Source organism: Desmodus rotundus, chromosome X (assembly GCF_022682495.2).
Source record: "Desmodus rotundus isolate HL8 chromosome X, HLdesRot8A.1, whole genome shotgun sequence".
Lineage (NCBI taxonomy): Eukaryota > Metazoa > Chordata > Mammalia > Chiroptera > Phyllostomidae > Desmodus > Desmodus rotundus.
Genome location: NC_071400.1, coordinates 33299087 through 33371175, shown reverse-complemented (window position 1 = coordinate 33371175; position 72089 = coordinate 33299087). Strand labels below are relative to the sequence as shown.

Below are 72089 nucleotides of genomic sequence, written 5' to 3'. Positions count from 1 at the left end.
GAACATTTGTACAAAAATCATAGACATGGACAAAAATATGTGGATTGACTTAGGGAGGGGAGAAAATAGGGTGGGGTGGTGGTGGGGAAAGGAGAAAAAGTGGGAGCAACTGTAATAAAATAAACAATAAAAATATATAATTTTAAAAAACAAAAAAAAATTTAAATTGCACAGATTCAAATGTTGATGCTACACAAAAAGATATTAGCAAAGGGTCAACTGTATCATGTTTTATTTTTCACTTCTCTTCTTGTTTTACAGTAGTATTGTTAGGGTTGTTTCATAAACATGGGAATGTTCACATCCTATAGGATGAGATATCATGAATTATTTCTTTTATATTTAAAGTGTTTTTTAATTAATTTTTTCTATCACCATTTATCCCCCCTATATCCTCTTCCACCTCTGCCCTCTACCATCCCCCCCAATCACCACATTCTTGTCCATGTTCATGAATTCTTTCTTTTTTTCTCAATCCCTTCACCCCAGCTCCGCCTTTCAGAGCTGGAATCATGCTCTCTATCTATTAGTCTGTCTCTAGTTTGCTTGTTAGTTCAGTTTGTTCATTAGATTCCACATAAGAGTGAAATCATATCATGAATTATTTCTTGAAAATGGGTTCCACATATGCTTTTATAAGTTTGTTCTTTTGTAAACTGGATTTATATAATCATCTTTATTGTAAAGTATACTGAGAAATAAGCACTGGCTTTAAACAACTGACAGACTGTCACATGAATAAAGTTTGCACTAACTTTTGTAGCTCCAGAGGATAAAACTAAACCAGGAGTGAAAGTGCAAAAAGATGAGCACACTGGACATTACCCTAGAGATGCCATTACCCTGTGGTTACCATTAAGGATAAGATATCTCTGGCATAAGTGTCAGTAAGCTTAAGTAATTAACCAATGCATCATACACAAGTGTTTTCTGCTAATTTTATGTCACCATCTTCAGATCAAAAGGTGTAGACTTGCCATCATCAGAAAGATGGAAGATAAAAAATGCTGTCATGGGTGTGGAGAAAAGAACCCTTGTTAGTGGGAATGTAAATTGGTACAGCCACTGTGGAAAACAGTGTGGAGAATCCTCAAAAAATTGGAAATAGAACTACTGTATGATCCACCAATTGTACTTTTGGGAATACACCCCAAGGGGAAAAAAAATGCTCACTCCAAAATGATCTGTTCTTTGCAGCATTATTTACAATAACAAAGACATAGAAACAACATAAATGTCCATCAATGGATGAATAGATAAAGAAGTTGTGGTCTATACTTACAATGGAATATTCTTCAGCCATTAAAAAAAACAAGGAAACTCTACCATTTGTGACAACATGAATGGACTTGAAGACATTATGCTGAGTGAAGTAAGTCAGAGAAAGACAATTACTATTGATCTCATGTGTAGAATCTATAAAAAACTCATAGAAAAAAGATCATACTTATGGTTAAAAAAAGGGTTGACTGAGACTGTGACTCAATTGTTTCATAACTAAGATGTACCTAATCTGATCCTAATTAGTCATCTCTGAACTAGAATTTCACTCTGGCTTTTTAACCTTGCATGACAAGTTAAAAAGTCACATGGAGAAGATATTTACATGAATATTTTGATGACCATGTAAAGTAAATGATGTCATTAATAATAGAGACTTTTTTTTCCTCCCGGAAGTTTTCAAGCATAGGAAAACTTTGTATATATTACTAAAGTTCAGGTTTTCTGAGGTAAGAAGACTTTTTTTCCTGGGTCTCTTCAAAGGAAAACTGCAAATTCTTTCTGGATTCTTTCTTTTCTTTTTAAAATGCCTCTTAACTAAGGAGAAACTAGTGGAACTCCCCTCTAATTTCAGTATGTTCCTACTTTTTGATGAAGAAACTCAGGGTTACAACAAAAACTAATTTGCCTAAGATTACACAGCTGGTAACTGGTATGGGAATCCAGTGTTTCTGACTTCATTTTCCTTGCTCTTTGTCATTATCCATTCGAGTTTTCCTGAGATGACTTTCAATTGCTTCATAAAGTATTTTCCCAGATTATTTTCAATTTTAGCACTAAGGTGCTTAGAGTTTTTTCACTTCCTAGGTCCTATGTCCTTTGAATAAATATCAACCTTCAGCTGCGGCCAATAGTTGTAAGCTCAAGATTATACATTAGTGAGCTTCTGCTACTCAAAAAACCTATAGAAAGCAACCAGGAAATCTGGGTTCTGATTTTTGACAATTGATACTTATAAAGCTAATGCTGAGTTCAAGTGAAACCAAGAAGATAATGCTACTCAGTACTTTGGAAAGGAACTACAAGTTAAGTATGTATGCAGAAGGTTGTTTAGCACAATGTGTTTATGATGTCAAAAATTAAAAAACAACTTACGGTACATGAATATGAGAACAAATTCAATCATCAAAGTTGACAAAATAGAGGGTGGTGAACACATAGTACATTGTACAGATGATGTATTATACAATTGTACACCTGAAAACTATATAATTTTATTAAGCAATGTCACTCCAATAAATTCAATAAATAAAAAACAAAAATAAATTTAAAAAATGATAAAATATACCCATATTTATTGCCATGGTTAGATATTCACAACATGTTAAATTTTGCATAATGGAAAATCCTACTATATTACCAAATAAAATTCAGTGCTATATTAAAAAAAGGTAATATATCCCAAATACGTTAGGTTTACAAGAGCTGTCTGGAAAAAGTACAGCCATTGTCAGTATAACAAGAATGGTTTGCACAACATTGATGTAACTTGGCAGCCAAGGAGAGTGGGCTGGAATGTGCATGTGTGAACAATGACAACTTCACTGTACTAGTCAGTGGGGGTGGTAGATGCTGTTGAGTGAGCATGTGTACTGTGTGGCCGCCGCATTCAAAATGACTGAGGGAATAGAGCAATGAATCTGCATCAGATTTTTCATTAAGCTTAAACATTCTTCCATGGAAACTATTCGGATGACTCAGAAGGCTGCAGCTATGGGCAACTGGTGACTGGCAGCTTCATCACAACAATGCACCTGCTCATGCATGACATCTCGTGGAAAGGTTTTGGGCAAACCATCAAATCACCCAGGTGACTCAGCCTGCTAGAGCCCAGATTTGGAGCCCTGTGACTTCTGGCTTTTCCCAAAACTAAAATCACCTTTGAAAGGGAAGAGATTTCAGACCATCAATGAGACTCAGGAAAATACAATGGGGCAGCTGATGGTGATTGGGAGAATTAGAGAATTTCTACACATCAATAAATACAGACAATCCTATAGACAAAAGTGTAAAATACTTCACCAGATACTTCACAAAAGAGGATATCTACTGAATTTATGAAAAGCTACTCAACATTGTTAGTCATTGGGGAGTTGCAAATTGAAAACAGGCTGAGACATAAATATTCATCCACTTGCATAAATAAAATGAAAAAGATGGATAATAACAAGTTTTGGTGCAAAAGTAAAACAACTGAGATGCCCATGAATTGCTAGTGGAAGTGTGAACTTATGCAACCACTTTGGAAAACAGTTTGACATTATATACTAAAGCTAAATAGTCTATGACACAGCGATTCCACTTTTAATTATATACAGAGAAATGTGAACATAAATGCACCAAAGATATGTATAATAATACCCTTAGCAGCACTATTCATAATAGCCAAGAATTGGAAACATCCCAAATGTCCATCAACTGTAGAACGTATAAATAACTTGCATTCTCACACAATGGACTTCTGTACAGTACTAAGGGAGAGTGATTACTGCCACATTCAACCACGTGGATGAATCTTATAATGAGATATGAAGGAAGCTAGATACAAAAACAAGTTCACACTCTATAGTTTCTTTTATAACAAATTCAGAAACATAAAAGTAGTGGACAATGAAAGAAGTCAGGATAGTGTTTTACTTTTGGCATGGGTAGTATGGCTACGGGGAGGCACAAAAACACTGGGAAGCCAGTAGTATTTTATTTCTTGGCATGGGTGATGATTACACTGGACATGTTCACTTTGTGAAAAATCATCTAACTACATGCTTACAATTTTGCATTTCTCTGACAGTATGTTGTACTTCAATAAATATGTAATATATAAGGAAAACACTTGTTAAAAGAATGCATCAAATGATTCTTTCTTCGTCAGTTGAAAGTACACATTTCCATAAGAAAAGTTTTAAGTTATTTATATACCAAAATGTTACATTTTGGTGGGTGGAATTACTAATGATTTTGATTTTTTGTTTTGTCCTTTTATTTCTTGGGGATGGAAGTAATGTGGAAAGACATGAACATCATGACAGTTTAGTCCAAACCTTTAGAAAAACCAGATAGATCTATGCTATGCCTTGAAGTTGAACAGATTTTAATTAGGGTGGCAAGAGAAGCAAATGGTAGAGAAATATCTCCATTGATCAGCAGCTTCCGGATTTCAAGGTCTGTGCAAGAGTCCACTGTCAACAGCTCAGTATAGATCCCCTCTGTGCTGGTACAACACTTCACGTCTTGAAGCCCTGTGGTACTTGCTTAATATTGACACTGACACTTGAGGGTGATTTAGGGAGGCTGAGATAGGAACAGAACATTTTTCACATTGCTCTCATGGCCCTTAAGGGATCTTAGACTTGGTACATTAATAGAATGAAAAAGGAGGGGCTGAAAAATATACAGGATATTTGTAAGAGAACTTTTAACTGCTAAATCTCTATGTACGTGCAACTGCTTACTTTGTAGCTAGACCTTAGATATTAAATCTGTGATTTAAGGGATAGATATATGAGCTCAGACTTCGATGTTCAGATCAGCTGCAGAAATTTTCTTAGTGATCTGGAAAAGGTCAAAGTTTTGGCCTCATGATTTGTATGCTTTGCCACAAACCGACTCAATCACACATGAAGCAAACAAGTCTAACATGATTTGACTGGCCAAAAGCCAGCCAGCCTCTGTGGCCCTGTCTCTTAGCTCACAAGTTTTGAATAGTCCTTGTAGTGGTTGGGGCTCACTAGTTCTGGGTGCATGGGCGCATATGAAGCACAGGCCCTTCAGACAACTTCATCAGGTTCCCCCATTGTCCTAGCCTATTCTTTGATAACCACGAATCAATTTAAAAATGGAGAAATTCACTTTATTGTTAGAAATAATAAAACTAAATTCCATTCTGGCAGAAAAATTAGCAGAAAGATTGTTCAGCCAAGTTTCTATAGTTCATCACATAACAATAGATATAATACCTTTTTGTTTTGTATTTCCAAAATCAAAACATCAATGTAAGGGGAAAAAAAGTCGTCGAACAGGTTTCCAATAGTTTTTTTGTTTGTTTGTTTACATAAAGGAAGCTATCTTTTGGGGGTGCTTTATTTACATTGTATTATTGAATCATCACAACAATCCAGTGAAACAAGTACTATATTATTGTCTCCATTTTACAAATGAGGAATCTGAAATACAGAGTTCTTAGGAAACTTATCCAAAGTTTCTCAACTAGTAAGTGGTAGAGCTGAGATCTATATGAAAATTCATATTATTGTAGAGACTAACTTCTTAACCATTCCAATATATTTCCCATATGTATGTGCTACCTAATAATAGTGAAAATACATGTTTCTTGATTCTTCTTTAAAAGAATTTATTAGGGGAAAGGTTAACCTTATATCCATTTATAGACATACCATATCATTTTAATCACCTCTTCCCAACCCAGTGACTTTCCTTACTATAGTCATTTCTTCTTTACCTTATCCACAAGCTTTGAGTGGAAACTGAAAGCAGCACCTCACTACAAAAGAGTTAGGGACACTTTATTGAGAGAAGTAATTCTCAACTGGCAGAAATTTAATCTACTACATCCATCCCAAGGCACGTTTGCCACTGTCTGGAGATATTTTTTGTCTCAACTTTGGGGGGGGGGTGCTGCTTCTGGTATCTACTAGGTAAAAGCCAGGGATGCTGCTGAACATCTTATGATGCAAAGGAATTCCTCCCCATAAAAGAGAATCATCTGGCCCCAAATGTCAATAGTATTAAGGTCGAGAAACTGTGACTTGGAGGGATAATCATAAACTGCCTTACAAGGCTTGTTGCATGAGCTTATCTAGGACAATACCGGTTCTGTAACTAGGCTGCTATCTTATAAATTCCCAACAGCTTTAATGTAGTCATCATAGCTCCTGTGGACAAAAAGAATTGTCTCAAAGGTTGTTTCCTAAATGTTTATAGGGTTCTTATGCAAGGGGTTAATAATTTATTCCAAGAAACAGTAAACAAACAATTAAAAAGCAAGCCACTCCTTTTAAGGGAAGATGAGGGAGGGAGATGCTCTGAAAGAAGTTGATTCATATATTACATTAGCTCTGACTTCTTATAGAGTAACATGTATCTTGGCATAGATTGTCAAATCTGCCTCCAGATATTTATGTGAAACCTAGATGTTAGCAAGTGTTACAATGAGAGTATCTGAGGATGAATATTCTCTCCCAATATTGTAAGATAAGAAAACACACATCTACAAATAAACTAGTAGAAAACATTAAAATTTGAGCCACTGGATATAAATGATTCTGTCTTAAACACCTTTAATGTCATATGCTTTATATAGGTGTGTTGTTTAATTAGCTGGCTGTTTTTAGGCTTCTAATGTGGTCTGCAATCACGTACTGATTCATCTTCACAATATTCCTGGGGTAGTAATAGTGCATGGTAGAAGGTTTTTGCAGGAAATAGAATAAAAAATAGGATGACATATTAGGGAACAGATGAAAATTATTGATCATAAGAGGTGGTATCTCTCGTTTTGACCTAACATGTAAGAATTTCATAGGGTGAAGTAAAAAGATCTCTTTTTAAATTTTTTATTTTTAATTATAGTTGACATACATATTATATTAGTTTCAGGTGTACACCCCAGTGATTAGATATTAGATAGCTTACTAAGTGACCACCCTGATAAATCTTGTACCCATCTGACACCATAGTTATTGAATTATATTGACTATATTCCCTATGCTTTACTTTACATCCCCATGACTAGTCTGTAACTACCAATTTGTACTTTTTAATCCCTTCACCTTTTTTACCGACCCCCCCTTTCATCTGGCATCCATCAAAACATTCTCTGTCTTGAGGTATCATTGGCACATATGTTTTCCCATACTGTTGGTTCTCTTTTTATTTTAATGCTGTTTTTTTTTAGCCATGCAGAAGCTTTTTATTTTGATGACATCCCATTTGTTTATTCTTTCCTTTATGTCCTTTGTATGGAGGGATGGGGAGAAAATGCAGACAACTGTAATTGAATAATAATAAAAATTAAAAAAAAACATTCTCTGTACCTATGAAATCGTTTCTGTTCTGCTTGTTTTTTTATTTTGTTCTTTAGATTCAACTGTTGATAGATATACATTTATTGCCATTTAATTGTTCATATTTTTTATCTTTTTTCTTCTTAAAGAAGACACTTTAATATTTCATATAATAATGGCTTGGTGATAATGAACTCCTTTAGCTTTACCTAGCCTGGGAAGCTCTTTTTATGTCCTTAAAGTCTAAATGATAGCTTTGTTATTATATAGAGTAATCTTGGCTGTAGGTCCTTACTCTTCATCACTTCGAATATTTCTTGCCAATCCTGTAGGGCCCAATGGCACAGCCTCCCCAGTCACCTGAGGTGGGCACTCCAGGTGCACCGCTGGGTGGGCTGTGTGTACTGTCCTGTACAATAGTTGAACCTTGATTGTTGTTGGTATCATTGGAAGGGATTGACCCCCAGGCCAACTGGCTGTGAGGACAGGCTGCCACTACAGCGGAGGAGCTGCTGTGCAGGAGTTGACCCTACAGAGCAGAACTTGCTTCTGTGGGTCTTTGATGCTCACCAGGCAACCCTTTGAGTGTGTTGCTTGTGGAGGTGGTAGGGTTGTAACACAGTGTGGTCTAAAGCTGTCTACCGGGTTCACTGGCTCTGGGGTCTCCCGGGAGGTGCCGGCCAAGGTCAGCCCCTGCCTGTGACCTGCCTGGAGTCACCCAGAACAAGCTACAGAACTATCTGCAGATGGCTGATATTTGTGCTGGGCTTGGAGGTGCCCAGGAGAGGCCAAGCTGCAAACCAAAGCTGGCTGCAAGTACTGCTGGGTATGCTGAAGCCACATGCTGGTTGTTTGAGGGATTTTATGAAAGTCCAAAGCATAAAGCAAGAGAGGCCATTCTTATGGAAAACTCCCTGGAAACACCTTGATTGGGCCCACAAGTTGGGCGGGTTGGGGTCTCAGGGAATCACCAGGGTGGGGTGAACAGTGTGAGACAGGTTAATGGAGACTCAGATATGGTATCTCCTGCTGGCTCTGCAGGGAGTTGGGTGAGTCCCAGAAGAACAATGGTATCTTCCAACACTTTTTTTCTGGGAGAAATCTGTACCCCCAGATCTTGTCCTGATGCTAGACAATTCAGTACCTCTCCCTATGTCTCTGGTGCCTTTCCAGCTGCTGTCTCAGTCCTGGAGCTCAGAGGGAGTATAACAGTGGGGAATTGTAACCCACCCCACCATTCCCTTGACACCGTTTGTGTAAAAGCTGACTCTAACTAATAAGTAGCTTGCAGAGTAACAGCGTGTTTATGTAAGTATCCTAAGAAATAACTTCAAAAGATACAGACTCCCAGTGCTAGACAGTGTGGCTCAGTTGGCTGGAGCATCGTCCCATAAACCAAAAGGTCAAGGGATCAATTCCCAATAAGGGCACATGCCTGGGTTGCAGGTCTGTCCCCTGTTGTGGCATGCTAGAAGCAACCAACCGATGATTTTCTATCACATTGATGTTTCTTTCCCTCACTCTCTCCCTCCATTCCCCTCTCTTTAAAATCAATAAGCATGTCCTCAAGTGAGGATTAAAAAAAAAAGATACAGACTATGACCTTCAGGCATCCCAGCTCCAGGAGATAAGTTGACATTCAACTGTGGAGCCAAGATGACATAAAACCAGGATGACACACAGCAGACCATAACTTGCCTTATTAGATTGGACTGTGTTCATCTGCACACAGAGAACTTTTCAACCCCCTTGGTTGATCCCTGTTTTGCTTTTCCTCTCCCTCTTTATAAAAACTTCCACCTGCACTGAAATGTAAAGATGGGGTTTGAGACAACAGTTCCCCATCTTCCAGGTTGCCAGCACCTGAAAATAAACCATTTTCCTTTGTACATTAGCATCTGTCTCTCAAGTATTGTCTTTTAAAGCAGCAGGCAGCCAGTGAGTCTGAGTAAGTCTGTGTGCAGGCCCTTTAAGAGGAACTGCCTGGGACTTCAGAAGAGCTCCATCTCTCTCAGCCTCAATCCCTACTGGTTTTTACACCAAGAAGCTATGGGACTTCTCTTCCTGTCTCTGGAAACATGGCCTGGGGGGGGGCCTGGTATGGAGCTGGGACCCCTCACTCCTCAGGGGCACCTCTGCAGCTGAGATATGCCTCCCAGTCTTGAACTGCCACACTTGTGTGTGGAACCAGTTCTTTCTTCATCTGCTCTTCCCCTACCTGTCTCCATGTGGCTTCATCTTTAAATCCCTACTTGTAGGACTTCCATTCAGTGAGATTTTGGGCAGTTCTGAATGATGGTTATTCTGTAGTTTAGCTATAATTTTGAAGTGTTAGTGGGATGATTTGAGTACTGCATTTACCTACTCCATCATCTAGACCAGAAGACTTGCAAAGAGTTCTTGCTGTGCTATCAGATAGACCTGGGTCTTACTTGTGGCTCTGCCATTTTCTCTTGGATAGACTAGAGCTACTTAGTTTCTATGCCTCAGTTTCTCCACCAGTAAAACAGCCTCCCGAGAATTTCACTTAAGACCCTAGTGAAGATTAGCCCTAGCTGGTGTGGCTCAGTGGACTGAGTGCCGTCCTGCAAACCAAAGGGTCGCTGGTTTGATTCCCAGTCAGGACACATGCCTGGGTTGTGCGCCAGGTCCCCAGTAAGGGGCGTGTGAGAGGCAAACACACATTGATGTTTCCCTCTCTTTCTCCCTCCCTTCCCCTCTCTCTAAAAATAAATTTTTAAAAAATTTAAAAAGACCCTTGTGAAGATTAAATCAGATTATGGGGAGAACAAAGATGGCAGCCAAGTAGGTGGAAGCTGAGTCCAGTTGCTCTTGCACCCAACTTGGACACTTGGCTGATCTTCTGAAAAATAAACTGAACATTCAATGGAATCTTAGCTGATATGAAGTTTGGAAGCCAAGGAGTGCAGAAGATGCTTCAAAATGGATGCTAAGGAGATTTTACAGGTGGAAAGGGAAATATCCCATGTGTGGTGCCTCAGCCATGGAGAGTCTCATCAGAGATCACAGCTTGGTGGCTTCCTCCCCTCCCCAGGCAGGGGACCCCCAGACCCAGGCTGGGAACAAATTGTATGCACAAAGTCGGGGAGATCCAGACTACACACACACATACAATGAGCAGCACACCCGTAGCAGCAGTGGCAAATGCCATCTGGGAGAGAGCCAGAGAGAGGGGGGAATTCTATCTGCACCTGGGTCAGGTGGAGGAGTATAGCCACGAGCAGCTGTGACTGTGAGAGATTCTTGGCTTTTTGGAGAGGTGGCATGTATGGACAGCTGGGCAGTGACTCAGTGCTGCAGTGGGAGTGCCCAAAGAGACTTTTAAAAAGGGGAGCTGAGATGTGCTGGGCTTGGACCCCATATATAGTTGCCCTGCCAGCCAGGGGAAAGGACCGACGGCATGGTTTGCTCCCACTGAGTGCAGCTAAGCAGATTGATCAGAAAGTGCAAATTGAAGGGATTTCTCAGTCCCAGCCTAGCACAGCTAGAAGGACAGAGGCTGCACAGAGTGGAGAGTGCAGGACTCTGTCTGCTGTGAAGGTGGTGGGCTTGGAACTGGAAGGACAGGAGATGAGCACCTGAGATTATTTAAAGCTGGAAAGAACCCCCTTCCCTGGTGGTGACTGAACCTCGGGGAAGAGAAGGTTGCATCATTCCCCCACTTCCTGCAGGATCAAAAACACCTCCATCAGGGAAGCTCTGCAAAACAGGCAGGTCAGGCTCAAGAACCCTGCAGGGTGCATTTCCACAAGAGAAAGACACAAAGAGAAACACCTAAAGGCCCCATTTTGAAATTTTCTCAGGGAGACAAAATACTCTGGATCCTAGGGAACTACTCCACTAAAGCTAGCAAAGCAGGGAGATCAGAAATCAGTGCCACAAGGGGGACTCAGGGCCCTGCCCAGCCGCATCTCTCACAATGAGCTGCTGTCAATACCAAGCAGGAGAGAGCTGACACTCTTACACAGATTGCCCCCCTGTGTGGGCAATCCCAAGGTGGAAAGAAATACCCAGTAGAGCAACAAAACAAAAAAACTCAAAAAGAATGTTAGTTTAAGGGAGCTTCAAGACAATGTGAAATGTAACAACATTCACATCATAGGAATATCAGAAGAAGAAAAGGAGCAAGGATTAGAAAACTTGCTTGAAAAAATAAAGACAGACAACTTCCTTAACTTGGTGAGGGGAAAAGTCATGCAAGTTCAGGAAGCACAGAGGGTCCCAATCAAGATGAACCCAAAGAGGCCTGCTCCAAGACACATACTAATTATAATGGCAAATATTAAAGACAAAGAAAGAATCTTAAAGGTAGCAAGGGAGAAACAGCTAGTAATATACAAGGGAACTCCAATAAAGCTATCAGCTGATTTCCCAACAAAAACACTACAAGCCAGAAGGGATTGGCATAAAATATTCCAGGTAATGAAAAGCAGGGACCTACAACCAAGAATACTCTACCCAACAAGGCTCTCATTTAACATGGAAGGCAAAACAAGGAGTTTCCCAAACAAAAGAAAACTAAAAGAATACATCTCCACCAAGTCAAAACTGCAAGAGATGCTAAGGGGATGGCTCTTTTAAAAAAGGAGAGAGAGAGAGAGGCGGGGGGGAAGGAATGAATGAGAGAGAAAGGGTTAAATGGCAATGAATAAGTACCTATCAATAATAACCTTAAATAATTGGATTAAATGCTCCAATCAAAAGACATCGTGTAGCTGAATGGATAAGAAAACATGATCCACATATACGCTTTCTACAAGAGACACCCCTCAGAACAAAAGATCTACACAGGTTGAAAGTGAAGGATTGCAAAAAAAATACTCCAAGAAAATGAACATGAAAAGAAAGCTTGGGTAGCAATACTTATACCAGACAAAATAGACTTCAAAACAAAAGCCACAGAAAGGGATGAAGAATATCGCTACATAGTACTTAAAGGAATAATACAACAGCAGGCTATAACCCTTGTAAACCTATATGCACTCAACATAGGAGCACCTACCATATTTTGCCATGTATAATGCTCACTTTTTGCCCAAATTTTTGAAGGAAAAATAAGGATACACATTATACATGTATAGTATTAATTCTGTATTTTTATAAATGGTTTTAAGATGACATGATAGTGTACATAGAAAACCCTACAGGCTCCACCAAAAAAATATTCAATCTAGTAAGTGAATTTGGCAAAACAGCAGGACACAAAGTCAATATTTAGAAATTAGAGGAATTTTTATACACCAACAATGAAATATCAGAAACAGAAATCAGGAAAAAGATTCCATTTGATATAGCAACCAGAAAAATAAACTACCTAGGAACAAACCTAACCAAAGATGTAAAAGACCGGCACTCAGAAAACTACACAACACTAAAGAAAGAAATTAAGGAAGACACAAATACATGGAAGCATATACTGTGTTCATGGATTGGAATAATTAACGTCATCAAAATGGCCATACTACCCAAAGCAATTTATAAATTCAATGCAATCCTTATTAAAATACTAATGACATATTTCACAGATACATAATATTTCAAAAATCTATATGGATTCATAAATGACCCCAAATACCCCAGTAGTTTTGAGAAAGAAGAACAAAGAAGGTTCACAATACCTAATATCAAACTTTATTACAAGGTCACGGTAATGAAAACCGTGACCTTGTAATAAACAGACATAAGAACAGACACATAGATCAATGGAACAGAATAGAGAGCCCAGACATAAACCCAACACTCTATGGTCAATTAATATTTGATAAAGAGGGCAGAAGCATAAAATGAAGTAAAAATAGCCTCTTCAAAAAATGGTGCTGGCAGAGCTGGACAGCTACAAGCAAAAAAATGAAACTTGATCACCAACTTACAGCATACACAAAAATAAATTCAGGGTGGATAACAGACTTAAATATAAGTCATGACACAATAAAAATCCTAGAGGAAAACATCGGCAGGAAATTCTCAGACATTCCACACAGCAACATCTTCACGGATATATCCCCTAAAGCAAGGGACATAAAGGAAAGAATAAACAAATGGGACCTTATCAAATTAAAAAGCTTCTGCATGGCTAAAAAAACAGCATTAAAATGAAAGGAGAACCAACTACTTGGGAAAACATATTTGCCAATGATACCTCAGACAAGGGTTTGATCTCCAAAATACATAAAGAACTCACACAACTCTACTCCAGGAAGACAAAAAACCCAATTAAAAATGGGCAAAAGACTTGAACAGACACTTCTTCAAGGAGGACATACAGAGGGCCCAGAGACATGAAAAGATGCTCAGCATCACTAGCCATCAGAGAGATGTAAAGTAAAACCACAATGAGATACCACCTCACACCGATCAGAATGGCCAACATAAACAAATCAACAAACAAATGTTGGAGAGGATGCGGAGAAAAGGGAACCCTAGTTCACAGTTGGTGGGAATGCAGACTGGTGAGGCCACTGTGAAAAACAGTATGGAATTTCCTCAGAAAACTAAAAATGGAACTGCCCTTTGACCCAGCAATGTACCATAGTTTTTTGATCCATTCATTTACTGATGGGCACTTATGTTGCTTCCCACACTTGTCTATTGTAAATTGTACTACTATGAACATTGGGGTGCATAGGTTCTTTTGAATTGGTGTTTCAGGGCTTTTAGGGTATAATCCCAGCAGTGGAATCACCAGGTCAAAAGGCAGTTCCATTTTTAGTCTTCTGTGGAAATTCCATACTGTTTTTCACAGTGGCCGCACCAGTCTGCATTCCCACCAACAGTGTACTAGGGTTCCCTTTTCTCCACAACTTCACCAGCACTTGTTGTTTGTTGATTTGGTTATGATGGCCATTCTGATCATTGTGAGGTGATATCTCATTGTGGTTTTAATTTTCATCTCTCTGATGGCTAGTGATGCTGAGAATCATTTCATATGTCTCTGGGCCCTCTGTATGTCCTCCTTGGAGAACGGTCTGGTCAAGTCCTTTGCCCATTTTTTAATTGGGTTGTTTGTCTTCCTGGAGTGGAGTTGTGTGAGTTCTTTATGTATTTTGGAGATCAAACCCTTGTCTGAGTTATCATTGGCAAATATATTTTCCCATATGGTTGGTTCCCTTTTCATTTTGCTCATATTTTCTTTAGTCATGCAGAAGCTTTTTAATTTGATAAGGTCCCATTTGTTTATTCTTTCCTTTATGTCCCTTGCTCTTGGGGACATATCAGTGAAAATATTGCTGCAGGGAATATCTGAGACTTTCCTGCCTATGTTCTCCTCTAGGACTTTATGGTATCATAACTTATATTTAAGTCTTTTATCCACTTTGAGTTATTTTTGTGTATGGTGTACATTGGTGGTCGATTTCCTTTTTTTTTTTTTTTTTGCATGTAGCTGTCTAGATCTCCCAATACCATTTGTTGAAGAGGCTATTTTTACTCCATTTTATGCTTCTGCCCTCTTTGTCAAATATTAATTGACCATAGAGTGTTGGGTTTATGTCTGGGCTCTCTATTCTGTTCCATTGATCTATGTGTCTGTTCTTATGCCAATACCAGACTGTTTTCATTACCGTGACCTTGTAATAAAGTTTGATATTAGGTATTGTGAACCTTCTTTGTTCTTCTTTCTCAAAACTACTGGGGTATTTGGGGTCATTTATGAATCCATATAGATTTTTGAAATATTGTATATCTGTGAAATATGTCATTGGTATTTTAATAAGGATTGCATTGAATTTATAAATTGCTTTGGGTAGTATGGTCATTTTGATGACGTTAATTATTCCAATCCATGAACACAGTATATGCTTCCATTTATTTGTGTCTTCCTTAATTTCTTTCTTTAGTGTTGTGTAGTTTTCTGAGTGCCGGTCTTTTACATCCTTGGTTAGGTTTATTCCTAGGTAGTTTATTTTTCTTGTTGCTATAGCAAATGGAATCTTTTTCCTGGTTTCTTTTTCTGATATTTCATTGTTGGTGTATAAAAATTCCTTCGATTTCTGAATATTGACTTTGTGTCCTGCTGTTTTGCCAAATTCACTTATTAGATTGAACATTTTTTTGGTGGAATCTGTAGGGTTTTCTATGTACACTATCATGTCATCTGCTCACAGTGACATTTTTACTTCCTTCTTTCCAGTTTGGATGCCTTTCATTCCTTTTTCTTGTCTGATCACTGTTGTTAGGACTTTCAGTACTATGTTGAATAAAAGTGGTGAGAGCAGACACACTTGTTCCTGTTCTTAGTGGGAAAGCTTTAATTTTTGCCCATTGAGTATGATGTTGTCTGTAGGTTTCTTGTATATTACCTTTAATAAGGTACAACACCCATTTATGATAAAAACACTCAGCAAATTGGAAGTTGAGGGAACATACCTCAACATAATATACTTCACATTTTTTATGACATGTTTGACCATCTGAAATCACACTAGCATCTAGTAAAGATTTTCACATGGACATTTGTGCTGTAATTTTTTTTATATTCTGGTGAGTTTTAGTGTATAAGTGGAATTTGTAGAGAAATGTACCTAAGAAATTGATCACATAAGAAAACCACTAATTTTACTTCACAGTTATATCAAAAAGTAGTTTTCCAAAAATGTCCATAGTAACCTATAAAGAATATTTCTGATTATAAGTAGTAAATAACCGTAAATGTGGGATGCAAATAAATGGGAAAGATTCTTATTTATCTGGGATTGGGTCAGAGTTTCTAAAGCATACTGTGAAAATATTGGCCCATAGTTGTCACATACCAAAGATTGCCATTGTTCTCTGATATACTTCTGGGGATACTGTTTAGAATGGTAATTTATAAATGTGTTAAGTGTGAAGATAATCATTCCTTTTTTTATAACAATATAAACTTAAAAAACTATGTATCACCAAAAATATTGTCATATCCTTGTGATAAGATGCTATGAAGTCACTTTAAAAGATGCTGGCATAAGAAAACATAATACAAAGTACAAAAAATGGAGTATAAAACTTATTTTACAACATTAAACTGATTTTATTTTGTTTATACATACACACATATGTAGAGATACATTTATATGTATAAAGTAAATGTCTCCAAAACAGTGGTTGTATCTGCATGGAGGTATTATGTATGACTTTTATTTTTACTTCATACTTTTCTTATTTTGTGATTTTTTAAAGCCAAAAGTATTACTTTTATAATCAGTGTGTAAAAAATAAATAATGTAATGTATATAGTTTTGGAGGACTTAAAGAAGGTGCAATTTTACTTTAGTCCTGAGGGTTGGGCTGGCTGTTCTGTCAGGAAAGCAGAGAGCCGAAGTAGTGAGCTATTCAACCTTGGAAAAAATCCGGAGTGACAGCCTTTTTAAAGACCTAATTAACAAGTAAGCTGTGTCTAGCTAATTTAAATAATAAGGCTGCCTACTTGCAATTTATCTCATCAGTGCATAGTTTATTCCATGAAATTGCCACACTGTCAGTAGTTTTGCACTCCTACTGGCTAACCGAGTGTGTGTGAGCAGTACACAGTGCAGAGGAGGGAGGCAAGGGGAAAGGAAAGAGGAAATACTGTGGGCCATAGGGCATGGAGTTCAGAAAAGAATCACCCTCCCGTGTGCTACCCAGGCATTACCTTGTATGATGTCAGCAAAAAGTTAGCCAGCAAGGAACTGCCTGTTTGAGGTTAGTTGTCCTATTTCTTAATATTCTCCATTTCTGCGAAGTTGAGACCAACTTTAAAGGCAGGCAGCAGAAGAAAAGAGGTTTAGACTAGAATTCAAAGAGATTGCCAGGATAAGAGTTACCTTATACCACTTTCTTTCCTCCCTCACAACGTAGGTTATGTGCCCCGATCATGAATCGAACCCATGAACTTTCAGTTTATGAGACAATGCTCAACCAACTGAGCCACACCAGCCAGGGCCATTCTTCAGGTTTTTTTCCTGTTGTTATCTTGTAATTGTTACATTTTTGTATGCTATTATGCTACAACAAAATTTTTTTTTGGTTTGAATGATATAAAATGTACTTAAACATTCACAAAATGTTTATTCAGTGTGTTATCCATTTTTTCAACAATGCTAAATTTTTGTTCACGTCTTTGTTTCCCGAGGCTACATTCTAGAATTAAGGAGTACCAGGTCAAACAGTATGACCAGTCTTCAAATTTTTAATACTTGTTGCCAAATTGCCCTCCAGAAATTTGTACCAATTTGCAGTCATCTCAACTACGGAAATGAATGTGAATCTGGATTTTCAAGCCGTAAGAAACAACACAAATGTTATGATAAATTTGATTCTGATGAAAGCCAAAGGAATAAAAATGAATGTTATTTTAGTCATTCCTCAGTCTTATTTCCTGGATGCTGACTGCTGTTTTGCCCTTACCTATTTTGAGATACCCTTAGGTAGAATTAGGATCTAGGATGAACTGGATACAAAATAAAATTTGAAATAATTTTAAAGGCACTCTGGAGAATTCTCAAGTGATTCTGTTCTCGCTGATAACTCTGAAGGCTCCCTGTGACCTACAGAGTGAAATACAGACTCAAACATCTCTATTATCAGGCTCAGCAAACAACAAATATTTACTGAGCCTACTATGCTCCAGGCCTCCTTTCAGACACTGGGCATACACTGGTGAACAAGACAAGGTCCCTCCTCCATGAATCTTGTAATTCCATTGCAATGAGTCAACTATTCCCTCTACATCTTCTTCTCAACACAAAATCTTTTGCTCTGGTAAGACCTGTATTATGCTGCTTTGTGCTCATTCTTGCCTGATTACAGTTATCCTGCCCCATAAGCCCTAATCGTTCCCATCAAGACTTATCTTAAGTCTCATGCGAAACTCTCCTCATCTATTCCAATAATCTGAGCACTTAAATCTGTACTCACAATGTAGCACTTGATTATCCACTGTCTTATACGACTTTCTAATACCCTCCTGAGAAAGACTGCAAGCTCCTTATATGTAGCTTCCCCACAGCACCTAGTGTAGCTTATGTGCCAAGTAGCCCTTCTCTACCAGAACCTTGCTTTAATATTGTAAGATGAGATTCTAAATAAGGCTTCTTTGTCTTACACCAACCCTTCCCAAGAAGATTTCATTACAGAGGTCCCAGAGGTTTTTATGTCAGTCTAGCTGCAAGCATAGGCAGAACCCCTGAAGTCAGTGTTGTAATGGGGCTCCAGCAGAGGGCCTGGGCCTGGGAATCAGTTTTCCCAAAATGATGTATTTACTACTTATTTCATAGTGTTGTTAGGAGGATCATATGAGAAGTTACATGTAAAAAAGTTATATGTGTGAAATTGAAAATGTTATAAGTGTGAAGTGTTATAGTTTTCTTCTTTTTCTTAAGGTGGAAGAGGAAGCATGCTCAAACACTGAGTAAGGGTGGCCAAGACTCTGAGGTAACTGTCAGAAATTGCAGGACTGGGCAAAAGAGGACACTGTCATGCCATTTTTTGTTTTAACCTCTGCTTATCTAGTTGACCATCTGCTTTGTCATCATGATTTTTGAGCAGCAGGAAAACTTAATAGAAGAGAGATGTCCAGGCAAAGAAAGGAGATGTCAGTGGAACAGTCTGAATGACCAATTTGGCAAAGAAAGCATGTGTGTTTCCCACTGGGGAAATAGATGCCACCAAATGTAGCCAGGCTCAAGTTATCTTGCCAGTATACTGCCCAAGGGCTTCCACGTGACGAAGGTGTGCCCAGCAGCCAGAGGTTCTGAGGTATATTAGAGGCTGACTTGGAAGAGGTTGCAACTGGATGTCAGAGAATAGTGAGAAGAGGAGCCACACACACATACAGTTCCAGGTGACCTCACACACACTCAAGACATAGACACCTGCCTTGTAGAAGGCATTGATGACCAGTCATTCATGGTCAGGGAAGCAGTGACAGCGGGATGTAAATTGGACCAGGAGCTCTTCTTCCCATTTGCAACCCAGCAGAGGAGAAAGGAACTCTGAGAGGGGAAAACTGAAGGAGAAAGTTGTATTTCTTCACCACTCCAAGTCCCTTGCGCTGAAGTCTGGCTGTTAGTGGAGGGAGAGAGAAGATGAACAGTAAACTGGAAATGAATTGAAGTTTTAAAATAGGTTGGACTAGGTTAGATGTTTTAATACCTAAAAGTGACCAAAAACCTATGGAATGTACCTGAAGTGGAGTTTTGTTTTCCTCATGTGTTTTTTACTTTTTTAAAAAACTGAGGTATAATTGACATATAACATCATATTAGTTTCAGGCATACAACATAATCTGATATTTGTATACATTGTGAAATGATCACCACAATAAGTCCAGTTAAAATCTGTCACTGTACAGTTACAATTTTTTTTTTGGTCAGGAGAACTTAAGATCTACTCTCTTAGCCACCTTCGAATATGCAATAAAATATTATTAACTATAGTTGCCATTCTGTTCATTACATTCCCATGACTATTCATTTTATAACTCAAAGTTTGCACCTCTGACCCCTTTCTCCCATTTTACCTATCCTCCCCCCTTTGGTAATCAGCAATCTATACTCAGTATCTATAAACTTTTTATTTTTGTTGTGTTTTAGATTCCACATATAAGTGAAATTATATGATATTTGTCTTTCTCTGTTTGACTTACTTCACTTAGTGTAATACCCTCAAGGTTCATCTCTGCTGTTGCAAATGAAAAGATCTCATTCTTTTTTTTTTTTTAAATTTTATTGTTATTCAATTACAGTTGTATGCCTTTTCTCCCCATCCCTCCACCCCACCCCAGCCGAACCCCCCTCCCCCCTCCCCCCTTCCCCTTGATTTTGTCCATGTGTCTTTTATAGTAGGAAAAAAAAAAGCAAACAAAATATAACCAGAGACATTGAAGTTAAGAACAATCTAACAATAGCCAGGGGGGAGTGGGGAGGGGATAGTGGGGAAAAGGGATTACAGGAACTACTGTGAAGATTTCATTCTTTTTAATGGCTGAGTTGTATATGTATACCACATCTTCATTATCCTTTCATTTATCAATGGACACTTTGGTTGCTTCCATATCTTGGCTATTGTAAATAATGCTACAATAAACATAGGGGGTGCATATATTATTTCGAGTTAGTGTTTTCATTTTGTTTGAATAAATACCCAGAAGTGGAATTGCTGGGTGGTTTGGTAGTTCTATTTCTAATTTTTTAAGGAACCTCTATACTGTTTTCCATAGTGGCTGTACCAATTTACAATCTCACAAACAGTGCACAAAGTTTCTCTTCTCTCCACATTCTTGTTAACAATTATTATTTCTTGTCCTTTTGATAGTAGCCATTCTAACATGTGTGAGGTGATATCTTGTTGAGGTGTATAGAAATGCAATAAGTTTTCATATATTGATTTTGTATCTTGCAACCTTACTGAATTTGTGTATTAGTTCTAACAATTTTGGGGAAGGGGAGTCCTTATGGTTTTGTATATATAATGTCATGTCATCTGCAAATAGTGACAGTTTTACTCCTGAGGTGTTTTTAAAGGTCATAAAATGAAGATTTAACACACCATGGTTAAAGGCAGTGATTAGAAAAAATTTACACGTTTACCCACCACAGTTCAATAAACTGGGCATCCTAGTCAATTGGATTTATTCCTATATCAGAAAATGTTGTTATTTTCTAGCTCCAGAGACTTTTTTTTTTTTGCATTCCAAAGTTATAAAACAGCAGTGGTTTTTTTTTCTTAGTTATTTAGAAAAATAAGACTCCTACGTTTTGCACCTATTTCACTTGGCACGCCTCATTGGAACGAGCAACTCAAATTGCTAAAATGATTTAATGGAAAGGTATTATGCAAGAGGTTGTGTTTTAATTTTTCTTGCATTTTTCAATAATATTTCCTTGCAAGTCTTAATTATATAGCCCTCATTATTTCTAGACACAAAAGACCTAAACAAATGAGTAAGTCAGTAAATGCGCACTGAGGCATTAGCTAGTCTTGTGTAATTACAAGACAGGTGTATCACCACTCCTAAGCCTGGAAACAATAGTATCCCCAAAACACAAGGTCATGGGAAGCCTAAAATCTTAACTACCAGTGACTGGTTGCTGTGCCCCACCGATGTTAGTAACTATAAGAATACTGATTATAGAACCTGAACTCCACTTTATTTATAAGCCCTCCTGACCATGGGTATTGGTAGAGGTCTTGGTACTGGTTTCATAAACTGATCTCTGATTGTAGGAAGTCCATGGAACTGTTCCAATGGAATTATACACTGAATCTGCCCTCCTCTCTTCAGTAGTATCTCAAAAGTGATCTCCTACTTGGAGAAGTGGGATATCTGGCTGGTGTTAAGGTGTTATTTTCCCAGACTAGTGATGATCACTAATTACCCTTGGTTTGTATTTTAAGAAGAAACTGACTGAGAAGGAGGGATAGCTGGAGGGGAGGTTGCCAAGAAAGAGAAAACAATTTTATAGGAAGGACTGGGTTAGGCATACTACGGGTGAAAGGAAGGAGAAGTAAACAACAAAAGGGAGGAATGCTGAGAGGAGGGAAAGAAGTTATACAATAATCAATAGCGGCTAAGGTGGGAAGGAGAAACTCCATAGTATGATTACTGGGAGAAGCTTAGACTATATCAGAACTGGGTTTGAGTATCACACCAGCATTTTCCAGCCTGATAACCTTGGACAAGTTATTTTGCTTCTCTGTGCCTGTTTATTCATTTGTAAAAATGGGTATAGTAATAGTACCTATTTCATAGAGTTGTTGTGATGATTGAAAATAACATTCAGCCCTGGCTGGTGTGGCTCAATTGATTGAGCACTGGCCTGTGAACCAAAAGGTCACTGGTTCGATTCCCAGTCAGGGCACATGGCTGGGTTTCCAGCCAGGTTCTCAGTTGGGGGCGTGAGAGAGGCAACTGATCAATGTTTCTCTTGTACATTGATGTTTCTCTCACTCTCTTTCTCCTCCTTTCCCTTCTCTCTAAAAGTAAATCAATACATTTTTTTAAAAAGAAAACATTCTTAAAATACCTCACTCCTCAAACAAAGGGTAACTGATATTATTACTGTTGTGGTGGTTATTGTTATTGTTAGAGGCAGTAGCATTATTGCTGTTAGTGGTGGTATTGTCTGACAGTAATAAAACACAAACAAATCAGTTGTCAACGTCAATTCAGCAATGCAAGAAAGTGCATAGTTGGAGGAGGCCTTGGATAGCCCCTCAAGAGTCAGTTCCAGGAAAAGAAGTTAAAATATCACTGTACATGGTGAAGGAGCAAATAATCCATTATATTATTCACATATTAGACATTGTACTGCACATCACTTTTATGTTAAAGGACATTAACCAAGCAAGAAAAAAATAAATGTTATACTTTATGCCAGCAATTTGCATAAATTCTTGCACTGGTGCGCTGCAAGAATTTTTAAAACATGTAGAACCTGACTATTTAGTCAGGGGCACTGGCCTCTTTTCCCTTAGATTGTCAAACAAAAAATGACAACAGCCAACACAACAATAGCAGTCTGGTATGAATGAATCAAAATTATACTTTTTTTTTTGTCAGATTGGCAAAAAAATGTAATATATTTTTTGGTGTGCTGCAGAATTTAATGTTTAGTTTCTGTGTGTCATGAGATTGAAAGAGATAAAAATCACTGCTTTATACACATGATTGTTTTGTTCATAGCACTTCTTTTTTTTTTTTTTTTTTTTTTTTTTTTTTTTTTTTAATTTATTTATTGTTATTTAATTACAGTTGTATGCCTTTTCCCCCATCCCTTCACCCCACCCCAGGTGAACCCACTTCCCTCCCCCCTCTCCACCCTCCCCCTTGGATTTGTTCATGTGTCCTTTATAGTAGTTCCTGTAATCCCCTCTACCTACTGTCCCCGCCCCCACCCCCCACCCCCGCCCTTGCTATTGTTACATTGTTCTTAACTTCAATGTCTCTGGTTATATTTTGTTTGCTTTTTCCTTCTATTGCTTATGTTCCAGTTAAAGGTGAGATCATATGGTATTTGTCCCTCACTTCCTGGCTTATTTCACTTAGCATAATGCTCTCCAGTTTCATCCATGCTGTTGCAAAGGGTATAAGCTCCTTCTTTCTCTCTGCTGCGTAGAATTCCATTGTGTAAATATACCATAGTTTTTGGATCCACTCGTTTGCTGATGGGCACTTCGGTTGCTTCCAGTATTTGGCTATTGTAAATTGTGCTGCTATGAACATTGGGGTGCACAGATTCTTTTGGATTGGTGTTTCAGTGTTCTTAGGGTATAATCCCAGCAGCGGAATTGCTGGGTCAAAGGGCAGTTCCATTTGTAGTTTTCTGAGGAAATTCCATATTGTTTTCCACAGTGGCCTCACCAGTCTGCATTCCCACCAACAGTGCACTAGGGTTCCCTTTTCTCCGCATCCTCTCCAACATTTGTTTGTGGATTTGTTTATGTTGGCCATTCTGACTGGTGTGAGATGATACCTCATTGTGGTTTTAATTTGCATCTCTCTGATGGCTAGTGATGCTGAGCATCTTTTCATATGTCTCTGGGCCTTCTGTATGTCTTCCTTGGAGAAGTGTCTGTTCAAGTCCTTTGCCCATTTTTTAATTGGGTTGTTTGTCTTCCTGGAGTGGAGTCGTGTGAGTTCTTTATATATTTTGGAGATCAGGCCCTTGTCTGAGGTATCATTGGCAAATATGCTTTCCCATATTGTTGGTTCTCTTTGTAATTTGGTGCTGTTTTCTTTAGCCATGCAGAAGCTTTTTATTTTGATGAGGTCCCATTTGTTTATTCTTTCCTTTATGTCCCTTGCTTTAGGGGATGTGTCTGTGAGGATGTTGCTGCGTGGAATGTCTGAGATTTTCCTGCCAATGTTTTCTTCAAGGACTTTTATGGTGTTACGGCTTATATTTAAGTCTTTTATCCATCTTGAGTTTATTTTCGTGTATGGCGTAAGTTGGTGATCGAGTTTCATTTTTTTGCACGTAGCTGTCCAGATCTCCCAACACCATCTGTTGAAGAGGCTGTTTTTGCTCCATTTTATGCTCCTGCCTCCTTTGTCAAATATTAATTGATCGTATAGATTTGAGTTTATTTCTGGGCTCTCTATTCTGTTCCATTGGTCTATGAGCCTGTTTTTATGCCAGTACCAGGCTGTTTTGATTACCGTTGCCTTGTAATACAGTTTGATATCAGGTATTGTGATACCTCCTGCTTTGTCCTTCTTTCTCAAAATTGCTGCTGCTATTCGAGGTCGTTTATGGTTCCATATGAATTTCTGTAATGTTTGTTCTATATCTGTGAAATATGTCATGGGTACTCTAATAGGGATTGCATTGAATCTATAAATTGCTTTGGGTAGTATGGCCATTTTGATGATGTTAATTCTTCCAATCCATGAACATGGTACATGCTTCCATTTGTTTGTATCTTCCTTAATTTCTTTCTTCAGTGTTGTGTAGTTTTCTGAGTACAGGTCTTTTACCTCCTTGGTTAGGTTTATTCCTAGGTACTTTATTTTTCTTGTTGCTATATCGAATGGGATTTTTTTCCTGATTTGTGTTTCTGCAGTTTCGTTGTTGGTGTACAGGAATGCCTTTGATTTCTGGGTATTGACTCTGTATCCAGCTATTTTGCCAAATTCATTTATTAGGTCGAGTAGTTTTTGAGTGGAGTCTATAGGGTTTTCCATGTACACTATCATGTCGTCTGCAAACAGTGACAGTTTCATTTCCTCCTTTCCAATTTGGATGCCTTTTATTGCTTTTTCTTGTCTGATTGCTGTGGCTAGGACTTCCAATACTATGTTGAATAGGAGTGGTGAGAGAGGGCATCCTTGTCTTGTTCCTGATCTTAGTGGGAAAGCTCTAAGTTTTTGTCCATTGAATGTGATGCTGGCTGTAGGTCTCTCATATATGGCCTTAATTATGTTGAGGACTGCTCCCTTTATTCCCACTTGGCTGAGTGTTTTTATCAGAAATGGGTGCTGTATCTTATCGAATGCTTTTTCCGCATCTATTGATATGATCATGTGATTTTTGTCTTTGCTGTTGTTGATGTGATGTATTATGTTTATTGATTTGCGAATATTGTACCATCCTTGCATCCCTGGGATGAATCCCACTTGGTCATGGTGGATGATCTTTTTAATATATTGCTGGATGCGGTTTGCTAATATTTTGTTGAGAATTTTAGCGTCTATGTTCATCAGCGATATTGGCCTGAAGTTTTCTTTCTTCGTTGTGTCTTTATCTGGTTTTGGGATTAGGATGATGTTGGCTTCATAAAAAGAGTTTGGGAGTCTTCCATCAGTTTGGATTTTTTCGAATAGTCTGTGAAGGATAGGGGTTAGTTCTTCCTTAAATGCTTTGTAGAAATCTCCTGTGAAACCATCTGGTCCAGGGCTTTTGTGTGATGGGAGTTTCTTGATGACTGCTTCAATTTCCTTTGCTGATATTGGTCTGTTCAGGTTTTCTGCTTCTTCTTCAGTCAGTTTTGGAAGATTATATTTTTCTAGAAATGTGTCCATTTCATCTAGGTTTTCAAATTTCTTAGCATATAGGTCTTCATAGTAATTTCTTACGATCCTTTGTATTTCTGTGGTATCAGTTGTAATCTCTCCACTTTCATTTCTAATTCTGTTTATTTGGATCCTCTCTCTTTTCTTCTTGATAAGCCTACTTAAAGGCTTGTCGATTTTGTTTATCTTTTCAAAGAACCAGCTTCTGGATTCATTGATCCTTACAATTGTGCTTTTAGTCTCTATGTCATTTAGTTCTGCTCTGATCTTGGTTATTTCCTTCCTTCTGCTTGCTCTGGGCTGTCTTTGTTGTTGTTCCTCCAGTTCTTGTAGGCGTAGGGTTAGGTTGTTTGTGTGAACTGTTTCTAACTTCTTAAGGTAGGCCTGTATTGCTATGAACTTCCCTCTCAGGACTGCCTTAGCTGTGTCCCATAGGTTTTGGGTTGTTGTGAGTTCGTTTTCATTTGTTTCCAGGAAGTTTTTGATTTCTTCCCTAATCTCGTTCTTGACCCATTCATTGTTTAATAGCATGCTATTCAGTCTCCATGATTTTGAGTGTTTTGGGTTTTTACCCTTGGGGTTGGTTTCTAGTTTCAGACCCTTGTGGTCCGAGAAGATGCTTGATATGATTTCAATTTTCTTGAATTTGTTGAGGGTTGCTTTGTGTCCTATCATGTGGTCTATCTTTGAAAAAGTTCCATGGACACTTGAAAAGAATGTGTATTTTGCTTCTTTGGGATGAAAAGCTCTGTATATATCAGTTAAGTCCATTTCCTCTAGGGTATTGTTAAGTGACACAATATCTTTGTTAATCTTTTGTTTGGAAGACCTGTCCATTTTTGATAGTGGGGTGTTAAAATCCCCTACTATAATTGTGTTGCTGTCAATATCTTTCTTGAAATCCTCCAAGATTTTCTTTATGTATTTGGGTGCTCCTATGTTGGGTGCATATATATTTATAATGTTTATGTCTTCTTGGTGGATTCTTCCTTTGAGTATTATGAAGTGACCTTCTGGGTCTCTCTTTATGGCCCTTCTTTGGAAGTCTATTTTGTCTGATATGAGTATTGCTACCCCTGCTTTTTTTTCCTGTCCGTTTGCTTGGAAAATTTGTTTCCAGCCCTTCACTTTCAGTCTGTGTGAGTCTTTTGTCCTGAGATGGGTTTCTTGTAGGCAGCATATGTGTGGGTCATGTTTTCTTATCCATTCAGCTGTTCTATGTCTTTTGATTGGAGCATTTAATCCATTTACATTTAAGGTTATTATCGATAGGTAGTTATTCATTGCCATTATTTCCTACCTGTGTTCCTCTGTCTTTCTCTTTTCCTTCCTTTCCTTAAAGCAGTCCCTTTAGCATCTCTTGCAGAGCTGGTTTGGTGGAGCTGTATTCTTTTAGACTTCTTTTGTCTGGGAAGCTCTTTATTTGGTCTTCTATCTTGATTGAGAGCCTTGCTGGGTAAAGTAGTCTTGGTTGGAGGCCTCTGGTTCTCATTACTTGGAATATTTTTTGCCATTCTCTTCTGGCTTGGAGCGTTTCCATTGAGAAGTCAGTTGCTAACCTTATTGGGGCTCCCTTGTATGTTACTTCCTTTTTCTCCCTTGCTGCCTTTAAGATCCTCTCTTTGTCTTGGAAATTTGCCATTTTAATTATGATGTGTCTTGCAGTGGGTCTCTTTGGGTTCCTCTTGTTTGGGACTCTCTGTGATTCCTGGATTTGGGTGACTTTTTCTCTCCTCAGATTAGGGAAATTTTCCATCATTACTTTTTCAAACAGGTTTTCTATCCCTTGCTCTTCTTCTTCTCCTTCTGGTATTCCTATTATACGGATGTTGTTACGTTTCATGTTGTCCTGCATTTCCCTTATTGCCTCTTCATTCTTTCTGAGCCTCTTTTCCTTTTCTTGTTCCTTCTGGGTGTTTTTTTCTACTTTATCCTCCAGCTCGCTGATCCGATCCTCTGCTTCATCAAGTCTGCTTTTAATTCCTTCTACTGTGTTCTTCAATTCAGAAATTGTATTCTTCATTTCCTCTTGGCTCTTGTTGATATTTTCTATTTCCTTTTTCATGTTGATATAGTTTGCAGTGAGTTCATTGTAGTTTCCTTGTAGTTTCTGGTAGTTCTCTTTGAGCTCAGAGAGCTCAGTGAGCTTCCTGATGACCATTGCTTTGAACTCAGTATCTGATAGTTGACTTGCCTCTTTTTCGGTTAGTATTCTTTCTGAGACTTCCTCCTTTCCTTTCATTTGGGAATTGTTTCTTTGTCTTCCCATTGTTTGTGAGGCTCTTCTTGTTGGCCTCTGCTTCTTAAATTGCTTTGTTCTGAATCCCTGGGTTTATGATATGAACTTCTATGGTAGAATGCCAATGGGATTCGGTGGTGCTGTCTCCTTACTCTCCTGTGCTCACTGGTCTTGAGCTGACGTTTATGTGTTTAACACGGTCTAACTCTAGTCTTTTCAGCACTCCAGGTTTTGTTGTCGCACCTGTGGGAAAAATAGAAAGGGGGGGAGAAAGAAAAGGAAAAAACAAACAAACAAACAAACAAACAAAAAAAACCAAAGATGGGAAGGAGGGAAAAAGGAAATAGGAAAGGAGGAAAGGGAGGAAGGAGGGAAGAAGGATTAAAGAAAGATCGGAGGCAAGATAAGAAGGAATTTTAACAAAAATTAAAACATAGAAATAGATAAAAGAAGGGAGGAAGAAGACATAAAAATGGTAAAGGATGGGAGGAAGAAGGAATGAAAGAAAAAAAAGAGAGAGAGAGGAAGAAGGAGTTCAGGGGGAAAGGAAAAGGGAAAAAAAAAAAAAAGGGAAAAAAAAAAAAATCTTCTGTTGGCTTTAAACCGTTCAGGTTATTTCTGCTGGTGTCCTGTCTGTGCAATGGGAGGCGGTGGTTGGAAGGATTGGTTTCACTTTTCTTCCTTCCTGGGTCACACTCTTCACTGTTTTGTAGGTGTGGTCCCTGGCAGGCAATCAGGCCGTTGATCAGCCAATCCAGCAGCTTTGTTCTTGGGACTCTCGAGTGGCCGCTCCAGCCGCTTTGGCTCCAGACGCGTGCGCGAGCAGCAGGGGAATCCAGCCGCTTCGGGTTTGTGACGTTATTTGGGCTCTGAGCTCGCAGCCGGCCGACCGATCGAGCCGCCCAGGCTAGGGAGGCTGGCGCGCCGCAAACTGCTGGTTCAGCCGCCTTGGTGTTACGTCTCTCGCCAGCCCCTTTGTGCTTGGGAAGTGCGCATCCAGCCGGCCCTACGCTTGGTGAGCGCGCAGCCCGCCGCCGAGCCAGAGGCTCTACGCTTGGGGGCCCGATCCAGCTGTCCGGGGCTTGAGACTCTCGGGTGGGCGGGGCCGCCCTGGGACCGAATCACGCGGTCCTCGGTTCCGAGGTTTTGGGTCTGTGGGTGGAGCAGCTAGTCTCTGCTCCAAAAGATCTCGGAGGTTTCAGGTGTGGGCGCCCCTCCGGGGTTTCATGTACGGGCCCCGTTCGCTAATCTGCGCGCGCGCTGCCGCGCGCAACCGGACCTCAGGTGAGCGCCGGTGCTGCTTATCCCGCGTTCCCCGTTCGCAGTCCAGGGGCGGAGGGGGGAGGGGCGCCAGGGGCCTCGGCCACCACCGAGAGTTCTCTAACTAGCCCCTGAGTGTCTCTATTTTCTTTTTCTTTTTGAGAAATTCCTCCTTTTCAAGCCCCCCTGGTCCAATCAAGCACCTGGCTGCTCACAGCGCAGCCTGGCCCTCTCTCAGGACTCCTGCAGCAGCCCCTGCGCCAGGGCTGGCGCCTCTGCAGCCCTCGTACCGCGCGGTCCCGGGTCCCGGGGACCTTATTGTCCTTGAGCACTCTTCTTACCGTCAGATCTTTCAGTGTCCTCTATCTTTGGTCTCTAATCTTCGTATATGCTGGAGTACTGTTGGCTGTTCGCTCTGCTCCTCAGATCAGCTAGGTATTTCCCTGGCACTGAGGGGAAGTGAATTCTGCTCCCACCTATGTTGCCGCCATCTTCGAAAAATCCTGTTCATAGCACTTCTTTTTCCAGTTCTCTAAGACATATAGTAATGGCAACTGCTAATGTGATCTTTATGAATTTGAATAAGATATTGAATATTTCTGCACATGAACATAAACGGTATTAACACAACTATTCTTCAGTTGATTTTATCTTCTCAATGGATTCTAGTAGGTGAATTTCAGATCTCATCATGAAATGATTTTTTTTAATGCTTGCTTTATTTAAAAAGGTAACAAAAACAATTATTCTGTGGATCATACAATATGAAGTGAATAATTTCCTTAGGTGGAAAAATAAAAGATTAGGCACCGGTTAACTGAAGAGCCTGTTGTTTAAGAGCTACAGTACATATCTCTGATGCAGTTCGTTATTGTAAATGCAAACAGTGAGCATGCCTTACAGCAATACTTTGAAAAGGAGAAATACCAACATATCCAGGGCGAAGACTAAACATTTCTCTCCTTTAATGCATCATTACAATACTATCAGATACCTAGTTCAAAGTAAAATGCTTATTCATTTTTACTAACAATTTAAAAAGTATCTGTATTGGCTACATAATCAAAGTTTCAAGGTGCTAAGAAAGAATTAATATTGATGTACTAAAGAAAGACCCTCAGGGTTCGGCTGGGGTGGGGTGGAGGGATGGGGAGAAAAGACATACAACTGTAATTGAATAACAACAAAAATTAAAAAAAAAAAAAAGAAAATACAAAAAAAAAAAGAAAGAAAGACCCTCTCTGTCATGGGAGAGAAAATTCTTGATTGGTTTGTTTAACAAATCTACATTAGCTCCGTTGCCTAGTGTGATTCAGATATCTCTTATATAAAGGGTTGGTTTGGTTAAAGATAATCCAAAAAAAAAAAGGGGGGGAGGGGAAGCTGCATTGTGTTTGTTACACCTCAGAGAACAATATGTGTCTTTGTTTCTAAGCTCTAAGTACTGAAATTCAGCCCTCACCTCGAACACCCAGTATTGATTGTCTTCACTATGAATCAGCTGAGTCCAAATCTCAGTCCATCTACTAGCTGATACAGCTAGAGAATCATTATCTCCTTGGCCGCCAGCAAGAAAACCTGTGTGATTGCCTTCCTAAGTAAGTCTTGCTATGCAGAATTGAAGAAAACTTTTAAAGAAAGAATTTATCAATGTTTTGGTTATGAGTGAAGTCTGATATTTTAATAAGGTGGTTAATATCTGAAACTATAAACTTTCTTTTAACCAAGAGAGAAACATCACTTGGTTGCCTCCCATAGGCACCCTGACCGGGGATTGAACCTGCAACATTTTGGTGTACAGGATGATGCTCCAACCAACTGAGCCACCCAGCCAGGACTACAACTATAAACTTTAAAGGCTTATTTTATATATAGGTATGCAATATGATAGGATTTTTAAATATATACATATATTTTCCTGTAGATAGACTGATGGAGTTCCTCTACTTAGACTTCCAGCTGGTGAAGTTTAATAGGGTTTTTTTTTTTTCAGTATAGGGCTAGAAACATATTGTGCAAATGTTTTACATCCAAATAGCTAGAAGAAAGCTTTAGGTAATGAGTCTGCTTTATTTTTAGTGACCAAAAACAAAATTGAAGGAATTTTCATGGATAATGACATAAATTTAATCTTAGAGAGAAAGGAAAAGAATGTGCAATATAATTATTGGATCCGTTTTTCTTTTAATTTTTTTCTGGGACAAAATCACAATTATGAATAAATCTTTAAATTGCTGTCAATACTGTTTTTTAAAGCTAAGCAGATTCATGGCTGTGGTCTGTGTGTTCTAGAAGAGATATCCCATAGTTTATTTTTTTATTATTTTATTGTTCAATTACAGTTGTCTGCATTTTCCTCCCACCACTTTCCCCCACCCCAGCCAAACCCAACCTCCCTCCCTTGCATCCACCCCACCTTGGTTTTGTCCATGTGTCCTTTACAGTTGATCCTGAAAACCCTTCCCCCATTATCTCCTCCCATCTCCCCTCTGGTTACTGTCAAATTGTTCTTAATTTCAATGTCTTTGAGATATCCTATAGTTTAAAGTCTAGCATTGCACAACTTTGCGACATGTTCATTAATCATAATTTTGAGGTGTTTCTTTCCCACAACTACAGTATACAATGCATCACCCCCAAGCTAACAATTACTTTAGTATTGCCTATCAGGCCATGGCTTAGGCCTGGATTTCAAAGCACATGAATGGCCACACTTTTTTTCTCCAAACATTTCTCAGTACTCCAACAATTAACAGAGTCTTCTCACTTTCTCCTGCACTATGCTTATTGTGAATGAGTTTATGTAGTTTTCTCTGTCTTGTGCCCACTCAATTGCTATACTTTTTTCAAGCCCCAACTAAATTAAAAAATTCACAAACACAATAGTTTGTCAGTTAATGAGTCAGACCCCAAGGAGGAGAAAACATGCTTCTGGTACTTTATGATCTCTTGGAGATGCATTCTACATGAGTTGCCCTTTCTATTCTTTGAGCACAAAGTCATTCGATGGCCCATTTAAGTCAAATCTTATAATAAGCATTTACTGAGTGCCTGCTCTGTGTCAGGTTTTGTGCTAGGTGTTGGGAATATAGGAATAATTTAAACAACAACAACAGTTGTGTAGCTCAGAGAACTTGCAGTCCAGAGGACTGTAAATGAATAGTTTCACATACTATAAAACTTGTGTAGGGTAGCCTAGGATTACAGAGGCGTGGCATCTAAACCCAGTGTGCAGTAATAGAGGTGGAACCATTGTGAGAAGACCTGGAGGAGGTGACACCTAAGCAGAGTCTTAAAGGATGAGTAGTTGGTAGCCAAATGAGGAGGGCAGGAATTTCCAGAAGAAGAAATAGCATGAGTAAGGGCACAGAAGTAAGAAACAACATGTATGTGCACACATAGGAAAGGACACAGAAGCTTAAGAGTCTGAGGCAAAGAATGACATAAGATGACACTAAAAAGGTAGACAGGGGACGTGTCATGAAAAGCCATGCATGGCAATGGGTATAATACCCTCCAAATCAAACATGTAAACAATACATTTTCTAAAAAATCTTCTACCTTAAATTTTATGCCTTTAATGCTCTAAACTCCCAAAGTTTCTAGAAGTTTTTCTACCATCTAACAGGTAGGGAAAATTGCTGGTGGTTTCCTCTGAATGCCAACAACCCTTGCCTTGCTATCCCCATAATCTATCTATTCCTAAGAATCCTATTCTCTTTCTATTCCCACAGTCACCACCTATTTGCAATGCACCATGCAAACACAACTTTGATATAAGACTTTAATAGTTTGGTAAATAATACTAGATTTGCTTTTCAGCTCATTTTTTAAAATAAAGAGGTTTATAAGTCTCCATCTCCTTTCTTCTATGCCCAAGATAGGCTAATAATCCCCCCTTTCAGCCTTTAGGTCATATCAGTAGTATTTCATACTAATGGACACGTGCACGCACACATACACGTACATACACACTCACCAGCTTGTGCTATGTTCAAGGCAAAGTTTGGTGAAACTTCTTGATACTTTCTCCTTACTGCCTTCCCACTTCCCTCATAGGCTTTCCTCTGCCTTATCTACCCAGAATCTCCAGTGCATATTCCTATTATGGATGAAAAATTCACCTTAGTCAGTGAAGAACAAAGGAGCTGCACATAGGGTACAGAATTTGGCTCTCTGCTTGTGCCTCCGTGTGCCCCAATTTATAGTGTTTCAGAGAACTGCCACCATCTTTTACCTGGGCAGATGGCATTTAAATCCTTTGAGTTTTCTGATGAAAAGGTGCTACACTGGTAAGAAGCATTATAATCATTCTCCCACCCCCCCAACCAAGCTAAGATGCTTCCTCATAGTTTAATTCCTCATAGTTCAAGGACTCCACCTTTCTTGCAAAGTGGAGTCCTTTGTTAGGGTTAGAATTTCCTATAAACCTGCTCAATAGTTTGTTTTTGTTTGGCTTTGAAATACTACACAAAGCAATCCCTGTAAAGGGCAATGCTGTCGTGAAGGCTGAGAAAGGTGCCTGAGACATAGGCTCAAAGTTGCTCCTTTCAGGCAGAGCCAGCTGAGTAATCGTATTTCAGTTGGCTGCTTTTCAACGTGCCTAAAACAGGAGCTTTTCCTCTGGGAGCAGCGTTTGCCTCAGGGGATCAAGCGCTTTCTAGTGAGGGAAAAACTTTGGGAAACCCCAGGGCCAGGGCAGTATTGTCTATTCATGAAAATCTTGGGGAACAGAATGGGCCCCACGGACAGCACTAACCCTAATCCTTGTCCCCTCCAGCACCAGTGGGAATCAGCACTTGGCCCTAGGACAGAGCCCAGAATAAGTGAGGAGGCTAGACGTAAGCAGAGAAACTGGGAAAGCAGGTGAGATTGCTAAGGCACCGGCTGGGCTCTGAGTCAAAAGCTGTCAATCGTCCTGGCTCACGCAGCTCCCGCAGCTCCCGCTCTCTCATAGCCCTGCCCTTTCCTGGGGCCGGGCAAGGGATTGCTACATGTCAGCTTACCTGGGGAAAACCCAGAACCTTACTTTGGTCCCTTCCAGTAACTGACATGACAGATAGCCCTAGAGGGGGAGGAGAGAGCTTCGCTCCATAAATGCTCCCACCCCTGGACAAGGTGGCTCACTCTGACAGGTAGCAGCGGGGAAGTGTGCACCTGCCACCAGTGGAGCTCAGCCAGACTGCGAGACAAGGCGGAGCAAGCAGTGGGAGTGAGTGAACAATGGACAAGTTGAAGTGTCCCAGCTTCTTCAAGTGCAGAGGGAAGGAGGTAGGGGTCTGGGGGCTGTGGAGGTGTGGAGGGTCTGGGGAGGAAAATTTTAAGGGGAGCCAAATCTCAGATTTTGCTTTTTATGGATACTACTCCTTCTCCACATTTCTGTTCAACTGCTTGGCAGTGAGCCTGACGTGTCCTCATAGAGTAGAGGAGAAATAGAACAGCTCTTACTCCGGTAGCTGGAAGACAGGGGCACCTCAGCTTCTGCCTTGAGTGTGCCCCGAAAACCCTATTTTCCGCTCCTCTCTAGACTGTGTCCATATGCTGGAGGAAAATGAGAAAATACATTGTCCTTATGTGACCTGAGGAACCTTCCATACCCCAGAGCAGTTAACAGGTTGGGAGATAACCCATCTCCTCTGAAGTGGAGAGACAGCTGCTCCACCTGGTGGGGCAGGAAAAATTGTCTCTGAGTATTATTCTGTGGGTTTCAGAAAAACACTGATTTTACTCTCCAAGATAAGGAGCAAAGATAAACTTCCCTTAACGCTAAACATCCAAATCTATCAGCCTGTGGAAAGGGAGTCTATGAATTTCTCCCTCCCTTCCTCCTTCCCTCTTTTCTTTTTCCTTTCCTTTCCTTTCCTTTCCTTTCCTTTCCTTTCCTTTCCTCTCCTCTCCTCTGCTTTCCTTTCCTTTCCTTTCCTCTCCTCTCCTCTGCTTTCCTTTCCTTTCCTTTCCTTTCCTTTCCTTTCCTTTCCTTTCCTTTCCTTTCCTTTCCTTTCCTTTCCTTTCCTTTTCCTTCCTTCCTTCCTTCCTTCCTTCCTTCCTTCCTTCCTTCCTTCCTTCCTTCCTTCCTTCCTTTTTTTTGTAGTGGAAACTATAGTTGATACTCTCAAAAATCTTGTACAATCTCAAGTGTTGATTTTACCTAATTCATTGTAAATACTTTTGTATTTCAAAACTTATTTGTCCACTTTTATTTGCCCTTCATGCTTGGTGCCACATGTAATATTTCCACCAAAATTTGGATAATCTAACACAAAGAAGTAGTAAAAATATCTGCCTACAGAGCTTTCTCATTTCAAGGGTAAATGTTGTAAAATAAAAGCAACTGTTAGCAGAAATCTCCCCAATCTTAATAGCGTTCCCCTTGGCTCCGGTTCTATGGCTCTCAGGTTCTCTCTGTGTCTGTCTGTCACTCTGTTTCTCACTGTCACTCTGCATTTATGAAGTTATGTTTCTGTGGAATTTTTAATAGTAGAATCTCTAATAATAAGTGTTGATGCTTTCCCTTTTTCAGAAAATGACGGTGTCATCTGAGAATTTCCATGTTGGTGAGAATGATGAGAATCAGGACCGTGGCAACTGGTCCAAAAAATCGGATTATCTTCTATCTATGGTTGGATATGCAGTTGGATTGGGGAATGTGTGGAGATTCCCATATTTGACTTACAACAATGGCGGAGGTATTTTCTCCCACCCACTTCTTTCCCCTCCAGTTTTAAGTAGGGTGCTGTATGGCCTCTGAGGATATTTTATGAACTGAGGAATGGTATATGATGTTTTGGGTTAGTGGGAAGATGGGAAACAAGCATACTGCATTCATTATTAGATTATAAGTTGCCAGCTCCAGTTAGGAAGGTGGCCTCACAAAATCCTCAGATATAATCATGATAAGTGTTGTATATTCAGCACTTCTGAGTTTCTCATTTGAGATCCTATGTAATCTTCAACTGTGACTGACTTTTCTTAATTTATAGGTTCTTGTGATATCTGTTGAGACCTTACTGTTTTGCTTAATACACAGCTGAGTCTAAGCAAAAGACAGTGAATTCTAGGTCAAATAAGAAACTCAAATAAATTGTGTAAATGGGGTATGGCATTGCATTTTGGAAATTTAAGTGTGGACATAGTTGATTAAAAAGTAATTAAAGGGTTAGTATTTGAAGCTGCAATATTCAGTTACATATATCCCTAATTGAATTGATTATGTAGAAGATCCTTCTAAAATGCAATAGAATGTAATTCAAGACTAGGTGTTTAATTTCTGCAAAAGAATACTGTTTATACCCCAGAAATCATTAAGGAAGGCTCAATTAGAGTAAGAAGAAAAAAATAACTCAGATGACACACAAAGGGATACAGAATGAACTGCATAATTGTCAAGTAATGTCGAAACAACTTTTCACTTACACCATATTTTATTTACTTGTAATTACAGGTTCTCTTAGAAGTACAGAGGTGACATGCCCTTTTATTTCATAATTGGGTACCAGTGAAACTGTGCCACTGTAATTATTTTCTTGGTACAATAGGATTTTGTGTGGTGATATTTCAATCTAATATTCCTTGTTAATTGGTCGCATTAAAAGATTCACAATGGCCTTTAGAGACTTAAGAAAGAAGCTCTGTTTATTAAAAACTTTGTGTTGGTGGCAAAAAAATTCCCCTATCTAGAGCCTATGTCATTTAGTCATGATATGTTCCTGTGATAATCTGCTGTAAGTCTGAACTGGAAAATGGGTCAGAAATCATAATCTTTTTGGTGTCTGTGTCTTAAAATCTAGTGTAATGAAGAGAAGCATTCAAGCTCTATTCCAGCCTCCTGTATTCAGGTTTAGAATAAGAAATTCCCTGTGACTTGACATCATACATAGACCCAGTCATTGCCATCAATTTATAGGTATAAACCATATTAAACTAGGTTTAGTAGAGCATTTTTCAACAAAGCCAAAGTAATATAGTATTATTTATTGTATACCATTATCTTTCACCATTTCCTCTAATAATTAATATGTTATGTGGGCTCTCAGTTTTTAAAGATCACATCATTTGGGTAATGGACGATCTAGGCTCTCTCAATTGCTTCTTTTTCTTTTTGCCCAATCATAGAAGATGAACATAAAATTCAAATTTGTCGAATGTTAATAGAACCAATTTTAAATATATGGTCAGTTGAAGTTAAAAATATGCTAAAATCTGGAATCATTTTTATATGTAGATTCTTTTTAACAGTTTATGAAAGACAAGTGTACTACCGTAAGGTCTAGGTCAGCAGTATTATGAATTCATGACCACTGTATTGTATTAGCAATTTACCAATATGGTTGTTATTAATAATGAAAAAAAATGTAATGGGTAAAAAGTCACATATAACACTGAGGGAAATAATTATTTTTCTTTCCCCCCAAAACCTATTTACACTGGGCTAGCAAGCCTTTGATTACTGTTGTATTTAAACAGGGATATTTTGCATTACACTTTCCTCATATTTACCATTGACAGGATTTATACTTCTGTTAGTCACAGTGCTGATAGTATGCATGTTGCAACATGTAGAAAAACATATTTGTCCCTGTATGCAAATGCCTAGTAACTTGTATATGACAAGTAGTTATTGTCTCATTACTTATAGTAGAATATATTTTGAGGGTTGGAAAAATGTAATTTCCAGGTGTGATTTTACAGTATCATAATATGAAAAATGCATGAGAAAAAATGTAACATGGAAAATGAAATGTACATAATCCAAAAGCCCATTTTTATCCACTGATCCTCACATTTTCTTATTAAATTTTGTTCAGACTTCTAGAACACTTGATCAATATGTTTAGCATTATGTCCCTGCTTTTACCCACACTGTGATAAAAGTTCTAATGAGCAATATTATGCTCCAAAAATGGCCAGGAAAAACATAAAAGATTGTTTCTTTAAAAAAGGGGCCTGGATAATCTAAATGTAAGATGATTAGCCCTTATGAAATTGAAAGTTAACTCTAAATGCATCTCAAAATTTTAAGCTCTTCTAACAAAAGCAATAAATTTCTTATTAAATTGAATGAAGACCGTTATAACTGGATAGTAATGACTTTAACTGCAATGACTTCCACTCTGAACCACATTTAACATTTACACCCTATGTCTTCAAAATAGACTATTTTTTAAAAGAGAAAGGAGGCAAACTAATTGCGAACATATGCTGTGTTCCTGCCATTTCACCAAGTGTTTTCTCATAGGTTCTGTAATTAAACTCTTACCACACACTGATAAGTTGGTACACATTGTTCTTCCCATTTACGAAGAATGCAAAGTTTAGAGGTTAGGTAAATTGCCCCAGGCTACATAACTACCTAGTAAATGGTGGAACCAGGATATAAACCTAGTTCCATCTGGATCCAAAGTCTATGATTATTTGAATCCTCTGGGTTTTTTTTTTAATTTTATTTTTAATTTTATTTATTTATTAAAATTTTTTGTTGTTATTGTTTTTTATTGGCTATTGTTTTTAATACCCACAACAACCTCATTATGAAATACAGCCAGTCCTCAAATAATGTCATTTTGCTCAACATTGTTTTGTTATAATATTGATGAAATGCCATAGGAGCTTACCTCTTGTTTATATCGATTCATTTTATTAAAATTGGCAACATTGGTAAAATTGGTTTAATTATATGCCATTTTGCTTACAGTCTCAGAACCTATAAAGGGTGTCAAGTGAGGACTTACGGTACTAGCATCCCCATTTCATAGATGAGGAATCCAAGTTTAGAGAATCAAGGACTTTCCCCCAGAAAGTAGTGAATTTGGGGCCTAAACCCAGTACTCTCTGACACCACTATATAAGAATGCTTTCAAATGTTACACTGGTTGTCAAAATGCCATCAAGATTTGGGGATATAATAGTGCTTTGTTTCTTTTTTGCATTTTCTAGGTGCCTTCTTGATCCCTTATGCAATTATGCTAGCATTGGCTGGGTTACCTTTGTTCTTCTTAGAGTGTTCACTAGGACAATTTGCTAGCTTAGGTCCAGTTTCAGTATGGAAAATTCTTCCATTGTTCCAAGGTTGGTATTAAAACATTTTCTATATTGTACTGACTGTCCTATTCATGCATATAGTTGTCCTCACTATGTGGAATAAAACTGTGTAAGTTTTGGACAGGTTTTTAAAAAAAAATTTTATTTATCTATTCTAATGTGAGTTTCTTAGCAAAAAAAAAAAAGATTTAGATAGGTTAAAGGCAAAGACACATACTTTTTTTCTTGCATATTTGCTAACATAGAATTTAAAAATCAAATGTTAACTTTTATTTCTGGCTGTCTCAGGCTGCAGATATGGAAGGGGAAAGGAAGGCTATTAGAGAGGGTTGTAGGGGTATCATTCCTTTCCTACTTTCACCTTTTCAAATCTCTTGGCACATGGTCCTACTTTGCAGTCACTTCATGGCTCTGACTTTTGCTACTTCAGGTGGTCTTTGCCTTCTTGCTTTTGCATATGTTTTATAATGCCTCACTCAGAAAAATTGAAAGGCAGGTGACAGTTTTTTCCCTTGGATGCTCTTAACAGAATAAGATACCAGTAAAAGTTTTTTTTTAATGCCTGGACTGTTATTAAACACCAAACAGCCTTTTTATCTGAAAATCAGATATAATTTGGAATGTTCTAGCAACTGAAAACTATTTGTAAAAGCCTCAAGTATCATCAAAATTAAACTTATAGTGATGTGAACAGTATATTGTGCTGGAATATTAAGGAAACTAACTCAAAAGCTAGTCTTAAGCATAGGAGTTACATGCAGTATGCTCAACTGCATTTTGAAACTACTGAGTTAAAAAATAATTTGGAAGTTGAAATTCAGATTGTCACTGAGTTACTGAATTTTCGTTTACAAATTTTTTTTAAAAGATTTTATTTATTTAATTTTAGAGAGTTGGAGACAGGGAGAAAGAGAGGGAGAGAAACATCAGTGTGCGGTTGCCTCTCCTGCATCCCCTACTGGAGAACCTGGCCCACAACCCGGGCATGTGCCCTGACTGGGAATCAAGCTGGTGACCCTTTAGTTTGCAGGCTGGCACTCAGTCCACCGAGCCACACCAGCCAGGGCTGCATTTCCTTTACATGTACTGTAGAAATGGTGTACACTATCGTTCAGGACATTAATTTATAGGCTTTATCTTTTACTTGTCAAAATGTTGGTTTATAGATCAAGATATAAGTATTGGTCAGTGAGTCAATAGGATATGAGCTTTGAATAGTTTTTTTCTTTTTTTGTTTTTAAAGAATAGTACCTACTCTGACAAGAATTTACAGACTTCACAAGAAAGAGTAATGGACATGCCCTTGATCTTAGTACCTTTTTCTAATCAACTAAAAACTATCTCAGAAAGCCAATCATCAAAATAATTTTAAATTTGAAAAGAAAGCTATTTAGGCTGTAGTATTGCCTCTCTACTCCTCAAAGAAAAAGATGTTTGGAATAACCTTTTCATTTTAAAATAGATTTTGTGGAAATTGTGATGCAGCTTTTTTTTTATGAATTAGCAAAAGAAACTTCAGTTGTTGGTTTTTCATTTTAATTGTTCTGTTTTACAGGTGTGGGAATTACAATGGTCCTGATATCCATTTTTGTGACCATCTATTACAATGTCATAATTGCCTACAGCCTTTACTACCTGTTTGCTTCTTTTCGAAGTGAACTACCATGGAAAACTTGTTCTTATTGGGCAGATCAAAACTGTAGCAGATCGCCAATAGGTAAAATTCATTTATTTATCTTTGAAAACATTGTTAACTCTGCTTTATTCTTTTATATTTCATAATAGGATTAAAATATTAAATCATTTTTTAACCAAGTTGGGGCAGTTTTAAGTGTGCCATAGGTTAGTGATAAAAACAGAATAAAGCATGTATAACCTGAAAATTGATTAAAGCAACGTTAATTTCTGAGGACAGGCAGGAAAGCTAAACGACTACTTAGGAGTACTTCTTGCAGATCTAAGCTATGGGCAGGAGAGAAAAAAGACAATGGAAGTTGATAAAGGGAGAAAAGCACTGTCTCTGATAGTCATAGTGTGTTTCAGGAGACAGTGAGTATTGCCCATGTCATATGTTGCTAATCTTTGGAGTAATGTAGCATTAATATTGTAGGCTATTACCACTGGGATTGCCTTTGTATATCAGAGGGTAAGGTAATAAAGATTGAACAGTTAGGGATTTAAATGTGTCATTTTCTATGTAGATTAAATAAGTCCACATACTGAAAGTCCCTTAGTTAGAGCACTAAATCCCAACTGAAATTATTATTACTTTATAGCTGTTATGACCATAAATGTAATCATAGATATATGATCTTTCATACTCACACCTAGGTTAGTAGTAGAGATTTAAAATACTGAATGTGCGTGTCTTGTTCCATTTGTATGATTTTTACCCTGCCTTCACCAAGTAATGATTTAGACAGTCTTTATATATTTTACTATTAAAACTTTTTTCCAGGAGAGTACTCTACTAAAACTAAGTATGTGTTTGTGTGTGCATTCTTTTTATAACTTCTAGTAACTCACTGCAATGTGAGTATAGAAGAGGCGATCATCCATGTGAATAAAAGCTGGGTAGATTTCAACAATCTGACCTGCATCAATGGAAGCGAAGTTTATCAGCCAGGCCAGCTTCCCAGTGAACAGTATTGGAAGTAAGTACCCTAGACGATCTACTTCTTAAATAGATATTACTAAAAAGTTTTTTATAAATAATGATAAAATATTAATTACCTCTTTTTTTTAACTCATATAAGTAGAAAAAAGGGAAGCAGAGCAAATTCTCCTCCATTTGATTCAAATGTTTACTGCTCCTGTGTGAATAGTAGTAACATGCAAAATTAGCTCATAGTCAACAAATTATCAGTTATAAATTAGTTATGTAAATGGGCACAATGCTGCCAGTAACGGTTTATTTAGCACTTATTAATTATAAGTTAGGCCATTGCTTTGAAGAAAAAGTATTCAAATTTTAGACTGTAATTAACAAGTTCTAATGATAAACAGTTGGGTGATGAGTAATTTGTGGATAAAATTGCTATTTAAAGCTGCAATTCATTATTATCCTTTTTGCTTATAATTGTCACTATATGGTAGAAAAAATATTTGGAGTCATATTTACTTTTATTAATTTGAAATGTTCTTTTTTAATTTTCCTTACTGTATACCTACCCTTTACCCTGACCTAATTTCTTGACTATTGCTGTAATGAGTTCTTTCTGAATGTTCCTAAACATCAAGCTATGAATTAAAATCCCAGATCCACACAAGTCCTGGTGGAAATCATAGAATTTTAAAGAATGCCTTTGAAAGCGTTATAAATAGCAGGATCAATTAGGTTTGGTGATAAATACAAGTATAATGAAGAAGAAAATATTTGATATAATTTTTTAATTTTTATAATTATTTTTATTGTTGTTCCAGTATGATTGTCTCCATTTTCACCCCACCATGCCCCCCTGCCCCACCCACTCCCACCTCCCACCCTTGAACCCACTCCCTTTGGCTTGGTCCATGTGTCCTTTGTACATGTTCCTTGAAGGCTCTTCCCCTATTATCCCCTATTATCCCTCTTCCCCCTTTTCTCTGGTTACCGCCAGATTGTTCTTTATTTCAATGTAATTTTAAATTATGTCTTTGTTATTTTAACCTGAGAAAAATACAATAAGTAAAATGAAATAATCTAATGCAAGGTTATTTTTTATATAATGGCGCTTTGAAATATTAGAGAAAAATTATAGGTAAAGGAATCAGTAGATCTCTTATTATAGGGCTTGCAACTACAGATCAACTGCATTTAAGCATAAAGTCAGTCTGGCTTTTCACTGAACTATTTTTGCCTCTCCATACAACAGTATCAATAAAAGGCTGACACAGCACTGATGTATTAATAAGATAAAATACCCATGAGGCTTCCCCCTGGATTAAATGTGACAAAATTCAGTGTATTAAGACAAGTGATTCTGTGTTCATAAAAGGGTTTATGTGTTTTCAGCAAAGTGGCACTCCAACGCTCAAGTGGTCTGGATGAGACTGGAGGAATTGTATGGTATTTAGCACTTTGTCTTCTTCTGGCTTGGGTCATAGTTGGTGCAGCACTATTTAAAGGAATCAAGTCTTCTGGCAAGGTAATTTAGAAAACACGTTAGATACTGATGGAGCTGTTTTCCAATATCATTGTAGTTCAATTATGAGCATTATCAAATGCATGGTTTTTTTCCATATTGGGAACATTCAAATGTGTGAAAAGCTTTGTAAGTAGGCACTCTAGATCTAAGAAATACACCAGATCACTGCTATCATTGAAAATAAAACAAAACAAGCACAAATCAGTATTATAGTTGTGCAATTACTTAGTCAAAACTTGGACCCTTCTAGGTGATAAAAAAAATCCTGTGGTTTGCAAGTATATTTTAAAATTATTTTTCCTACTATTTAAACAAGCATCTTGAATATATAAGCATCTTATATATGGCAATGTTTGGTTTTGAACGTGCAGATCCTTGTTCTATAGGGTAATTATGTCAGGATTCCCCTAGTTAGGAGGAGACCGGAAAAAGAAAAACCAACTATGTAATCATTCTCTTAAAGTTTGCTAAAAATGACTGAGAAACTTCTCTCTCTCAGCAGTCCTCTTATGAAAAATATAATTTCCCCCTTCATTGTTTTACTTTTTAAATTTTCAGAGAGCATCATGTTAATTTCAGAGAACGACATGAAATTTTCTCTGTGAGCAGTTGTACAGTACCCAGAAAAGTGAAAGTTTACATGTTTATTCCCACTAGAGTAAAATTCCCTTTAAAATGGAGGGCAGGAGTAACTGTGGATACTATCTTTGATCCCTGGTACAATATCTAGCACATTTTGTGAATGTTCAGTTGTGATGAGACATGCTGTTAGATCTCAAAAATATTGTAAACATCACAGAGTCAGTGGAAACTTTCCAAAATAATGTTTCAATTGCACATTTTTGAAAGCCTTGGTTCCTTTTTGATGTTAATATTGAAAGAATGCATTAAAGGTCATTAACCCAATGCATTAATTTTTATTGGCTTCTGGATGACTTGTTTAAATTTTCTCCTTGGCCATATTATCAAACATAGGACATCTATGGATCAAAGAAATCATCCACATTAATGAAAAGCCAGCCTCAAAGGTGGTCTGCTCATTCAGAATCATGTTTTATCTAGGACATGAGCGGTGCACTTGTATGTGTGCTGTGACACTATATTAAAGGTAGCTTTAAGGATGACAATAACAACAAGTGTCTACCGTTCACTTTAATCAGCTTTTATGGGATTTGGACATCTCCTGGGAGATTATTTTCCTTCTCCTTGGGGACTGAGTATATACTAAACATTGCAGGCTTTAAAATCATTTTCCTTCCCAACTCAATGTAGTAATGTACAGGGAGGTGATATTCAGTTCCCTCAGGCATTTATAAAGATATATTTTATGAAACACTCCATCTAGATTCCACGTTATCACTACTGATATATTGTGTGTTTACAACATGAAAGTGGGAAATACTGTTTCATACATCGGAATGTTTGCAAAATGGATCATTTGAGAGTGGTGAGAATAAGAAGAGGAAATTATGGCAATTTAGCTATTGGTGTCATCAGATTTATTAATAACCATATGAAATTTTTGATACTTAATTTTGTTCATCTCAACTGGCTAATGACTTTATTTCTATACAGTTGCATACTATTATTTTTTAAATGAAATTAACTTTTGATTGTTTTTCTGGATAGGTGGTATATTTTACAGCTATTTTCCCCTATCTTGTCCTACTCATCCTGTTAATACGAGGTGCAACTCTGGAGGGTGCGTCAAAAGGCATTTCATACTATATTGGAGCACAGTCAAACTTTACAAAACTTATGGAAGCTGAGGTAAGACAATTTAAATTTCAAATTATCTGAGGAAATAAACCTTAAATCGAATGCCAAAAATCTTTGGCAACATAACAGTGTCATAATGTAGTAGCTTGCAAAAGAATATACAGTTACATTTATTAGTGTTTCTGTCCACTATGATGTTTGACTTAGCTATTTTACATGACACTAATTATTTCTTATTGGAAATGAGACAATCATTTTTAGCAATAGGATTCTAAAAGTCCTTTTATTCATATAACTGATTCTATTTGACCACAAAGATTTGGGATTTTTTTTTCACTTTTTAAAAATTTTATTGTTGAAATACAGTTGTCTGCCTTTTTCCCCACCATTCCCCCCCACACAGCTGATTTGAGACTTATTAATCTGACAAAGGGTATTTCATGCATGAACACCTATAAATTGATGACTAGGATCATGTGTCTTATTGGATAAACTCATAGTAGATTTAAAGATTACAGTTGAAAGTTTAATAGATGATATATATTTTAATTCTCTTCAAAAGTTAATATCCCAAAGGTAAGATCAAATTTTGACAAATGAATTATGAAGTGAAACACAAACCTGAAATGGATGAAGCATTCCATAAACAAAATTGTCACTGGTACCAGAAACATAAATGTGTATCATGGATATAAATTAGGTAACCCTATTTTAATTTCCTCCATCTCCAGATAATGGGTATCTGAATCACAGGTACATAAAACCTTTTACAATTTTGACTGTAAGGAACATTAAAAGTAAGCGTAGTCCATATACTATGCTTGTCTTGATAACAACCTAAAAATGCACTCACTTTTTTATTAGTCACATCTGGGAATGTTATCCAAAATAGATACTTTTGTTTGCTATTGTATTCTTTGTGGGAGTCATGCTTATTACCAGCAATTGCTATTTTCTAAACACAGGCATACCTCATTTTATGGTACTTTGCATTATTGCTTTTCTCAGATAATGTGATTTTTATAAATTGAAGTTTGTGGCAACTCTATGTTGAGCAAGTGTATTGACACCATTTTTTCAATAGCATTTGCTCACTTCATGTCCCTGTCACATTTTGGTAATTCCTGATTATGTCAAACTTTTAAATTATTAATATTTGTTATGGTGATCTATAGTCAGTAATTTTTGATGTTACTATTGTAAATATTGAGGCACCACAAATCACACCCACATAGGACACTGAACTTAATCTATAAATGTGTGTGTTCTGAATGTTCCATGCATTAGCCATTTTCCCATCTCTCTCCCTCTTCTTGGGGCCTCCCTATTCTCTGAGACATAACAGTATTGAAATTAGGTTGATAAACAACTCCACAATAGCTTCTAAGTGTTCAAGCAAAAGGAAGAAAAGCACATCTTTCACTTTAAATCAAAAGCTAGAAATGATTAAGCTTACTGAGGAAGGCATGTTGAAAACTGAGATAGGGGAGACTTCCAGTCAAGATGGTAGCACAGGTAAACATGGCTCACCTCCTTGCACAGCCACATCAGAATTACAACTCAACTATTGTAACAGTCATAGCCTGCATGTCTTTTTCCATATGAACAACTGTAATCCTGCTTTGCCCATCCTTGTTTGTTATTATAGATGCAACATTTTATCTAAGAAGGGGAACCTTCATTTTCTTTAAACACCATAACTTTGAGCACAGTTGGAAAGTCCCTTTCATATTTAAGTGGCTTTTACAAGACTCAGATCACCTGGGCTTTATAGTTCCTTGAAACTATCCTAAAAATTTTATATGAATCTATTATATTGGACTGTGTTTCTGTGTCTCTGTCATCTTTAAAGCTCTTTGTGAAACATGAAATTTAATCCTCCCAGCTCCCCACTGCAACACAAACACTATATCCACTGCTTCTTTGGGTTTGTTGGCAATTAGAATTTTTTCTTAGATTTTTAAAAATTTCCTCTCTGGCCACATACTAAGCATGAAATGCATATTTCTCCTTATTTTTTGTATATTTGATCTCTGTTGAGATCTGTGGCAGAGTAGAGAGCCATACAAATTTATAGCTAGAGCGATCTTCAGTGATTACTTTACTAACTCACTCATTTTACGGTGGTAACATTGTGACTCAGAAAGATTCAGATTTAGTTAAGCTTACACAACCAATTTCTGCATCTTGAATTAAGATTTCCTAACCCTTAAAGTAATTACCTTTTATATAGCTATGAGATTGGTAGACATGGGCATTATAACTGTTTGGGATTTTGCTTCACTTTTCTTTGCAACCTAGGTAAACATTATGGTATTCAGTAGCATTTTTACACAACTCACATCTGCCACACCATTTCCAGCTCCCTCTAATTCACATATACATACGTAATATAACAAGTAAAAGGAGCTGAACAACCAAGATAAGTGTGTTATTTCTCTTTTAATATGTACAACCACCTAAGAAATAAAAGAACATTTTATTTCTAACATGATTTTGTTATATATAAGTAAAATAGCCATGATCAATCGATCTATCTATCATCTATCTATCTATCTATCTATCTATCTATCTATCTATCTATCCATTTGCTTCCTACTGGCTTCTCACCACTGTAAAACAACTACAGTGTAACAATAATCTAATATCAAGCTATATTTTGAAGGTCTAGTAATATTCATTTTACTCTATAAAAACTTTATTTCTATTGTAATTCAAAATAGATTATATACCTTTAAGGGGGGAAATTATTGTCTTTAACATCCATAAGTGAGTATCAATTCATGATTATTTTCTATAATAACAATAATAACTACCATTGAGCATCCTAATTGCTTTACATGTTTCTCACATCATTTTAACATACATAATAATTATTATTGCTACCATTTCCATTTTATAGATGAAAGAACAGGTTTAAACATGTTAAATAAATTGAAGTCAAAGAGAGTGAGAGGTATTGGATGTAAACTTCATTCTTTTTGACTACACAACTAAAACTCTTAGTCACGTCATATAGCCTGCTTCCACTGACCAGCCCTGTTTTCAGATAAACTCAAAAAAGACTTCTTGACCAAATATATGCCTGCTCTATTATTTGAAATCTGCACAATTTGATTTTTTTATTTGGGGTGATGTTATATCTACAGAATTTCATTGTTAAATGGATTTACCTAGATTAATTTCTAAGATTAATTATTGTCCTTTAGAAAAGGTATAATGGAGGTAAATTGTGAAAGGGAGAATAATTGAGGGGTGAGTAGGTTGAGATGAAGAGAAGGGGGCTGCTTAAAGTGATGAGGCCAGTTACATGAGGCTCTAATCAAAACATGGAATGAGGGAATTGGGTGATCTAAGGGATGCCTAAAAGTATCATCATTGTTCAAAAATTGCCTAGTACTATCCTTGTTAGAATTATGATTCTGTTGTCCCCAAATTGATATGTAGAGTCAATATTTCTAGCACATTTTGTTGTAGAACTTGAAAACTGATTCTAAAATTTATATGAAAAAGAAAGAGACAGAAAAAGGTGTTTCTGAAGAAGTGAAGACTTGTCCTACCAGATATGAAAAAATATTATAATGCTCTAGTTATTAAAATAATGTGGTGTTAGCATTGGTATAGACATATAGCCAGTGGAAAAGAATAGTAACCCCAGAAATACTCATGAACATATGGAACTTGATATGTGGCAGAGGTGACAATGCAGATCAATGAGAAAAGGATGAACTATTTAATTGATATATTTTGTATCTAACTGATATAATTGATGATATCAATTATCTTTGGACAATTGATATTCTTTTTTCTTTTTTTTACCATTTTTTTTATTGTTATTCAATCACAACTGTCTTCATTTTCTCCCCATCCTTCCACTCCACTGGACAATTGATATTCTATTGAAAGAAAAATTCATTGAGATTTCCAATTTAATATACACAATATCAATTTCAGGTGAATCAAAACTTAATATAAGCAAAACTTTAAATCTTTTAGAAGAAAATATAGCATGCTATCTTTATGACCTTGGGTTAAGGATTATTTTTAGCAATTATTTTTCTAATAGAAATGTAGGACAATACAATACAAGCAAAGATGGACACCTTTAGCTAAATTAAAACAACAAAATCTTTGTTTCATACAAGGACACAATGATAGGAGATGAAAAAATAAGCCACAGATTGGGAGAAAAATTAACAAATATAGTAGACAAAGGATTAGAATCCAAATTACATAAAGTATTCCTAAAGATCCAGTAAGGCGAATAATGCAAACAAAAATGGCAAAAGACATGAACAGGAATTTCACAGACAAAACACAACTGTGCAGTATAACACATTAAAACATGGTAACCCGAAAAATTCATTAGGATAATCAACTTGCACTTCAAGCCTCTAGATTAGACTGTATTAAAAATTCTGACCAATGTTAGCAAGGATGTGGAAGAATGGGAATTCTCATATCCAGCTGGTAGAAGTGCAAAGTGGTACAACAATTTTGAAGGATAAGTTGGCAATATTTAGCAAAAGAGACGACTCACATATTCTATGACATCACAGTCCCACAACCATATATGAGGAGACAGGCAAGAATATTCACAGCTACCTTGTTTCTAACAGCAAAATACTTAGCAACCTAAATGTCCATCAGTAGGATAAAGGATGAGGTGTGATATACACAGTGGGGCAATACAGCAGTCAATCAAATGTTCAAAACTACATATTTTTAACTGAACCATATGAATTTGCCTGTATTCTTTCATTTTTGACTTACAAAATTGAAATGTCTTTTGGTTCAAATTGAAGGGATAAATTTCACAAAAAAACTGACTGGAAAAGGAAGTTGTATAAGTTTACATGTATTAAAAAACTTTTCTATAAACTCCAAAAATGTAAAGCTAAATGTCATAGTGTTTAGGTTTACATATATATGCAGTAAAATATAAAGAAAAACAAGACAATGATAAACACAAAAGTCAGGGTAGCAGTTACCACTGGTGGTTGGAAGGGTGATATGATTAAGGACAATACAAGGTCTTTAACAGACTGATAACATTTTATTTCTCAGGCTTAGTAGTGGGTACTTGGATGTTTATTTCATTATATTTATTCATTTGCATATATAAAATATTTTATGCAAATGATAATTAAGAGTGTGTATTTTTAAATATTTAACTATTTTCTCATAGGTTTGGAAAGATGCTGCCACTCAGATATTTTACTCCCTTTCAGTGGCTTGGGGTGGCTTAGTTGCTCTATCATCTTACAATAAGTTCAATAACAACTGCTACTCAGATGCCATCGTGGTTTGTTTAACAAACTGCCTCACAAGTGTGTTCGCTGGATTTGCTATTTTTTCTATATTGGGACACATGGCTCACATATCTGGACAGGAAGTTTCTCAAGTTGTAAAATCAGGTATGGAATTTATTATTATTATTAACTTTGTTTTTTAATGTTTATTGCATTTTTTCTATTACCATTGAGTCTCCTTATACCCCACTCTGCCCAGCATCACTATACTGTTGTCCATGTCTATGAGTTCTTTTCCCTTTAGCTCAATCCCTCCACCCCCTAACTTCCCTCCACCACAGCTGTCATCCTGCTTTCTATGAGTGTGACTTTACCTGTTAGTTCAGTTTTTTCATAAGATTCAATGTGAGTGAAATCATATGGCCCTTGACTATCTCTAGCTGGCTTATTTCACTTAGCATAATGTTCTCCAGGTCCATCCATGCTGTTGCAAAGGGTAACATTTTCTTTTTTTATGGCTGAGTAGAATTACATTGTGTAAAAATATCCCATAGTTGTTTTATCCACTCATCTACTGATGGACACATGGGCAGCTTCCATATCTTGGTGATGGTAAACAACACTGCAATGAATATAGGGCTGCTTATGTTCTTTTGAATTAGTGTTTTGGGTTCCTACAGATGTATTCCCAGAAGTGGAATCACTGGGTCAAAGGGCAGATCCATTTTTAATTTTTTGAGGTATCTCCGTACTGCTTTCCATGGTGGTTGCACCAGTCTGCATTCTCACCAACAGGGTAAAAAGGTTCCCTGTTGTGTATATGTATAAGTATATGTATATATGTATATTGGTAAGTATATGTACACATATGTATATACATATATATGTTCCTCCATGTGTGATTACAGTATTGGTCTGAATCTTTAAAACACATTAACATCATACAGATAGAAACCCAAGTGACTTTAAATGTCAGGCTGTGTCCAGCTGGAACGTAGTCTGATTAATGAACTTCCTAACCTTAAAGACATTAGCTAGGGTCATTTAATTATTTGGCTACAGAGTATCAGGAAAATAATTTTAGGGTTCTTTTAAGTAAGAGTTTCTTATTAAATTTTTATTTATGGTTAGTATCACTTGATGAAGAGACTGATGAATGAGAATAGAATGTTACAACTAGAAGGGGCCTTGGAGGTCATCTACTGTCCAGCTCCTCATATACAGAGGAGGGGGTGGATGCACAGAAATGTTAAGTCTTGCAGAAAATCAAATGCTTAGGAAGTGAAAGTGCCTAGACTAGAAGGTAATTCTCCTGAGTCCTAAGTTGGTCATCTGGGAGGTTGGAGAATTGAAATACTTAAAACTAACACCTCTAAAGATAAACATGCATCAAATACAAAATAAGATTTAATTATGATTTTGGGTACACATTTGAAGAGATGGTTGGACACTAAAAAGTTCCATAAACACATCTTTTTTGATAGTGTAATTCTTTTAGAATTTCTAGGGTAGATAAGGTAACTGAATTTAGGTTTCCAGGGTTTAAGATAGTTGTTATTCTTCATCAATCTTAAAAAAAACAAAGTCAATTAAATAAAATCAATGAAGTAGTTTAGATTTCCTACGTGACAAACGTACCATTCATAAAGTTAATCTCACTAGCTTAATTAATGTCATGTGTTCACATTATCACATTGCACAACAACCATACCAAATATTTTTAAAGTGAAATAGCTGCTAAAGAATGTATATCATGAATTGGGTTACCACATTCTTCTAGTATGAAATGAAATTCTTCTAGTATGTAATTTTGAAAATATCCAATTATGTCACTTTTCTTGGAAACTAATTTAAATTAAAATGCTATGCATTTTCCTCAGGTTTTGATTTGGCATTCATTGCTTACCCAGAAGCTCTAGCCCAACTCCCTGGTGGGCCATTTTGGTCCATATTATTTTTCTTCATGCTGTTGACTTTGGGTCTCGACTCTCAGTTTGCTTCCATTGGTGAGTAATGCTTCCAGTGTTAACACATCCCTCTTACATTGCACTCATGTTTCCCCTACTTAAAAAGATTCTTTTCTTAACCCTTGTTGCTCCTCCTAGGTTTTACTCTAAAAATAATCTTTCTAAGACTTCTTCTTAGCCCTGGGTGGTGTAGTTCAGTGGATTGAGCATCAGCATGTGAACCAAAAAGTCGCTGGTTCCATTCACAGTCAGGGCACATGCCTGGGTTGCAGGCCAGATCCCCAGCTGGGTTACCACACGTTGATGTTCCTCTCCTTCTCTTTCTCCCTTCCATTCTCTCTAAAATTAAATAAATAAAATCTTTTAAAAATGTTAATAATTCTTCTTGATAAATTTAAAAAATACAAAGTACTCATGAACCAGACACCCAAAAGGAGGAAACATTAATATTTTATCATATTTGCTTCAGACATTTTTTAGAAAAATAAACTGCTACAGATCAGTTTGAGGTATCTCCTGCTACTCTCCCTAATACAATTCACATTCCTCCCTTCCTAGAAACAAACGTCACCATAAATGACGTCATTCATCCATGTTTGTATACATGTTAGAATGTACCCATAAATACCATAAATGTTAAATGCTCCCATAAATGTGAAATTTCATTCCATGCATGTCATTCTGACAGTTGTTTTTTATGTATTATTGTGAACCTGTGTTGATACAGAGACATAGAGATGCAGCTAATTCACAATCTGTTGCCGTAATGACGGGGGCATTTGGATCATTTCCACCTTTGAACACTTACACACACGGCCACGTTGACTATTCTTCACGTGGCTCTACGTACACCCAAGAATTTTCCTTAGGGTATACACTTAGAAATTCTGAAGCCGCTTTTATTATATCATCCTCTTACATAAAACATGTTATTTAAACATTTTTTCAACCTCACCTGAAGACGTTTTTTCATCGCATTTAGAGAGGGAGGAAGGGAGGGAGGGAAGGGGAGAGAGAGAGAGAGAGAGAGAGAGAGAGATCAATGTGAGAGACATCGACGTGAGAGGTATCGATGTGATAAACATCGATTGGCTGGTTCTCTTCTTGTACACGTGCTGACGGGGGACAGAACCCGAATCCCAGCTGTGTGCCCTGACTGGGAGCGGAACCTGCTGCCACCTTGCAGTCCGTGGGCGAGGCTCCAACCAGCTGAGCCACACGGGTTAGGGTACATGAAACACTTTAATACTTTACTGTTTACAGGATAGAGTGTTGCCTCTTCTGATTGATTTTCCAAGTCCTCAAATATTTCAAATGCGTTTCTTAGTCCTTTCCCTCATACATTTTTCTACTTTTAAGCCAGTACCCGTTTCATGAGCACATTTCTTTCTTACACCTGGAAGGCCTTTCTGTCCCCATGTCGTTTATTCAAATGTGCACCTTTTTGGAAAGCTGTACTGGACTTCTTCCTTTCCTATAACCCTTTCAAACTATTCAGCCCTCGGGGACCTGTTTCCTTATAGTTGCTACCAATGAAAATCCTTATAAAACAGACTAAAACTGACAGATGCAGCTGCGTTTGATTCCTGTCAGAACTGGCGAGTGGTGGCTGCCAAGGGAAAGGGCTCTGTGGCGCTTCAAAGCAGGGAGCAGGGCCCAGACCACATTCTCAGCGTATATTTGTAGTTTCATTAACATAGTTGAATTGTGTGATTAAACTCATTGGCAAACGAGTTGACATATAACATGCTATTTTTTTCCCTTCTGAAGAAACGATCACAACAACAATTCAAGATTTATTTCCCAAAGTGATGAAGAAAATGAGGGCTCCTATAACTTTGGGTTGCTGCTTGGTTTTGTTCCTCCTGGGTCTCGTCTGTGTAACTCAGGTACACTAAGTGTTTTTTATAGACAAAACATTACTTGGAACATGTATCTATGTCTAAATGAGAAATTCTAAATTGACATCCAATTACTATCTAAGTGAGAAAACCGAAGTTTACGAGGATGTTTAATGACAAGTCCAAGGCTGCCTTGGACCAGGGTGTTCTGAGTTTTAGTTCAGGCCGTTTCCCTCAGTAGCACGGTTTCGATAGTAAGTATAGTTTGCGGGGGGGGGGGGGGGGGGGGGGAGGAGGCCCAATAACGAGCGCTTTCCTTAACTGCTAAAGTGACAGACTTTAAGCATGCACTCTATATCTCGGCCGCTGCTACGGAACGCACAGACACCGCCTGTCATTTTGATAATTAACTATCTGACTCAGCGCAGAATAAAAGGTGCATCATGTTTGAGATATTTAAATCCACACTTGTGTTGACATTTGAAAGCGTTCCTTCTCACATTTTTGTCCGAGATGAAACCAAGGAGCATATTTAAAATCAAATTAATAAATTCAATTTAAATGTCTAATCAATCATAAAGATAATTACAAATTATACTTAGAAGTAATTGATTTTTTTGATAGGCTGGCATTTACTGGGTTAATCTCATTGACCACTTCTGTGCTGGATGGGGCATTTTGATTGCAGCTATACTGGAAATAATAGGGGTCATCTGGATTTATGGTAAGTTGTAACTACAGACTTATGTAGACTTTTTATTAAAATAATTTAGTTTGATCATTTCCACTATCTGCGCTGTAATAGTAAATTACAACACAACTGGGCAAAATACGGTATAAATAACACGTAAAGGTGGATGCTTTGTCGCTGTAGTACAGGGAAACCTTCTGGCAGGAAATCGGGGCCACAACGACTCAGGGAGGGAATGCGAGCAAAGACTGAATGCACTGTCGGTTGATGTTTGTTAGGAGGGAACAGATTCATTGAAGACATAGAAATGATGATTGGAGCAAAGAGGTGGATATTCTGGCTATGGTGGAGAGCTTGCTGGTTTGCCATTACGCCTATTCTTTTGATTGTAAGTATTAATATGGTATGGATTTGCTGTCAATAATATATATTTAAACATTTCTAAGATAACCTTGAATAACTCACACTGGAGACAATAAGGCAAAGTAATGTCATAAGCTAATGATTTTCAACTTCTGCTTTATGACTGCTGCCTCCGAGTTGCCTACATTCACTGCCTCGGCAGTGTTAGTTTTGAGGCCACGGGTTTACACATTTACTATTTGACAAAGTGAACAGGCTCTTATAGACTTAGATTTCCCACGTATTTAAGAATTACCAGTAGGACAAATAAATATAAATCATTCATTTGCTCATTCCCTAAACACCATGCTAGCTACAGGAAATGCAAATATGCGCGTGACCCGTGCTCTGCCTTCATGGAATTCAATCCAAATACACTGATTGCTAAGAAGCAACACTCCTATTTCAATGCATAGTTTTCCTCTCTGTAGGAAGTACTTACTATATGATATCACCAAAAGAGACTCAGCTGTGTCAGTAGAGGCCATAGGCTATGTTAGTGAACTGAACAGTGGGTGCTCTGTAGGAGCTGAGGGAAAGCACAGTTCCTCGTACCGCAGAGGCAGGACTCACACACGCGCTACCTTCAAGTACCAAATGGCTGCCTGCCAGCGCAACACTGAATGCCATGGACAATTATTCTCCACTGAAGACAATGGGGGGGTGACAGTGACAAAGCTTCACAGGGGATGTTTTGGTTCTTAGTGCCGCCATGATTCAACGGTTTGCCTAGAAAAGGCCATTGAATAATTTGATCTAAAATTTACTTCTCGTCTGAAGTACCATGCTTATTTGTTTCCAGAGGAAATTAATTTTTTAACATTACAAGGTCAGTTTCAGGTTGTGAGCAGCTGGAGACTAAATGTGCTGAGCTAAAATGTTTGCATGCCCTACATTCTTGGTAAATGATTTTGACAGTGCTGGGAAGTATAGTTTGGCCCTTCTGACAAGTCTCTGTAATACATTAAGACCCTCGTCAAATCAGAAGACCTACCTAGACTTTTAGCCAGCCAGCTTTCATTCATTACGTAGGTTCGACAACGGAGTTTACTTTGAAACGCAAAGCTATTGAACATGACATGATACACATCACCAGCTGTGAGAGCGAAGTTACGCACATTGGGCTTCACTATCACTCCTTCGTCTCTTGTAGTTATATACACTTATGGTAATTGTAAGATGTATTTACGTTACTGTCACTAAATTAATGCAATTAAGCTATTTAGTTTTGAAATTAAATTTGATTATCTATTTTATAAAGACTCTCGCATCTAAAGACATTGTAAACTAAATTTACAGGAACTACTACTAGGTGATTTTTGGGTTTGATCACTTTGTTTTACAGATTTCTAAATATCTGATTAGTTTTAGGTACAACATATTTTTTAAGAGATTTTTTTAAAAACTTGTCCTTAACATGTTTCGGCTTTAAGACTCAGATTTCAGTTTTACCCAAGCACACACTGAACTGGTTTTTCCTCAAGAGGCGGGAAGTGAAGTGTGCTTTGGTAAATGCGTACGTGCTACCAGCAGGTGAGTGCGTGTGTGCTTGGATGTGGAGTCGGGATGCTCTGTGCGGGGGGAATAAGAGAAACAATTGCTAAGCAAGGAGCAAAAGCGTGTTCACTACTGTGTACTTTACATTCTCACTGAATTAATTCAGATGTGGGCTAGCTGATGGCATAGAATAAGGCCATGCTAGTGTAAGTTAAAACTTCATACTAAAATTTCAGCTATTATTGTACTCTCCATCAGCTATCTGTTATGGTATTTTATTGAAATTCATGTTGAACAAACATTAGCATCTTTTATAAATGTGTATATGGAGGTGCTAATTTTGGAAGAATTTATTCAAAGCCAAATACAAGTTACATAGGTTGGCTCACTGAGTGCTGTCATGTTCTGCCGAGTTGCCTGATTGTCTCAGTTGCTCAAATGTATTTTCATTCATTGTAATTGCTTTTGATAAATTATTTCTAAGGGATGGAATCAAGTTGCTGATAATTAGTGCAATTGAAATCACTAGTGCAATGAAGTCTGCTCTGTAGCATTGTCTTTCCATGTGTTCACTTTCACAGGCAATTTTTATCTGGTCACTGGTAAAATTTGAGAGGCCTGATTATGGTAAAATTCCATATCCTGACTGGGGAGTTGCTCTAGGCTGGTGTATGATTATTTTCTGCATTATCTGGATTCCAATTATGGCCGTTATAAAAATAATTCAAGCTAAAGGAAACATCTTTGAGGTAAGCACGTTAAATTCGTATTATTTGTTCACCAGTCCAAGTCAAGTGTCCCTCCATCACCATTTATCCCCCCTTTGCCCTCTCCTCCCTTCCCCCACCCCCTTTCCTTCTGGCAATCACCATGCTGTTGTCTGTGAGGGCTTTTCCATGCCTTCGCCTTCTTCAGCCTGCCCACCTAACCGTCCCCTCTGACAGCTGTCAGTCCGTCGTCTCTATCCATCAGTCTGTTTCTATTTCGTTTGTTAGTTTATATACAGATGATGTATTAGAGCATTGTACCTCTGAAACCTATATGATTTTATTAACCAATGTCACCCCATTAAATCCAATTTAGAATTAATATTATTTGTACTTCATATAAAGCACTAGGATCAAAGCAAAGATTAATTTACCCATATGGTGGTCATGTGAGATCATGACCATGGGATGAAATCAGTCACTCTTTCCTTAGGCTACTTTTATGCCTGAGACAGACATTCCCTGCTACGTGCATAACATTGTATTATGCTGTACGTAGATTTGCGTGTCTCCCTGTACTAGACTGTAAGCTCCTTTAAGAAGAAGTCTTGTCTTGCTTGTTGCTGTGGCCTCAGGTCCTGTTACAGCGCTTAGCACATAAAAGTTATTATATCTGTACTGGTACTCACTTGTCCTAGAAGATGATGCAATGCAGATGACCTTTTAGTTTTACATCTATAATCTTCACTTTTAAAATATGGTCACACACACACACACACACACACACACACACAAAATCCTGATTTCTTTATAATGTATTTCTTAATAGCATGTGTAGACCAAAAAAGCCTGGTAAATAACCTTGAACAAAATTAAACTAGACTTGAACTAGACCCTAAGTCATCCCTCTTCCATGGAGGCCTAGAGGGATGGAGTTGATTGTGACATGTCACTAAGACAAAGGGTGATGGAAGGTAGGCTCAGCAGTCAGATTGTAAATAAACCTAAGCCCACTCAAGAATGGATGGAGACCAGCTGTTTCACCCTGCAGCTCCCTTTCTTTGGTTCCTGAAACTTCCCAGGTGTACACTGGTTTAGAGTCTCACCTCACTGTCCCCCTAAGGGCAGGGCAAGGAAATTTAACATTCCAGCCCTGGCTGGTGTCGCTCAGTGGATTCAACACTGGCCTGCAAACCAACTGGTCACCAGTTCGCTTCCCAGTCAGGGCACGTGTCTGGGTTGCAGTCCAGGTCCCCCGTTGAGAGCATGCAAGAGGCAACAGATAAAAGTTTCTCTCCCGCTCTTTGTCCCTCCCTTCCCCTCTCTCCAAAAATAAAGAAAGAAAATCTTCTCCTAAAAAAGAAATTTAACATTCTAAAGCGAAAATTTATTGATTTACAGATTGTAGCACTTAAGTTCTAAGACAGCATTTTTCCCATTTCAGCGCATTGTAAGCTGCTGCAGACCAGCTTCTAACTGGGGCCCCTACTTGGAACGACACCGCGGGGAGAGATACAAAGACATGGCAGATCCTAAGAAGGAGGCGGACCACGAAATACCTACTATCAGTGGCAGCGGGAAACCAGAAACCACAATAAGTTCTAATTTTTAAGAATATGTGCCTGTGTAATGTGATTACTTTAGAATAGAGACAATTTTATTTATTTGTATGTTAATTGAACAAAAATGTATATATTATGTTCATAATAGCGTAACAACTATTTTTCCCATTTAAGGAGGAATGTAATATAAAATGTGAATCTGCTAATTTTTATCAATGTGCTTATTGTATTTCTTTTTAGATGATCTATCTGTATAACACTCACTATGCGCATTTCACAGTAACATTTTGTACATATTACCATCAGGTTTTTCTAATATACTGAAGGTTTAAATTTGAGCGAATTACATAGAAAACAGTTATATTTTTTTCATACAAGTTTTAAAATATTACTTGCTTATATTTTCTTGCTATACAGTCTTTTTGCCATAAAGCTGGGGAAAATAAATCAGTATACTTAAAAGAATGTGTTAAAACTGAAGGCCTCAGTGAACTAGAAATGTCACACATAGGTGGAAAAACACTGTGTATATAGCACGGGGACTGTAGTTTAATACTAGTGATCTAAAAGTCTAAAAACTTCATGTATTTATGGCTCACTTTTCTTTGAGGACTTAGTAGTTATGTTCTTTATTTTCATATGTTAAATAAGACACAAAAATTAGGATCCTGTGGCCAGGATCCTAATGAGAAATCTAGAAAACGGAAACCAGAGTCCTTGAATACTTCCGCATGGAGCGTCTTTCCTGGGTTACACTTGGAAGGGACATCTGACCCGTCTAATTTCTACTGCTTCACAAAGTTCACAGTAGTTCATCGTACTCTCTGAAATCTAGGTGAAATTTCAAATGGAATATGGAACCAAGTACTAAGGAAGAAATGACTTCAAACAAATTAAAAAACTTATGTTGCATTATATAGTTAATAAATCAAGTGGAATGATTTTGTCTTATTTGAAGATGTGACTACTTACAGGTGAGAACTTATTTACATACTTTAGGAGAAAAACTTGTCAAACTTGTCAAGAGTGAGAGAAATCAAATTAGAAAGTCTTACGTCCCCATTTCCCTGCAGAACATAATGAAAACACTGTGTCACTAACAGTTTTTCACACTGATTACATATTATTGAAAATCGGTTGAAGCATCACAGCCTAGAATGATGAACATGGCCTAAATACGTAAGAAACGTTTCAATTATTCTTAATGTTTTTAATTTGGGCTTCAGAAACATATGGAAGTAAAATTATATGCAATATTTTTCTAGGTGTAGGTGTGCCTGCATTTTTCTAAGGAGCGCGCTTATAGTCTTTTGTCAGAATATCGCAGGGATCTGGGACTGGGAAATTTAAGGACCACACACACCACTGCTAGCTTTTGTTCTTGGCAAGGAAGAAATAAGAGGAATGTTAAAGGTTAATTTCTATCACATTTTATATTTCTTTTCCTCTCCTTTTAGATTGAAGATTAGGGAGTAAGGGCTTAAGGTATTTCCTTGATTTGTACTAATAATTTGTTTAGGGAGGAGCAAGCCTGAATGTAGGTGAATTGGTAGGCCTGTAATTGAACAATCTCAGCGAGGTATGTACACATACATAAGATGAGCTCATCTTAAATATTTTGAGGGTATCCCTGGCCGGTAGGGCTGAGCAGACTGAATGCTGGCCTGCAAACCAAAGGGTTGCCCGTTTGATTCCCAGTCAGGGCACATGCCTGGGTTGCAGGCCAGGTGCCCAGCAGGGGGCCCGCCAGGGGCAACCACACATTGATGTTTCTCTCCCTCTCTTTCTCCTTCCCTTCTCCTCTCTAAAAGTAAATAAAATCTTTAAAAAATATTTTGAGGGTACATCAAATGCTGTTATGAACTTCAAGAGATTGTTAATTCCTCAGTTATGCTGGATTTTATAAAATATTGTATGAAATAGATGGGTGACTACAGCTAAGAACTACTTCTTTTTCTTACATTTAATCCATATTATATCACAGACATTCTACTATTATATTCTGATGCTATTTGGGTGTGAATTTCTTACAAAATGGTAAAATGCATGTAATTTTCTACAGGTGACTCTTGCAACTCAGGAAAGATGTAGATGCATTTCGAATGAAAGACTCTGGAACTGGCAGTGGGAGGGGTGATTAGGAAGAGATTCCCTTTAAGAGCTCAGTACGAGTGTGTGTAACTCCTGACAAAGGTGCGAGGCACAGATCTTAACAGAGTGCCTGGTACGCTTCAGGGCGCTCACGGACAGCTCTTCCTATATTAGTGCACACAGATCCCACAGTGGTAAGAAAGACTGTTGTGCAAACGGAAAGTGTCTTATCAAATCTCATTTACTTTAACGCAAACTAGGAGACTTGTAAACATCCCTGTAGTATAAACTGCTAGAGAAAACCATTTCTCACACTTGAGTAAAATTAAAATCACTATATGTCAACTAGATTTTTTTTACTGTAGCTTATGTTTAAAAAACTTTGAATGATTTTTTTCTGTGCTTTGTTTTCATTCCTTCCCTGGTAAAATATATATTAGCAACATCTAATCCACTCTTTAACTGTGAGTATGCAAATTAATAATGTCTGGGTTTTGCATCTTACTTGGCCTATCCTCCCCTTCTAAACAATAATTAATGTGGTATGAACACACACAGGCAAATGAATCCACTCCAAGTGCATTTAATGCCTGCGTCCAAATTAGGACATGCTGTCAGCCTGCCCAGTGGGTTTATGGTTCACTAGGATGCCATTGAAACGCCTGGTGACCACGAAATGTTCCAGTTCTCCAAGGTCGTATTCCACCACCCTGAGGTTTACCAGGACTAGTCTGTCCATGACCAGGGGGCGTGGCAAATTAATTAAGGTGTCCTGAGAGAGGCGGAGGACTGTCAGACTGTTGTCATTATTGCTGTTAGCTGATTCAGTCACAGAAGATGGTCTCACCAGCAGGAGAGCAGTCGAGTTTGATGACATTTCACCCGTGGGTCTCTGTAAGGAAAACAAATACGCGTGTGTAGTTTACTGAGTTTAGCAATTTACAGATACTACCGAATAACAACATGCCTAGTCTTGGTTAGGAAAATGAACTGTCCCCCCTTAAAAACTGCAGATTAAAAATCTGTTGAATGACTACACTGATTTGGAAGTATGCTCCTCCCAAACCAGACTGACGGGAAAATATATGAAAGTGACCTTTTCATGCTAAGATGCTGTATTCTCGCCTCACATTTCCTGGGCTGCGCAGTAGGTCTGTATTTGGGCCCTGTCTGACCCTTCCCTAAAATGACTGCATTTGCGAATCGAAATAGCACCGGGAATATCACGTTTGGACCTGAATTGTATGCGAATGCCCCTAAAGTTGTCATAACGATGGGGGAAAGGAAACACAGAGGAGGGAGAGGCGAACCGAAACACACGGGCAGGGGAAGCCAGAGCAGAAAAGAGAGAAGGTAGGGATTCTTTTTTAAACTATTGTAAACATTGAATACACTGGGGTGACAGGGGTAAGCAAAACTACAGGTTTCAGGCGCGCCACCCCACAACACACCGTCTGTGCACCGCACCGCACCGCACAGCACCGCACGCCCGCCGCGTGCAGTCACGCTTCCCTCCGCCACGTTCATCCGCCCTCCAGCAGCCACGACCCCGGGAGGTGGTGCTGCGGCGCCGGCACTCGGCACTCGAAGCTCTGCTTTCCAGGTGGGTGGACAGCCGACCAAATCACTAGTGACTGGGGCCCTTTTATCACACATCACAGCTGTGGCATCACCGGTCAGGATGAGGGAAGTGTGGGGGTAAAGAATAAGCATCGGGGGCTCTTGCAAGAGGAAAGGGCGAATGAGGTGCCCTCCCGTTACCCTACTTTTACCGTTTTACCATCTTCCTAGTTTCGTAGACAACCTCCCACGCGAACCTCCCCGTAGCTCCGTGTCTTCCCAACCTCTCTGACACACTTTACCTGACAGTCCTGTTGCCAGAAGATCAGCAGGAAGAGCAACACAAGGCCGCCCGCGAGGAGCAAGGGGATGCTCATGGCTGCTGCTGGGCCTCTCGGGCGTCACAGGCACTGGGCGGGCGGGCGCGCTGCCACCGCAGCTCGGGAGGGCACGGCCAGCGGCCCGTGTGCTGAGCTTCGGGACTGCCTGCCCACTGGGGGAGCCTCGGCAGCGCCCCGCGCCACACCCTGCGGGGCCTGTGACCTCACAGTGGAGCAGAACGCGCGGCCCCACGCCACAGTCGGCGGCTGCAAACTCCCGTCTCCAGGAGACCAGGCGGCCGCGGTTCCACGGCAGAGCCCGGGCGGGACGGGCGAACCCAGCTTCCCAGGCAGGCGAAACGTGGTGCGAGTACCGCTCCCACCGGGCTGGTTAAATGCAGCATTTGAAACATGCTCTTCCCTACTTCCTTTCTTCTTTTTAAAGATATGTTTGTCTCTGCTGCAGCTATTGCATTATTCCTTTCAAACACAAGTTCAAAATCAAGGTAGAAACGCAGCGGGAAAAGTAGGCACATAAGACTTTGCCAGGAACGCCTTCCAGGCTCCGGTTCCCAGGTTAGGCCTCAGTCCCGCCCGGCAGCACCGAGAGAAGGACGCACAGCGGTGGCACCGCACAGTTGGAACAGTGGTTAAGGGACCTTTCCCCAGGTCATTCCCACCAGGTTTGGAACTCAGGCGTTTCCAGTATTGTGCCCCATTTTGGAAATGCAGAAACAGATTGAGGGGTCAAGTGAGTCCTTTGAAACTAGAAGCAAAAACAGGACCTCACATCCACAGGGTGCGAATCCAGAGATAAGCCGCGTTCTCTCGCCTTCACTCCCAGCCCCGCACCCTCTCCCCACTGCTGACTCGGGAGCACCGACTGCATCGTACTCCCCGCACAGGGAAGACAACGCTGCAGTGGGAAGGGAACTGATGAGAACTAACAGCTACAAGAACTAGACGAGTTACTAACTGCCAAGAAATTCAGATAAATGTACAAGGTCACACTGAACCAAAAAACAAAACAAAACAAAACAAAACAGAACGCAGCCAGGATGATCTCAAGATGGGTGTCACACTGCAGCCCCCCAACTCTGCTGGGGGAGTGACTCTCATTCTCGCGCAGACGGGACGGAGGGAATGGCATGGGCGAGCTTTTCATACCAAACTTACTTCCCAATTCTGAGTTCAGAGCTTAAAGGTTTATTTGCTCAGTAGATATGTGTTATACTCCCAAGTAAAGGGTGGGCACCGAGGTGTATTCCTCTTGTTGTCGATCTGTAAGTTTGCCCAGCTTGTACTTGTTGGAAGGATGGACCAGCAACTTCCAAGCTTGTTACACGGCGGACTGGAAACCAGCAGTCTCAACGATTTTTGCATCTGTATTCATAAAGATATTGGTCTGTATTTTTCTTTTCCTTCTTTTTCTCTTTTGCACTGCCATTGGCTGCCTTTGGTGTCAGAGTAATGCTGGCTTCATAGAAGGCGAGCGGAAGCCTTCTGTCCTCCAAGTTTTGGAAGAGTTTGAGAGCTGATGTTAATCACTCTTTAAATATCTGATAAAAGTCACCAGTGGAACCGTCTGGCTCAGGACTTCCCTTGGTTGGAAGGTTTTGATTACTGATTAAAGCTCCTCGCTAGTTATAGCCATATTCATATTTTCTACTTCATCATGATTCAGTTTTGTAGGTTGTGTGTTTCTAGGAATTTTTTATTTCATCTAGGTTTTCCAATTGTTGGGGCATGATTTTTCATAGTACTCTCTTATAATCCATTTTATTTCTGTAAAATCAATATTAATGTCCACTATTTCTTTTGATTTTTGTTCTTTGTGTCTTTTCTATTTTTCTTAGTCCAGCTCTTTATTTTTTTTGTTCTCTTCTACTTCCTTTATTTCTGCTCTAATGCTTATTATGTCCATCTTTTTGCTAACATTGGGTTTACTTTGTTCTTTTTCTAGATACTTAAGGTGTAAAGTTAGGTTGTTGGTTCAAAACTTTTTTTTTTTAATGAAATCATTTAGCCCTGGCTGGTTTGCGTCAGTGGACTGAGTGCCTGCCTGTGAACCAAAGGGTCACCCTTTGGATTCTCAGTCAGGACACATGCCTGGGTTGTGGGCCAGGTCCCCAGTAGGGGGCGCACGAGAGGCAACCACACATTGATGTTTCTCTCCCTCTCCTCCCTCCCTTCCCCTCTCTCTAAAAATAAATAAATAAAATCTTTTTAAAAAGGAAGCGTTTAAAACTGTACGTCTCCTGCTCAGCACTGATTTCGATGCATCCCATAATTTGGGTATATTGCATTTTCACTTTCATTTGCCTCAAGATGTTATCTAATTTCTCTTTGTGAAAAATCCAAAGATTTGTGCATCTTTGAACCACTGGCTGTTTAAGAGTGTTTAATGTCATTGCCATATATTTGTGAATTTACCAGTTTTTCTCCTGCTCTTCATTTCTAGTTTCATGGATTGTTTTCAGAAAGAATACTTTGTATGATTCAATCTTTTTGTATTTATTAACACATATTTTGTGGCCTAATATATGGTCTTTCACGAAGAGTGTTTCATGTGCACTTGAGAAACATATGCATTGAGCCATTATTGAGTAGAGTGCTGGCTGTGTGTCTGCTAGTTTCAGTCAGTCTACAGTGTTGTTCAAGTCCTCTATTTCCTTAGTGATTTTCTGTTTAGTTCTGTTTTTCAAAGACAGGTGTTGAAGTCTGCCACCAATATTGCGGGAGTCTATCTCTGTCTTTCATTTCGTTCCTGACCGTCTCTTATAGCCGGGGTTCCGGTGCATGGCCCACGTCTGTTTATACTTTGATATCTTCCTGCTGTATCGACCCTTTCATCATCACACAATGTCCTCCTTCGTTTCCTGTAACAGCGTTTGACGTAAGATCTCTTTTGTCTGGTGTTAGTGTAGCCAACACTGCTCTTTTTAATTGCTGTTTGCATAGAATTCTTTTTGACACCCTTTTGCTGTCAACCTCTGCATGTACTTATATCTAAAACCACTCTCTTTTAGCCCTGGCAGGTAGCTCAGTCAGTGACAGCATTGTTTCAACAGGCCGAGCTTGCGGGTTCAGTCTCTAGTCAGGGCACATACAAGAATCAACCAGTGAATACATAATAATAACTGGAACAACAAACTGATATCTATCTCTCTCTCAAATCAATAAATAAGAAATCACTCTCTTTCAGACAGCATGTACTTGGAATCTGTTTATAAATCCATTCTGCCAATTTATGTCTTTTGAGTAAGGTGTTTAATTCATTTACATTTGAAGTAAGAACTGTAGGGAAGTACTTTCACCAGTTATGTTTTGTTTTCTGTATTTCTTGTGGATTTTTTGTCCCTCATTTTCTCCATTACTGCCTTCATGTGTCTTAAGTTGTTTTTTATAAGGCCACATTTTGATTGTTTTCTTATTTCCTTTTGTTTATACTCTATAAATGCTTTATTTGTTGTTACCATGAGGATACACATATATCCTAAATTTATGACTGACTTACTAAATTAACACCAAATTAACTTCAATTACATGTATAAACACTACCGCTTTACAACTGTGCCCCCCATTTAAACTCTCCGATGTCACAAAATACACCTTTACATACGCGGGTTCGATTACATAGACTTATAATTATTTTTATGGTTTTGTCTTTTTTATTGGATTTTCAATATTTTATTTATTTTATTTTTTTAGACAGAGGGGAAGGGAGGAAGAGAGGGAGAGAAATATCAATCTGTGGTTGCCTCTCGTGCGCCCCCTACAGGGGACCTGGCCCACAACCCAGGCATGTTCTATTCCATCTAGGAATGGAACCAGCAACCCTTTGGTTCACAGGCTGGCACTCAAACCGCTCAACCACATCAGCCAGGGCTGGTTTTGTCTTTTAAATCTTGTAGAAATAGAAAGTGGAGTTAGAAATCAAAATTGCTATGCTCTTTTCTTTCTTTAACATTTCCCCATGGATTTACTTTTACCAGGGATCGTTATAGTTTCATGTGGCTTGGAGTTACTGCTTAGTGTCCTCTCCTGTCAACGCAAGGATTGCCTTTGGCATTTACTTTCTTGTAGGTCTACTGGTATTGAACTCCTTCAGACATGTTTGTCTGGAAATATCTCAATTTGTCCCTTAATCTTGACGTACATATTTGCTGAATGTAGAATTTTCAGTTCACACTTCATTTCTCTCAGAGCTTTAAATACCGGGTAGAGTAAAAGTAGGTTTACAGTTGTGAGGATGCACAACACAGAGTTTATTCTTGTGTCGTCATCTGTAGTTATTATATTACTCTCCACACAAACAAGTGTAAACCTACTCTTGCCCCACCCTGTATATCATCACACTGCCCTGTGGCCTGCAAGGTTTCTTTTGAGAAGTCCAGCTCATATTTTTACTGGGGATTCTTTGTACATGATGAGTACGTGTCTTGGTGTAGGTCTCTTAAGGTATATTATGAAGAGCTTCTTAGATTTGTATACTCAAATTTTGTATTACCTTTAACTTGAGAAATTTCGTTGTTATTTTTGTTTTTTCTATTTCTTTTTTTAATCCTCACCCAAGGACATTTTAAAATTGCTTTTTAGAGAGAGAGAAAGGCAGAGATGAAGGGAGAGAGATAAACATCAATCTTAGAGACAAGCATAGTTTGGTTCCCTCCCGTACAGGGATAGTGTGCACCCAGATGAGGGATTGAACCCACAACCTAGGTATGTGCCCTGACAGGAGTCAAACCCATAACCCTTCGGTTACGGGATGATGCTCCAAACAACTGAGCCACACTGGCCAGGGCTGTCATTATTTCTTCCAATAACCTTTTTCTCTTCCTCCTGGACATTCATAATGCATGTGGTGGTCCCCTTGCTGGTGTCCCACAAGTCCTTTAAGCTCTGTTCACTTTAGTCTTTTTTACCCTTTACTCTTCAAAATCTATAATTTTCAATGTCTTCACCTTCACTGATTCTTTTTTCTCTCTGTTCAGTTCTTCTTTTGAATCCCTCTAGTAAATTTTTCAATTCAGTTATTGTATTTTTCAGCTTTAGGATTTCTTTGATTATTGTTTTATCTCTTTGCTGACATTCTCATCTTGTTCATTTTCCTGAATTCCTTTAGTTGTTTGTCCATGTATCCTTCACATTCTTTGAGCATACTTAAGGCTGTTTTCTTAAAAAAAATTTGTCTAGTAAATTCAATGCACATGTTCCTTCCAGAATGATTGCTAGAGATTTATTTTATTCCTTTGAAATGGCCATGGACCCTTGTTTGTTTGTATGGCTTTTAATACTGCGTTGAAATTGTGCATTTGAAAAATGGCCACCTCCTTCTGCCTTTGAAGACTGACACGGAAGACCTTCTGAGCCTTGGAATCAGCCCAGGATGAAGGCTTGAGGTCTTCTCACATCCTTTTTCAGTGTGTGTCTCTGGGTCTGGGGCTGTGCTATTTTTATTTTTTATCTCCCAGCTGATTTTAAATTCTTAGTTTCCCAAAAATGTCACCACTGATTCTTCCTGGGGCCTTAGAGTTTCCATTGCTTTTCTCTACCTGTAACCTCTCGCCTGCAGGCACCTACAGGTCTACACTCCGCCTGCAGTTTGTATAAGCCGTGACTTCCAGATCGAAATCCAGAGGTTTCTTCTGCTCCTCAACCGAGCTTCAAGTCAGGCAAGACAGAAACCAGTAAGCCAAGCAGCCCATGAGCAACCCAAAACTTTCTAAACAACTTTTCCTCTGCTTCTTCCGTCCAATGGATGGAACCAGAAATTGGACTGCTACTTGTCAACTGCTCCCCCACCAAGGAGGGGAAGGGCCAAGGGTGAGAACAAAGGCCACAGGGTTTTCTACTGTTTTCAGTGTGACTTTTTTCTTAGTGGGGTGATCACTTGGTTGCTGAACATCTGTGACTGGTTTACAGAACTGCTATGAAGTAATTTTAGTCAGTCTTTGGTTCTTACTTTGACATTTCCACAGAAGAAAGAGAGTGTGGAGTTTCTTAGTCCACCATCTTGTAGAAATTATCCACTGTCTATTGATTGTTAAGATATGACACTTGGTAGAAATAATTGAAAGTATAAAATTTTTTTACCTGTGAGAGACTAAAAGTAATTAATTAATTAATTAATTAATGGGATAGATGTCATACATTTTCTTTTCTTAACTTTCAATTTTGTTGCCTCCTGTTCATTAGATGTTTATCTTTTCTTTTTCATTTGTCATTAACAACTTAAGAACCCCCTCCTTTGTTTCCATACTTTAGGGAGTAATAAGCATCTTTCCAAGATATAACCTTACAATGGTCACTCACCTGACTTCCTGTTTAAACCAGCTATAGTCACCTTTTTGTATGTGTGTGTGGAACTGAGGTCGCCTGCTTTTATACCGTCTCTCAAAGTTTTAGAGGAAATAGATTTAGCTTTTTACTGTGTTAATTTTATACATTCCTGGGCCTGGCTTTTGCTCACTTTTGGTTTTTTCCCCTCTCCTTCCCTTTTTCTATCTTTTGGGAAATATTAATGTTTAACTGCTCAAAAATTGCTTTGTTATTATGTGAAAACTTTGGGAACATGTTTATTATAGATAAATAGTCACGAACTCTCAAACAAAAAAGAAAAAAACTAACTGTATGTGTTTTGCAGCATTAAATATGTTGGTGCTCAAAGTTTTTTCCTCACTAAAACTGTACACTGGATGTAAAATTTTAACTACAACTTCAAACAATGGCCTAAGTTTAGTAGGTAACGAAATAAGATTCAGAGTTTGGGGGATGACTTCAAATGTAAAGTGTTTTATTCATTATATTATAAAACAGTTCATGTACTATTCCTTTGGAGAAATCAGAGTGATTTAATTTTGGTGTAATAACCATTTTTGTCATCTCCCTGACTTTCCCACCATGTACAAATGATAAGGATACAATATTCTAGTTGGCATGAGACTTGAGTTCAATTTATGAACTCTTAAAATATTTAAATTTTTTACATTGTATTATAGATCAAATAAATTGTTGATTGGTTTCCAGAACTATTTGTAAATTACTAAAATATAAAATCTTGTAGAACTAAATGAATTTGCAATAATGGGTATATTTTAAAGCCTTTGTCCTGTGAATTTTCGTAATGCTACAAATCATGAAGACTAATTGCATTGGCTTAAATGATAAGTTCCACATGCTTAGTTAACTTTATGTCTTTAAAATTTTATTAAATTGAGTTCATTAGTAACTATTCTTTGGTATCTGGACAATTGCTAAGCAAGGAAACTGTATAAAGCATTGGTTACTACACACAGTTTTCAACCATTTACACTTTTTAAAAATTTCTATAGCAGCTATAAATTAACAAGGTGAAAGGCTTTGGGTAGTATTAATAGATGTGTCTGTTGTTACTTTAAAATTGTATACATAAGCAACGTGGATCCCACCGGGAGGTCCCTCTCCCCCCGCTGTGTTTGGGTGGCTGGCCAGCACAGAGCTGTCCACAGCCGGGCCTGGACTCTGCACCTGCGCGTTCCCGCGGCTCCTCAGATGCTTGTGCACGATGACTGAGGAGACAAACCACGCAGGAGACATCTAGCAAACATTTTTTTTTAATACATAATATGAAATGTGTGGTGGTGTACAAAAAAACTAGACAGCTCTTTGCTTCTTGGGTTCTAGTTTTCTCTGTAAGGAGACGAGGTTTCATTGTTTGGTTGGTTCTTTGGTAAAGGTGAACGGCTGCATTGGGACGAGGGACAATAGTTACAGAGAGAAATGAACATAGGGGAGAAAATGAATATAATTTGTGGGGGTTTTTATTAGAAGAATTATTATACCTTTCTTAAGATAATAACCTCAACATGTCATATACATTGTTTTCTTTAATGTTTATAAAGTCCTTTGAAAACCAGATGGAAAACTTAGCCTTATTACATAACTTGTACCTTTACATATGTGTCTGAACACACACATATAAAGTTATGTTACGGTTAGAAATAAAGGTGGCTTATGAATTCTTTACTGGAAATCACCACATGAATGGTGCACCGAAAATGAAATCAGAATTTGAGATTGCTTTCTGTTCAAAGACCAACTCATTCTGTACACAGAATACAGGTACTTTTTCTTCTTGAAATATTTTGTAAACTCTCTGTACTTCTAGCTTATATTCAATTACCTTTTAAAAAGTTTCTTATTTTTGGCCCTGGCTGGTGTGGCTCAGGGGATTGAGTGCGGGTCTGCGAACTAAGGGCGGCTGGTTCCATACCCAGTCAGAGCACATGGCAGGGTTGCAGGCCAGGTTCCCGGTGGGGGGCGCGTAAGAGGAAACCACACAGTGATTTTCGTCTCCCTCCCTTCCTTTCTGTCGAAAAGTAAATAAATAAATAAATAATGTTTTAAGTTTCTTATTTTTGGAAAAAAGTGAAGTTTCTAACAATCGTTGCTCATCATTATGTTTTCAAAGTATTAGTCTTAAACATTTCAAAATTCATGCATATTGGTCATTGGCAAAAGTGTGTTCCTTCAATTACAGAATGCTATTTCAACTGTCTATGCTGCAAATTTATTTAATGTAATGGTATTTTTCTCTTTTAAGTATAGTTTATTGATTATGCTATTACAGTTGCCCCATATTTTTCCCCCCTTTATCCCCCTCCTGCCCTGCACTACCCTCCCGCCAGCATCCACCCCTTAGTTCATGTCCATGGATCGTGCATGGAAGTTCTTTGGCTCCTCCATTTCCTATACTGTTCTTAACCTCCCCCTGACTATTTTGTACCAAAGCTCTTTTCCTATATTTCTTTATTATTTCCCTCCCCTCTTAAGAATTTTATTTATTGCGTTAACACACACAACAATCCACTCTGCCTCCTCCCAAAATCCTGGTTTGTGCTCTGAAAGGATGTTTCTTACAAACCTCTTATCTTTGTGGACAACTGTAGATGCAAATAAAAATGTGCATTTGCCTGGTAGTGTGTTTTCTTGGTTATTCGCACAGGAAAACTATAACCTTGCATAACAAGCAAAAGGGAAA

General features: G+C 38.2%; 1 protein-coding gene across 1 annotated transcript; it reads left to right on the top strand.

Moving 5' to 3' along the window:
* Positions 1 to 34313: 34313 nt before the first annotated feature.
* SLC6A14 (solute carrier family 6 member 14) lies at positions 34314 to 59308 on the top strand. The gene is made up of 14 exons (XM_024559359.4): positions 34314 to 34564; positions 35814 to 35979; positions 39227 to 39358; positions 40887 to 41048; positions 41850 to 41985; positions 43326 to 43458; positions 45088 to 45228; positions 50366 to 50594; positions 52310 to 52435; positions 54167 to 54285; positions 54862 to 54961; positions 55207 to 55316; positions 57409 to 57576; positions 58979 to 59308. The coding sequence occupies exons 1-14, from the start codon at positions 34517 to 34519 to the stop codon at positions 59144 to 59146; spliced, it is 1938 nt and encodes a 645-aa protein (XP_024415127.2). The 5' UTR covers positions 34314 to 34516; the 3' UTR covers positions 59147 to 59308.
* The last annotated feature ends 12781 nt before the right edge of the window (positions 59309 to 72089 follow it).

Coding starts and splice junctions, on each gene's coding strand:
- SLC6A14 (XM_024559359.4), top strand. CDS start 34,517: ATGGACAAGTTGAAGTGTCCCAGCTTCTTCAAGTGCAGAGGGAAGGAG. Junction 41,986..43,325: donor CCCAGTGAACAGTATTGGAA/GTAAGTACCCTA, acceptor ATGTGTTTTCAG/CAAAGTGGCACTCCAACGCT. Junction 54,962..55,206: donor AGGGGTCATCTGGATTTATG/GTAAGTTGTAAC, acceptor GATGTTTGTTAG/GAGGGAACAGATTCATTGAA.